Raw genomic sequence first — 70,837 nt, 5'->3', positions numbered from 1 at the left:
GTACATAATATTTGGTATTATAGCAAATATATTAGCTATATCAGGTTATACCACTTAGTACAACTAGTAGACAGTTGATTGCTTTATAATGTACTTTTTTGCATCTAGTACATATTTTTTTGGCATCTAGATTGATTTAAAGCAGTGCCAAAACCCAAAATGACTGTACTTTAGTTATTCTAGTTGCTCTAATAAGCCTTATTTCCCTCTGAAGCAAATACAGAGTATATTATAATCATTATACCAATATATCCAAAGTAACAAATATAGTATACTATGTACTCAAATGCAAATGCTGAATATGTTATTGAGAAATTAGGAACAACATCAGGAAAAACACTTTGGCTATATAGACTCTGATAGTACTATGGTTGCAATTATAGCTGTTATAGTGATCATAGCTGTAATAGAAACCCCAACATCTATTCAGGAACAATGTGCTTTTATTGCACTTATAGCATATGGCTGACTATATGAGCTATGAGAGAGTTTGTGGCTGATCTTAAAAAATAATCACACACACACAAGGTTGAACTCTCAATCAGCCCTTTTCTATGTGTTAAGGCTGTGGCTGAGATCTTTCAAGTTTATTTTATTTGCCATCTACTGACTTTCAACTTTACAGGAGTGCCAGCACATGCCGACACTTTCTTTTCACTTATGCTTCCCTTAAGGCGGCTGTAAGTAGTCCCTTAAGTAAACAATAAGTGGCCCTCTAGCCAAGCTTTGAGGACCACTATTGTAAGCTCAAAAAAATTGAAAGTCATTGTGACATACAGTAGTTGGAAGGAAGATACATTAACGGTTTTTCATGGATACACCTATCATCAGATTAGAATATTGCAATTGCATTATTGTTCAGTTGTGTACAAACAAAATTGAGCAATTGTTCAGGTAAAAGGTCATAATGGACAGGAATTATTGCGACATTTCACAATGCCTCAGAATACATTTATTTTATGCTGGCTAGTGTAAACAAGAATAAAAATCTGAATAAAATACTGACAAAGGTACATTCTCATATACCTCAAGTATAACAGCCACAATTATGCTAGGACATGTACAAATTGTGAAATGCTATACCATGATCATTGGAGTTCCTTGATGATATTGTGGCTGGCAAGGCTTTGCATCAGGAAATTGGTGAGAAAATGATATGACCATACGGAGTTTGTAATGGGTTCCCAGACTTGTTTGACTTTACTGGATCATACATGGCAATATAATGGAATGTACAAAGTTGGATCAAATGTTGTCAGACTGCCAGCTTGTATAATCACTTATCAGCGCCATATGCGTGTGAGGCTCAACAGCAAAGTCTGATACAGCTAGTATAAGTTATTGTCTGGCCAGATAACCAATAATCAGCATGAGTTTTGTTGTTGACAACATGGGACATATCAAGGAAGTCTGATTATCAGGTATGATTTACATGAGCAAGGATTGCAAGATTGACAAGCCCTCAGCTATACCTTCTGTACTTGGTTTACAAAAGATGGAACTGCTCCACCCAGCCCTTGTAGCACCTTATCAGGTCCGCAACCTCAGCATTATGTTCTAATAAATTACCAGGGTTTACACCATACATCAAGTTAGGGTTGTTCTGAGAGGCACAAACAACTATCATTTTCCAAAAACAGCCTGGCAAAGACAGTATAAGATGTTCTTTATTATCAGAAACACAGGTATTATTACTGGACAATGCACTCTTTGAAATATCCAAGATATCATCAATAATCAATAGTAGTGAGGGTGCCAAGGAATAGATTAGCAGCAAGCTCTTATGCTGAGACCAGTTAAGATTGATTGCTGCCTAGGGTAAGCTCAATCATACTAGTAATATTGTTCATTGGTGTTCTATGCTCAGTGTATCAGTGAAAAAAGGAACGCTCAGCATGATATCATGATCCTACATATTGGCCAAGAACTATGACCCTGGAAGCTGGAAGTGTGGTGTAGTGCATTAAATGGCTGAGGAAATGTGATGTGTTCCTGGTGTAAATATGTCCAGGTGCAAGGCCCCAATAATAGTGTATCAACATATTTCGGCCAACAAAACTGAGAATAGGAAATTAGAAAGCAACAATTATTCAACAGAGGCAAAAAAATACTGATTAACGTAGTATGCTTTCCAATTTTGTGAATCCATTCCGGACAGTGATAAGCCTGATCTATTATGATGTGACCTTCCCCACAAAAAGTATAAGGTGGCATTTCTGCACAATATTACCTGGATTGAGGAATCCAAATGTGTCTTCATGATCCACAGGCATAAAATGAAGCTTTTTGAGTTGCCATATATGCCTGCTTGGATCATGTTCCCTATTCTCTACATGCTGAAACCATCTAACCCAAAGAAACTCAACATGGCAAGCTTGGTAGTTGTGTCAGCCAGGCCCAGTGTAAATAACATTCCTATGGTAAATTCCCAGCACCCTTACATACCAGAACAGGTGGTTAGAGTTGTTGTTTGCTAAAACCTTGACATCCCTGTGCAATGTGTTTGAGTTGATTATTTTCTGTGCTTGTCAGATGTCATATGTTGTATAGTGAATTCTCATGAGACTATTCTTGAAAATCATGTCATTCAAATGCCCCTTGATCCTCGTTGATAAGTAGGGAGTTAGGAGAGTGGCTGCCAGAAAGTTCATTTAGATGTTCATCAAGAAGTTGTTCTTGTAGTTGTGAGAGGAGGTGGACCTGAAGCTTAGTAAAGGCCCTGAAAAAAATATCAGTATATGGCAAGAACAATAGTCAAGCTACCCCAACATTTACTGCAGGAACCCCCACTTTGCTACTCAAGAACTTTACAATGTCAACTGTGTTATTTTGCATCCCAATAGTGTGGTGTGCATGGGGTTCAATGACTACGTTTTTGCTTGGTCCATGGGATTTGAACAAATTGTATTTGATACATTGTATATGAGCTTGACGATATTCAGTCTTGGTGATCTGTCAAATAAATTACTTCTTGCTTGTTTGTTTGTAGGCAGCTTTTGGTGTACAGTGTTCAAGTTCACCCTAGTAAATATCAACAAACATGTGAAAAAAATTTAAGGAAACTTTAATCAATTTTTCTGATAGTGAAAACATAATCACCAATGGCATCTGATAGTGAAAACATAATCACCAATGGCATAATCACCAATGGCATGTACTTTGTATGTGTTCAAGTTAAATTTTTTGAGCTGTTGGTTGTTATCACTAGATGGAGTTGTTCCTGTTTATTGCTGAGCCTGCCGACATTTTTGAGTATCAACTTCACATGATAGTTCTACTGTGTTGAAGGCGGGGCAAGTTTGTTGCTGGAAAAACTGGGGCTGCTGGCCAAGTACAATAGTTGTTTGGTCCAGAATACTAAGTGTTTTGTCTGTATTCATCTGAAGTTTTGCTAAACCATGCCATTGGGCAACAACAAACAGGAGAGAGCACACATGTGTGTTGTGTAGTTGAGCAGAAATTCAAGAAAATATAAATATACATGCACTTGGAGAAAATTTTTGTAATCACGAGCAGCTAACTTCTTGAGTTCTGAGGAATTGGCTGAAAAGTGCCTAATTGTGTCCCGTCCAAATGAAGGAATTTCTCGGTATCTAGTAGAAAAAAAGAGAGATTAGCAAGTGTGACCAAATCAGAGCACATACAGATGATCCAGTTCATTTACTACATTTCCACCTAATGTGTCCAACATGCAAAGAAGATGGATAAATATTAATTTCCAAACACTTAACTCAATCTCATGTAGGATATCAATGACAAAAAGAGAGAAAAAATTGATGCCCAGTGGTGTGAGTGTGGTTGAGAAAGTGTTCTATCAATACAGTTAGTACTTCTCTGTAAATACTCTGAGAGAAATATATACCAATGTAGGGACCAGGGATTCTTCTTTGAGTAAGTTCTCAACAAACCTACTATTGACTGTGTAGTTGCATTTATAAATGATTTTTTGAGCTATTTCTACCTTTTGTTGATGTTGTGCATTATCCAACCAAGCCAGAGTGTCTTGCTGCCTCATGTCTTGTGGTGTGTCCCTACATTGGGGACTCAAGACATGGAAATCAAGCATCATGGGCATGGACAGGTGCCTAAGTTTTGTATACTTGCAAGTAGAATCCTGGTGAGTGTAAGTAAGATCAAGATAAATTAGCTCCTGAATATGTAAATATACAAGGGTAAAACCACTGTTTAATACCATCACAACATTCTAGTATAGTTTTATGCTTGTATGCTTGTATAAACTCATCATCCAATAGAATGGCCCATTGTGCATGCATGAATTCTCTATGGCAATGGGGAACATTGCATTGGTGCCTTTCCGCCAGTATGATAGTTAGCAAAATCTTTGAATGCATCAGGAAGTTGTAAAAGACTGGAATTAGCACTATTGTCTTGAAAAAGGACTGATCTGGATAAAAAATATTTGATCAACTTTTGTTTTTGCAGGCCACTTGTGAGAAATTGCAGTTAATTATCATAGTCTTTGTGCCAGTGCATTCCAGACTCGCTCCCTCTCTCCTTGAGACATTCATCAGGAGATAGAGTCCAGCGAGCCTGGATAAATATCCTTGTGTGAATCATCAGATTGTATTTTAGCTCAAAAACTACTTACCAGAACAGCAGAAGCTGCAATTATGCCCAGTATGGTGTTGTCTAACCCCTATTTCAGGTCCAATGTTTTGTTGTTTCTGGCCAAACAGGATGGCTCCCCTTATTCATTGAGATCACAGATGCAAGTCCTTAAATTATACAGCTAAGCATCTGCTGGGTAAGTCCTCAGTCAATATATACCACTAGATACAAGTTTTCACCCATCTTCTGAAGGATGGGGTTCAAAAACACAGTATGCACATCAAACTTGCCTTTATAGTTGTTGTGAAGGATCTCAATCTTCCATGGATGGTATATCAAACTGCCGTCTGGACCCTCCACTCATCTTATCCTCTCTCCAAAATTTGCTTGCCTCTCATGGGATATTTGTAAGTTTCCTTCAGTACATTTAAATATAGCGGCACCTCGGTTGCAAAGACAAGTAGCCATATTTGACCGTTGTTCCTGCATTCCATAACAAAACTGTCCAGCGGTTAATCATAGTAGTAAGTCTTAATTATATAAAACACTCACTGCATGAACTAACCAACATTGTTGAAGGTCACCATGATATTTGACAGGAAGTGTATCCATTATATCTCAAAGCTGACCCTGTATTTTAGATCCTGTGGTATCAAAATGGTATACCTCATCATAATTGTTGCTGAGGCTCATTTTGAAGGTCCTAGTTGGCTTGTGCTGTAAAACAGCATGTATCACTTCAGAATTTTGACCAAGTTCTTTGACTATTTGCTCGTGGTCCACTTCAGAGCAATCTATAGGTACATTTCCAATAAATTTCAGGGCAGGATACTGACTGAACTATACCCTGTATAAGGTAGTTGGCAACATTTGATGACTGACATGGGCTGTCTCAGTGCCATCCAATTCCAGGCCCATCATTTCAGGTCTCTGCTTGGGATTTGACTTTGAGTCCTCATTATCTTCTTGTGTGCCCTTTTTTTCTCTTTCAAACCCTTATGATTCACTATTGCTTGGACCCGGTGCCATGTTAGGTACTCTCCTTTGCACAAAGGTCTCGTGCCTCGCCTGGGATGCCCTACTTTCAGCAATTTGTTGTGTCTTTCAAATAGCAGAGGCTTGTCTTGCTTTATCCTTGGTACATTTCTGTTGTTTTGCAGCCCATGTATTCTGTGTGGGTACGAGTAGGAGATGGGCAGTAACTAGTGGATAGGTATTACAACTACTTCACACCTGGCCCTGACTGATATTATACTTACATTAGGCTCAGTTGGTCACTGGTCTTAGTAGTTGGTGAGCTGCATTGTTGAATTCATTCACATTCCTCATTGACACCAACCTGAAATCAGCATGTCTTATCTTTGAAGGACAAATAGGGTTGAACGGGGACCATGGTGCCAACACTGCCAACGATGTCACAACTCACGCTAGTTTGACAAGCATGTTGAGTGCTGTAGAATAAAATATCAGGAACATTTGGAACTTGCATCAAGAGAAGATTGTTCTGGGGATCACAATGCCCAGAAAAAAGGCGTAAGAAATTGGCAGAGGTGCACAACATTCCTTAGTTTTCCAGCTCACACATATGAACTTCTTTGTTCAGGCCAATAATTTTACCCAAGTTAACAATTATGAACTCAGGTTGAGTCATCTAAAGTTGTCAAAAATGAGTCAAGCATACTACCACTGGCACAAACATCAAATTCAACCTTCATACAAGTCATCTACCACCCTCACAGCGGGTTGACCGAACCAAAGATAATGATAATCCCACTCAACAATATGACATCCTCTTCAACAAAAAAAATGACAATAAAAACAGAATCAGACGAACAATGGATATCAAACTATGGGCCCCTTTCCCTACTCGTGCCGACTTTGAGTATGCAGAAAGGCAGTTACAGGGCTTTTCAGTAAAGACATTGTAGACAAACAGCTTCATGGGATGCACCATGGATGAGGAGAAAAAACTAACATTTTGTTTCAGAGCTATACACACATGGAGAAAACACTGCACATTGTGCATGTACATTATGTCCAGGTGGGCCAAGCAATACCTCAATTATTTTAATCCAATGTGTATATTAGTTTCAAGAAGGCATTGTTTTGACCAAATATCTAAGGAAGATATACACTAATTGGATAATGGATGAAACATTACATTGGCACCGCTAATCTACTGGTACTCAACTCAGATATGTTTTTGTAAGTGAAATGGCAGGATAGTATTGAAGGAACAGATATATGATGGGTTCAACACAGATGATAGATGATGGAACATACATATAACAAAACTATACTAGTATACTCTATTTTATATCATGGCCTCTGATTCAGTTTACAGAACTCCCTTCCAGACAATGAGGATATCCCACACTGCTTCCTCCCTGTGTCACTATGGCTAGATAAAGGAAATATCACAAAGCGCGTCAAGAAACATCCAATTATTATTTGCCCAGCATTTCTTCCATGTGAAGTGAGGTAATAGAGGGGGTGTACTTGTAGGCTACATGCCTATTGTAAGTGTTTTTCCTCAGGCTCTTTTTTTTCTGCTATCTACTTTATCATCCTTACAGCCTCAAGATCCGGCTGATCTGTCAGACAGAAACACCTTGGCATTTCTCCAATGAATGTCAAAAATCCTTCAAAGCACTCCAGAGCGCCTTCACAACTGCTCTGGTGCTCTCGCACTGGTTTCCAAATGCTCAACTAATTGTAGAAACTGACACCATCACTGCCCTCCTATCCATCTCAACTCCAGACGGAGAACTCCACCCAGTGGCTTTCCACTCCCGCATCCTTACCGCTCTGGAGCTCAAATATGACACCCATGATAAAGAACTACTCACAATTTTTGAAGCTTTGTTACTGACCACAAGAACCTAGAATATTTCCCCACAACAAAACTCCTGACCCGGCAACAAGCCCGTTGGTTGGAGTTCCTCTCGCAGTTTAACATGATCATCCACTTCCAACCAGAACGTCTCAGGGCAAAACTGGACACCCTAACTAGACAATGGGACATTTACCCCAAAGAGGGGTATAGTAACTATGCCAGGATCAACCTGCAGAACTTCCAACCGGTCTTCACCACCAAGCAGCTGATCTCATCCTTACGGGCTTGATCCCTAACCAAACCAGTACTCCGACCCATCTCTGTTGTGGACTCCGAGACACTCCACGGGGACATACTCACCTCCCTGGCTGTCAACCCAGTTTCTGCTGCTCTCCTCGCCAAACCTCCTCGGAACAACCCTCACTGGTTCATTGACCCTGACAGTTTTCTCTAGTGAGATAACCGCCTCTATGTCCCAGATGCCAATGACCTCCGACTCTGAGTACTCCGGATAAGCATGATCATCCCCTCTCTGGCCATTTTGGTCAGAATAAAACCCTGGAACTCATCTGACGGGAATATACTTGGACCGGACTCCAGACCTTTGTTAAGGACTATGTCAAGTCCTGCACTACCTGCACCAGGGCTAAAGTACCTCATCATAAACCCTACGGAATATTGAAGCAACTACCAATTCCGGAGAAACTCTGGAACTCCATTCCTATGGATTTCATCAAGAAACTCCTGTCCTCCAAAGGTTTCACAGCCATTCTATCCTTATTTATCCCCACCTATGATACCATCACATCCCCAGAGCTAGTGAAGCTCTTCCTCTTATATGTGTTCTCCAAGCATGGAGTTCCCGCCCACATCACCTCCAATTGCAGCTCTGAGTTCATCTCCCATTTCTTCCACTCCCTCAGAAAAGCTCTCAACATCCGCCTCCACTTCACCTCTGGTTACCACCCAGAGGGCGACAGACAGATGGAACAAACCAATCAGACGCTCAAGCAGTACCTACAGATCTACTGCAACTACCAGGAGGACAATTGGTCCGGACCCCTTCCATTAGTGGAGTTTGCATACAACAACGCTCTGAGCGCCGCTACAGGGGTGTCCCCCTTCTTCACAAACAAGGGTTACCACCCTAACATCTCAGTATACCCAGAACACGACTTCACTTCTGCTAGAGCGCCCGAGAATATGCCGTAGACCTTGATGACCTCAACCAGTTTCTCCAAGATGAGATCACCCATGTGCAGAAGCAGTACCAGGGTCCTGCAGATGCTTGCTGCATGCCAGCCCCAGACTTCCAAGTTGGCGGACAAGCATATATCCTAGCCAAGTACTTCCGCTCAACGCGCCCCTCCAAGAGCCAGCCCCAGACTTCTAAGTTGGCGGACAAGCATATATCCTAGCCAAGTACTTCCGCTTCACGCGCCCCTCCAAGAAACTCTCGGAGAAGTACCTGGGCCTCTATACAATCATAGCTCAGGCAGGTACTATGTCCTTCCCACTGAAACTCCCAGATAGTATGAAGGCCGTACACCCTGTTTTCTATGTATCTCAGCTCAAACCCGCAACTCCAAACTCTATTCCCAACTGTGACCAGCCTCTGCCTCCCCCTGTCCTTGTGGACGGAGAGCCAGAGTACAAGATCTCTGAAATCCTTGACTCCAAGGTTGATTGCCGCAGGAAGCCCTGCTCACTACTCTATCTAGTCAGATAGTCTGGCTGCAAAGGTACAGACAACAAGACCTCATGGATACTGGCAACAGAACTCGGGAATGCCTCCAAACTAGTCTCCGATTTCCACACAATGTACCCTGACAACGTTACAATAACACATTTTCGGACCTTTAATTTTCATTCTCCTCTTTAACCTTTTACTGTAGTTTTCACACTCCGTGCCATGTGGCACTTTCCCTTTTGTTCGAACTCCACTTTCTCGCGCTGTGCTGCCTTTCTTTCTATCTTAGATACAAGTCTCTCATGCAGTGGAGCTGGTCACATAGGATGCACCCTCTGACATCATCAGCCATTGCCTCCATCAACTGTATAGTACATATATACAAACAAACCTGTTGTATCCTCACAACTAACTTGTTGAAGTCTAAAGGCTAACCACTCCCTCATCATCATCTCTATAGTTGGTTCTAGTTGTGCGCCAGAGTAACTAACTCTTGGTTGTTACAGACAAGCCCGGTCCTTACTCGCAATGGTAGTCCTCTGGGACTTGATTTTCCTTACAACTTACCCTCACTTGGATTTACTCACACACACACACACATACACACACGTTTTCAATGGCGGAACAGGAGAACTAAATTCAAACAGAAAGAAAAAGGGGGAAAAAGTATAGTACAAGTCTAGCTATTGTACAGTAAATGACTTAGGAGAGGAGGGGAGTTTTTACTCCTCACCCTGCCCCTGAGCTCCTCCTCTCCCACCTCTGACCCCTCATTGGAGTCCAACCACACCAGATCCACCGGGTGGTACTGAGTCTCTTCCCCCAGGTCAGCCAACAGCTGCCTGGTGGCCCTCTGCTCCTACAACAACCCTCCCAGCAGGCCCACCATCTGGGCCTGCCAACCCTCCTCCAACTTGCCCTCCTCCAACTTTTCCGATGCAGGCACTGCTATCTTCTTCCTCTTTGTTGGGTGCTCCACGACCTCCAACAACTCCAACAACTCTGACTCCACCGCCCTCCTCTTCCCCTTCATCAGGAAAACATGATCTTGCTATAGTTGGATATGGATAGGTAATTATGCAAATATAGCAATTGTGGCAAAAAATGCATCTAAAGCAATCTATATCAGTTTATAGTGAATCATATTGGAATAAATTTAGCAGCTGTGGCATGTATAGTAATTAGTTCCACCTAAAGCATATCAGAGTGGATTAAAGCATTTAGTGACACTATACCAAATTTAATTATTTATCACCTAGAGTCATAATTAATGAGGATGTTAGTTATATCAATCAACGCTACAAAATATATCTAGTGTAAAATTTTGCTGGCTATCTTGTATGTACATGCTAAGTTAGCCAGCGTGAATCTATCCTTGAAGCCAAAATTTAAAGTGCTTTTTGAGACATAAGTGAGCAAAGTGGCTAGCTCAATGTGTGGGAAAGTGTTCAATCGGAGCTTAAATATCCCAAAAAGCGGTCAAACCTCTCTATAGTGTTTTGTCAACTGTGGGAAAGTGCTACTGCGCTGCAGCGCAGTTGCACCTCCCTCCCTGTCACCACATTGTGTGACACAGTGGTGGCAACACCTCATCACTGTCTCACACAGTGCTGACAATGTTGCACAAATTTTTTAAAGTCTCACTATTCTACAAAGGTATCATTCTAGCCTGGCTACTAGTAGAGAGTAGTCAGACTGCAAAGTTTTTCTCACACCGGATTTAATTGCAAGTACCAGATGGAGATGGCTGCCACCCCAACACTGATGCCCTAGAAACAGTTTGTAAGCCCCAGTATGGTGTGTTATTGTTTGTTTATTCTGAATTACTATTCTGCTGAAGGCCATTTTTTACTAATGACAACTTCTCCATCACCACCTCCTTTAACCTAGACAGCCCCAGCAATGTTAACGTCAAAATAAAAAGGTCTTTTTTATTTATTCTAAACTAATAGGCGACTTTTTGATGACCTAATATGACAGCACTCAGCAGAAAAGATGAAAAATTACTCAGGGCTCTTCTGGCAAGAGATTACATATGAATGGCGATAACAACAATGATGAGTTTGGGATAATACATCAGGAAAACATGATTTTACTATGATAGGATATAGTGTGGTATGATTGGGTAATAGACCAAATATAGCATTTGTGGCAAATAGTGTGCTATAGATTGATATAGATGCTGAAGTGGTTATGTATAAACCTGTTTAATAAGTAAACACTCAGTACTGTAATAACAGACTGTATTAAATGTAGTACCTGTTTAATAAGTAAAAACTAAGGTAGAAGGTCAATAGATGTCTAACTTGAAAACATATTGTTGTGATGTCTCACCTCAGTACTGTAATAACAGACTGAGGTGTCAAGTGCTTGAACAAGGAGAAAATAGATGTTGCGGGAATATCTGAAGATGGAAAAGGAAGGAGTTTCCCGCCATTACAACTTTGTAAGTAATGTAAGTGTTTCTAGGTGGAGACTCAACTTTCATGAGTGTCGTCTAATGCTCCAACAGATGCCACTACTGTTACATATAGAGTACTTTTATTGCAATTAAAGCCAATCAGATCAGTTCAAAGTTGTCAATAATAAAATAATGGACTTCAAGTTACTATACTATAACAGATGAATTCTATAATACCATATTGTTTGGTGTTACGATTTCTATCCTCTCTTATGGACTACTCATTTTCCTTTACTCATCAGTTATACCATCGGACCGATGACTTATTTCCCTCACATATTTTCCCGTTCTCTTCGCAGTCACATTACCTTGTATAGTACTTAGTCCTCAATGGACGGACCTTCCCTAGATAGGACCTAACTCCTATCACCAATTCTATTCCCTATAAATACCTCTGTAACCGTAGTAGTATTTCTCTAATACAATTCTACGCAGTTTATGCTTACAAAGCTAGACTCCTAAGATCAGACCTTTACTCAGAAGAAGGCCAACTCTCGTTGGAAGAACTTTATTCAGAACTACGTCCTCGAACTTGTCTTCAGATAAGTCTCTTTGAAACCTCAACGAAACCTCAGACTTTGTTAAGCACTTTGTGCGTAACATTTGATATGCAAATTTATTAGCCCAATTATTAAGTAAAAATGATCCACAAACATCCAGCACATTATCTGTCCTCCAAGTAGACAGCCAAACACTTCCAGGTCCAGTGAGAGGAACCAGATGTCAACTTTGACATATGTTCCCCAGTAAAACAATAGCACCAGGTGCAACACCATTTGCCTGAGGGACTGGCTTGGTAACAATGTACATGTTATGAAATTGCCCAGGATTTCTAGATATTTTGTACCACTCCACGTAAACCAAAAGGCCTTTGGGCCATGAATAAGGTGCAATGTTGTAAGAATAAAGGATATCTTGGAGTGAGAATATGACCCTCAATCTCCCAACCTTTATCCCTATAGTGACATAGTAAGCAAAAAAGCAGTAGAGGGACAATACAGTTTGATGTACCTTGCAGGCCTCTTGCCTCTGCTTTATCAATATGTGCTACAATAACAGCATCAAATCTGCCCTCCTCTCCTCTTTTTCCAGGCTTGGCCTTTATACCATCCATATTTTGGATGCTATCTATATCATTACCCAGACTATCCAACACAAATTTGAATGAGTGCCAAATATTTAGACGATCAAATGGAAGCTGGGCTAAGGCTACTTGATTTCTAGGGATTGTATTCCCTCTGTCCATGAATTTGTTAAGGAAAGTACGTAGGTGACATGAGAAAGATGGACATTGATGACTTGTTTGAACACTTTTCAGTGTCTGGCCAGGGGAATGTGGATGTTTAGCCAGGAAAGTAGATAGGGGTTTGGATGAAGGCGATGAACTAGCCTCTATACCTCCTTCTAGCTCTGCCTGCTTCTCTTCTTCTCTCTTGTAGTTGTTCAGGTAGCTTTCAAACATAGCTACTTTCTCCTGCCTACTAAGCCACTGAGTCATCTGAGGAACTCTGTCACGGAAATTTGATGCCCTCCAGCATTCCTTGGCAAAATCTATGTGGAACATTTCAAATATTTCTGCGTTGTAATTGTTGTTGGTGCCAAAATTTCTAATACATTCAGCATGGTGCAGCATGGAGTGCAACTTGGGAATGTTGAGATATTCTTGTACCCCAAGATGGACAAGAATGTGCATGTTGGCATGGTAGAGATCCAAGGAATCTTCCAGGTATTGAATGGTGGTATTGTCATGGCTTGCATATTGTGCAATGTAGATAAAGTTGAGGAGTGCCCTATAACAAGTTACAACCTGAGAGGGGACCTTCCCTATAATGCACCCCAGTAAAATTCTTGCCATGTTTTTCTCTCCATCCCAGATATCTGGGATAGCTGTGACCAACCATGCTTGAAATGCCGTACACCAAAGCAAGGTGGGAGTCTACAAATGTGATCATCCAGCTCTTTGTTGGTCATCAAGCTAGAGCACCAGTGAATCAGATGTTTTACAACACCTTGGTAGAGTTGATGGATTATATCAGGGGTTATGGCCATGTGGACGTTGCAATGAGGAAACCCCTCCCAGACAGGATGACAGACACCCCCAGACACATTTTGAGCTTTGCATCTCTCCTGAAAATTGCTGATGGAGGTTGCATCAGCTTTGGCTGTTGATATAACCTCAGCAGTCTTCTTCTGGGTCCTCCATCTCCCTGGACGTCTTTCTCCAACAATATCTTCAGAGGCATCGCATTTAGGACAGGTCCCATATTTTGCACAGGTGACAAGACATTATTCTGGATAATCTGCTAGTAGCAGGCTAGGATGGGATGGATCCTCCTAACCCTTCCATCTCCCCCTGTGACTTCTATTCCATGCTTCAGAGGCTCTATCAGAGGCTCCAAGACTATGCACATTGAGTCATGAAAGAGTTGTTGATTACATGCTGACTTTTGCTTTTTGGATAGATTGTCTCCTACATTTTTGCTGACAGAGAGATAGGCAATGAGAATACAGGCGTGTTTGGAAGGTTTACCGCACATAGATCTGGGCAAATTTCCCAGAGTTAGATACACTGGATAAGCAGACTTGTTGCCAGAGAACTGGGTGAGTTGTGTCTTATCTGTGGTTATGATAACAGGGGCTACATAGGCACCTTCAGGTAAGTGATTCTAGATGGGAATATTATCATCAAATATCTGAAATAACACATTTAGATTCATGCCACCTGCCTGTACTGTATTCCACCAATCTCTGGTCCACATCTCATTGTAAATCCTGTGAGATTTTGATGCACTTGGGCCTGTAGACAATGTCCTTGGCATGAGCTGGATTTCCTAGCAAGGACTTGACAGCTTTAATAGGATCACGATGATAAACCATATGCTTATGCTCGGGACTATTCCTGAACCACAATTCTCTAGTTTTACAAGTAGCATGTTCTGGAACACGATTGACCAGCTTATGGAGCCCATATGTATTATGGTAGGATAGACCTAACTTACCCGCCACCTTTGTTGAAATAGATAAATCAGTATATGTGCTTGAAAAAGAGATCGAGGTGATGTACCCTTGGTATTGCCATTAATCTATCCAATGATTTATAGCCTATTCCATCCTGTACAGTCCAGCAAGCAACTCTCCAGTCTAGCTCTGATGCAAAGGGTGCAAAAATGTTCCCTGATCCATCTGATGTATCTGAATCCATATCCATATTACCATATCCTCAGCTCCAAATTCTCTCCTCCATCTTTCATATACTGTTTTATCCATCCTAATCACCTTGCCTGCAGTAGGGTGGGGTACCTCAATACGCTCCTCATCATCTTTATCAGGAAGCTTTGAGGGTCCAGCCATATTCTCCTCAGATTCTGTGGGAATAAGATCATAGAGACGATCATAGTAGTCATCCACCACATCTTCTGGGTCTTCATCCATAGGTCTAAGCTCATTAGGTAACATGTCAGGTATTTCCCTTATCTCTAAATCATTGCCCCTATCAAGTTCTCCTGGAATCATCGAACTTTGTAGCTTCCCTTTGTTATACCATTTGCAGCTTCTTGCTAATGACAAATAGCATATCAGACCCTGGGGAGTTTTAAGCTTCTTGTGACAAGCAGGACAGATTGTAGGATCCTCTCCTGCAGACTGGGCAGATGTGAGCTTAACTTGAACGTTCAAAGCCTGAAGTACTGATTGTAGGCCAACCATAATGAGATGCTAGAGGTAGAGAGGGAGGCACCTACTGGATCAGATGGATGGGCATTTACGCAACAAGCACAATGACGGCAAAGGTCAGTGAGGCAAAAATACAACAGTCTGAATACATATCATTGAATCTAAAGATTACACGTAAAGCTACAGACTACACTGTGACTGATAGCAATACATTATATAGGCACAGTTCAGGATTTGTTCATAATCCTAAAATAAAAGGCAAAAAAAGTAAAAGGAGGTACTTTTTTTGCCTGCTACGGGTGTGTGTTGATCTCAGGCGCTTGCTGACAGGATCCTCCCCTTCATTTCCATCTGAAGTGTGTTTAGTTCTACTTAAAGGCTTGCTGGGCCCAGATATGGGTGGGTCTGGGGGACTGTGATAGTTGACAGGCAAAGACAAGAGAGATGGTTTCCTCACGTCTTGGAGCTGCAGCTGGTACCTCTCTCTTCTAGCAGTGATAACCTCCACAAACGCTCCCACCCTATCAGACCCCTATCAGACTCAGGCTCAATACTGTTCCTCATTATCACAACACAATGGGATCCGCACCCATGTACAGTGATTCTGGACCTTCTGGGCATGCAACCAATCAGTATGCTTTCCAAGTACGCCTTGGTAGCTTAGTTGGTAAAGCACCAGACCATGAAAGCTGGAGTCCCAGGTTCAAGCCCTGGCCAATGCATGTTTTCTCATACTATAAACAAATGTCATAATTTGTCACTCATATCTTTCACAATATCCACCATCTTCTGGTGTGAAATATATTTGAGGGAAGGACTATAAAGCATATTGCCATCACCACTAAATGTTTCACTCCACATGACACTGAAAAGCTTGACCATCCCTGCCCTGACAGAAACATGCCTGCAGAAATAAGGGTTGATGTATGATATAAAGTGTAGGTGCAAGAGCATAACTTTTTCCATTGCTACTGTGCTGGCGTCAAGCGTGTGGCACTCCCATTTGACCCAGACAGGAATATTGTCTTGTTTGCTGTGAGAAGAAAGTTGCAACTGATAAGATGGGATATTCAGAATGCCTCCCTTAGTACCGTTTCTGGGGAGATCCTCTTGGTAACCAGAGGTACTGTGATGCTGATGAGATGATGACTTTGGAGGCTTCTGAGATGCTGAGCACTTTAATGATGCAGGTACTTTGTCAACCTCTGCTGCAGCCGTTTTCTTCTCTTTCTCAACCCAGTCAATTTGCTGACAGTAGGGACCTTTGCAGTTAATCATGATCAATCATAGCATCCAGAAAACAGACTCTAAGTTGTGGATGTAATTGTGTGGTACTTCAGGCTGTAAAATCCTCCCTATAGCTTGGTAAGGATAAGTCCCCTACATTCAGGACATATCAGTAAAGATTCTAATATAATTGGTTTTTAAATCCTCACTATAAGATATTTTGTGGTCCTAACCATGTTTCTATCTTGAACGTCTTCAGCCATTGCCCAATCTCCTAAGACACCAGAACATTGAATACCAGTCATTACTGCTGTTGATGGGCCAATCTGGGACAGCAAAATGGGGCAAAGCAGCCTTGGCTCAAAGCCATGAATTGTCATCGCTAATGTCACAATGAATGAGACCACGTCTTATGTAACCATTCTGAAGGCCTGCATAGCCAGCCAGATATTAGCAAGTGATGAGATGAATGTAAATAATCCTTGGTTTACCAAGTAAAACACCAATAATCCCATCCAGCATTTCACGTACACAGGAAAACCACACAAGTTCTACCCCCAACTGTTTTTATGGCCATGTGATGATGTGTACGGTCCTCCAAGGCTGCCAACTCTGCCAACTTTGAAACTCCAGCAGCACTCATAATGACTTTGGTTGTGTCCTGAATAAGTGTCTCAGGATGTGCAATAGATAGCACAAGGATTGAGGATGGTGAAAGACAATGGTCTCATATTAGAATTCCAGACAAGGAGTGTATGTCATCCCAACCAGTGTTTGCCCTATCATATAAGGCATCCACGTCTGGGTGTCCAGCTAATATGATGTTGTCAAAAAATGCAAGAGGTTGAGATGTGTGATTGTCGGGAAAATGAAAGATGGGTGTGGAGTTGCTTAGATTGTAGCCTACCAAGAATGGATCCCTTGCAAGATCTTCTAGCTTGTCGTGAATGTTGCTGTCGGAAGGTGTACCAGTGGTTAACCAACAATCCTTGATGATGACATAATCAGGATCTTCAAGTGCATGAGGCCCATCACCAGAGACCTCCGCCACCATAACCCTTATGGCTCTTCCTAACAAGCCCATTGGCTTGAAGAGGATTGCAACAACTTTACAGAGTAGAGTGGCTGCACCTTACTGAACATGAAACACTGGCACACCCTCATGGTCATAATACATAGCATGGTCATAGCCTAGCTATCCAGTTTGTGAGTAATGTAGGAAGATCATGGTCCTGATGAATAGCTCTGGGTATCTGTTGATACCAAATGGTGAACTGGTAGCATTTCCTTCTCTGGTGAATAATAATATCCTTAGCATTGGCCCACAGAGGGATAGTCCAACATAATATCTCCTGGAAACTTGCTCACAAAGGACAAATAATGCTGTACCTGCCAACTGTCTTATGGCAAAGTTGACAAGATGAGGAAAGTCTGCGTATTTGACCTTGCACGTAGAAAATAGGTATTGCCAGGTATAACCCCCATCCACAACATCATCAATAAGCATTAGGTCTGGTTTGCATCTATCACAAACCAACCTTTTTGCAGATGACACCCATTAACGTGAATTCCTGATTGAAGAATCTATCAAAACTGACTGCAAGTCATCATCAACAACCTAACCCACATTAAGCTAACAGGTAAAAATCACTCTGCAGATAAATTGCTCACCTTGTTAAAGAATGACGCTATTTTGTCCTCCTGCCTTTTCCTGTATTCTGTGTAAAAATATGGGGAATGCTCCTGACACCAACCACGCATAATATATCCACCAGGTCCGGGGCCTTTGGTACCCAAAAAATTGACAAGTTCTTCCACAATGGATGCCACAGTCTCCTTCAACAGGCTGTCAGAAAGCCTGGTATCTTGGGCAAGGATCCATTTTTGCATGGTCAGGGATGACTGAGGGTGAGCATGAGCATCAATAGCATGAGAATCTAGCTCGCTGGAAAATGCCTCAAGAAATTGGCCATCTTTTATCCATTGTTTCAAAAGGTAGGATACATCTGGGATCTCGTGGGGTTTCTGGAGCTGCTCAGAAAGGAACACATAAAGGTAATCCTTTAAGTTGTAATATTGACCTTTTTTTTGTGACAATCAATGAAATTATAGATCACATTTGAATTGGCCCAGAGTGGCATAGGTGGTGACTTGAATATATGATCAAAATCCATGGCTTGTAAGTTGGAATAGCTATGCACACTTTACTCTTTGTGTATTTTAATATCCATCACCTTGTGAGTTGCAATTTTATTCAGATTATGTGGCCATACAAAAGATGACAACTATTTCTCCTTCAATCAACTAGTAACCTTTCAGTGAAAAATGAGAGGCTTACCCTGTATCTGTAGCTCAGATTTATTTGTGAAGCTTGGGAATTGGCTGGAAGTCCAGTGTTACGATGGCCATGTCCCAACTACAAATTGGGTAAGTAAAATTTTTCCCACATGCAGAATAGGGTGTCATGCACGTGTCTGAATTTATCAAGTAATTGCATTAGAAAACAGAGAGAAATCTGTCAAGTAGAATGTTAGTAATGTGTGCAAATCAGCGTGAAGGGATTGAGGGGTGTCTGCAGTTCTCTGAGTGAGTAAGATATATCAGTCACTTCTATCTCTGATAACCATTAATAGGTTCGTATTTCTGGTCCCATTCCTTTCATAATACCATCAGGAATAGCTGACCATTGCATAGACCAGGACCAGAGCTCCAGAACTACACTCAAACTTTGTACAAATAGCGTGATTTGACTGCAGCAAGGTTGTAAAATGGGCGTGAGAATGTTGTCCACAACATGTGGCGGGTAGGGTGGGAGGTGCAACTGCACTGCAGCGCAGTCACACCTCCCGCCCTAGCATCACATTGTGTCACATAGCACCAGAGAACCTCTCAGCAAAAAGTCTCAAAATACAAGACTCACACAAAATCTTCGAAGTTTTGCTATCCTACCAAGATGTTAAGATTATCCTAACCTGTTCAGAGAGTAGCCAGGATCAAAACATGCAACTAAAAAAAAGACTCCAAGATCTTCTCTCACAGGATGCCGGACCTCCTATTCAATTGCAAGGACCGGATGGAGATAGGCCACCCCTCAGCACAGATGCCCTAAAAATGATGTGGCTTTAGTAGCCGGTAGCAGATGGAAAATTAGCAGGAATGTTGCACGCACCTCAACTGCATCTTTGGATGCCATCATTTCCACCATGGCCACAGCTCATTTTGACCCAATTTCCCTCAGTCCTGCTCGATGGATCAATAATATCAAGACCTTTATTTCCTGTGGGACTTGGCAGGGATCTGGGCTCAATTGTTTGGAGGACGCTGTTTTGCTCTGCTCTTGTTTGATTAGCCATGAGGTAAATGTGTCTTTCATGATGATGGTGAGCAAGATTAATCTTGCTGTGAAGACTCACAGGTAAGTGCAATGTTATAATTACATTTTGAATGTACACGCTTACATGAACTTGAGCCTGCTAAGTGCTGCAGGTCCTTACCAAAACCTCAAGGGCCTTGCTGGATGTCCCACTGAGCGTGCATTCTACCAGTGGGTCTCAACTGGCTGGAAGTACATGTAAATTGCTGCCGGTGGGATAATCTACTCTCTTGTCCTCATCGCTGGCCTCAACATGCATTGGACATTGAGTAGGGTGGGCTTTATGGTGCTGTGGGAGGTTGAAAAGGTGCTGAGGGACCCTGGAACAGATGGTAAGTCGCTTTGTCCTCCTCCTCACCCCTCTCCCATCCCCAACAAGCAGCTACTCACTTTTTATAAGGTGTTTATGCTCTTGTACATGCCCAAATTATCCCCACCATTGTGCACCTACACCAGTCCCTCCCACTTAGCTTCCTGGGCCTTTTCCTCAAGAAAATCTTTGATTGTACATCTCTCAAAGATGCGGACAGGCTGTTCAATTCTGTTAAACTAAAGTAAGTCTTCAATTTCACTTACAGTATATTCCTGCTAATATCTATCTATGTTGTAGTATGTTTTGCTTACCCAAATACTCACGTCATGCATGGAAGAACCACTTTCTCTTTGGGCCACCCAGATGCCATCAAAACCCACCCAGACGCCTTTTATGATGGACGATGCAATGGATGACGCAATGGACACAATCCCAACCCCTTGCAGGATCAAGACAAAGTTTCAGCACCTTGCAGAACGTAACATTGCATTTCCAGCCAGCCATGACCGCTCAGAAAACTATTGGTGGACAATATCTGAGCGTGTCTTACCATGCAATGCTCCTGCCATCACAGATATGCAAGATTTGTCTGCCAAGGTAAGTTCCAGTCACTTTCCTATGCTCCTTTCTTATGTGACACTTGCTATACAGCTATCTACATTTTATCCTAATGGATGCAAAAGGGATAGAGTTTATATGCATTCCCATGTCATCTATTCCTCCAACAATTGATATACAAAATGACAACAACACATTGATGGTGTTCATATGCCATTCAATGCCTAGGCATATGAAGACAACTCTAGTGGCCCACCTCAAAGCTAGCTTTGATGGGTTGCCAGTATTCTCCAGCATTCTTGGTAATGTTGAATGTTTCAAATGTCTCCACTTCTCCTGGTGGAACAGATATCGGACTTAGGTATGTTTCCCCTCTCTCTATATATACATATCACTCACATAAGGACATTGATCAAGGGTTATGGGGCACCTATTGATGTGCACCCACATGAATTAGACATCACTAACAAAACCCAGATGATCCCTTATTTGTCAAAGGAGGGCTCAGACAATGAGCAGCTTGATTTGAACTTGCAGGATGCTTTTGCAGATGTTTTCCAATGGATTTCTGACATTGTAAGATTTCTGCTATTTTTTTCATGCCTAAATTTCTCTGATATATGTGTTTCCTAGATGGAATTCTGCCTACCAGAAGAATACTCTATGCTAGCCAAGATAGTTAATATGCTCCCTGGAAAACCAGGATTTCCAGTCACTCCTTTTTTATCTCTTGTTGTTAATATTAATGTGAGCACCACCGCTCATAGGGATGGTAAGGATCACATCCTTTGTCCTGTTCTTCCACTGGGAGATTTTACAGAGGGTGCTCTTGTGTTACACAAGCAGAGACTTGTTTTTGAACTGAACAGTGGGGACTTTGCCATTTTTAGATCCAAGGAGTCAACGCACTTTAATTTAGATGATCAGGGTGAGAGAGCCTTATTTGTCTTACACACAGATGGTCAGTTTAAGAATTGGGTAGAAAATAGGAATAGTTAGGAGGGGAATGCATGCTTTAAGTATATGTAGCTTAAAACTTAATATCAGTTTATTTGGGTTGCTTGTTTTGACTAATAGGTTTTGGAAGGGATAGAGGGGAGGGGATGCAGGTAATGTGTCATTTTTTGGGTCCCAGTATGGTTTGTTTTTGCTTATTTATTATGAATTACCATTTTGCTGAAGACGCATTCAGGTTTTGCCATTTTTGCTTGTTTTTTTTTGAGGATTTCAATGCCTAGAGTTACACGGTCCAAATAATCTATCGCTCTCAGAACTAGGGGCAGAGGTGTAGCAAATAATCTAGTGACAGCATCTTCTCCATCACCACCTCCTTCAACTCAGCCTAGACAGCCCCAGCCACGTCAAAATAAAAAGGTCTTTCTTATTTATTCTACACCAATACCTTACTGTTTACAATTTTCAGGCTATTTCTGCAAGACCTAATGCCACAGCTGCCACAGCACTCAGCAAAGAAGATGAACATTTGCTTGGGGCTCTTTGTAACAACCAAGAGTTTGTTACTCCAGCGCACAACTCAGACAAGCTATAGAGATAATGATGAGGGAGTGGTTATCCTTTAGGATTCAACAAGTTAGTTGTGAGGATACAACAGGAGGACTCGCTGAGGACTCTCCTTGATCTATTGGGGTATATATACTACTACAGGTTTGTTTGTACATATGTACTATACAGTTGATGAAGGCAGTGGCTGATGATGTCAAGGGCACAGCCCATGTGACCAGCTCCACTGTGTGAGATACTTGTAGCTAAAATAGAAAAAAAGGCAGTGCAGCACGAGAAAGAGGAGTTTGAACAAAAGGGAAAGTGCCACATGGCACAATGAGTGAAAACTACAGAAAAGGGTTAAAGATGAGAATGAAAATTGAAGGTCCGAAAATGTGTTATCGTAAAACTCTTCTAGCAAGAAAAAAAGCTGCATTAGCCTCAGAAGCTGAGGCAGAGAAATCTGGTATGTGATCTTACTCTTAAGGGCACAAAAACTGAATACCTATTTGCAGCTACGTGTAAGAGAGTAGCAAAAATGTTGGCTGATGAAGAAGATTCTGAAGGAGACAACCTACATGGCAAGAAAATATGTCTGAATGGTGATGATAATGACAACAATGATAATGAGGATGTTGCTGATGATGATGACAATGCTGATGATGGCAAGAATATGATAGATCATATTCTGTGTCCTGCAGAAATATCTAGTGATGATCTAGATAATTCTGTAGTACCTCCTTTATAGCCTCTATTAGATTATGATGATGATGATGATCAGGAGGAGGAGGAGGAGGACAACAACAACAAAAGTTCCCCAAAAAGAGTTGTGGATGATAATGAGGTAAGGATATTGTTGCCTTGAGAGCATTTATTTACTTGCCTACAGGTTGTAAGAGGAACAGATTGTCCTACTGTTTCTACATCTATGTCTACTATGTCACGTAGCCCCAGCATCATTTCTCTTCCAAAATCTTCCACTGTGAAACCAAAGCTTCATTCTATGGCCTGCCCTATCATCAAACATATTGCAAGCCTGGCTCACAAAGCTATGAGACTTTTTACAGTTACAGAAAAAGGATTTCCAAACCCCCTCAGTCATTAATCAATATGCTGGGATTTGTTGGTCAAAGCCACAGCAGCAGAAAATGATAGTGGCCTAGTGGACAAAATGAAGGAGATACAAGAAGACCAGGTCCTCAAGTTTCAACTACTACAATACGTGAGTTAAAATTTCTTCATATATATCCATACTTATTATCACCATAAATACAGATGTGGAAAGGTTCTACACAGGTCAGAGGGGAACATATTTCCAAAGCTAGAATCAGTGTACCACCTACGTATAGCATCAAAAACATCCACAGGGACAAACTAAGTGATACAATCTATTGGATCATAAACTTAGGAGCGTTTATCAATAACAGCATAGATTTATGACAAAACCGGATAAACCCGGTCTCTGCCAAAGCAGCCATTGTTCTCCATGGAGCATAGCCACCACTCCATGGAGTAACCATTGTTCTCCTAGGAGCACAATTGTACTCCTAGGAGTCATTATACTGTAGCGAGTAGCACCTCCGACTATAAGTAGTAGGGGGTTTAGTATAGGAATACCTCAGTTGTTTCTATAGCCTCTCGGGCAGCGGCTGAGGTATGTTACATTACATTTATTAGAGATCACCTTAAACTAACATCTATTGTAGTTTCACTTAGGTAAATAATAAAGTCGTTTTTATAGCCTCTCGGGCAGCGGCTGAGTTTCACTTAGTTTTATTAATTTAAAGGTGAGTTATTTTAAAGCTTTATTGTTATACTTATACTAACTGCAAATATACAGGAGAAGGTGTCTGACACAAACCAACCTTAGAAGAAAGATATCATCAGAATTCTGTTTCAAGCACCATGTTGGGGTCCCAAAGGTGAAAGTAGAAATTATGGTAGAAAAATAACCCATATCTACGCAATCTCCCTATTTTGGCTCTAGTAGCATGCTCTGTAAGTGTTCACATCTTTCTTTAAGTAAAACTGACCATCAAATTTATTTACCAGATTGAATGTGCTCTACTAGGTGCTATTAACAACACTACAATAGAATTCTCAGAGACAGCATTTTCTGCTAGATATGTCACCTTAATCACCATAAATCTGTACTAATTATACTTTTACAAGGTGGAATCATCATATGAGGTTGTTGGAAATATTTCAGAAATGTTATCCTATATACTTGGCAGCTGTATTTGATAAGGTTGATGAATATGTTTGGTAAGAGCTTACTACAAATTCATTATCATTCAAACCTTTTTTTTAACCTCATTTATTTTTGTAGGAATGATTGTATAACAGTGGGGCAATCTGATGCATCCGAGCCTATGTTTTATTTTGATGCCCTAGAGGAAGCAGCAAAAGCATCCAAATCATAATTACAGATACTACAATAGTGCTGCAGCATTTTAAATATTTAGAATCAATATAATTTGCTTTATTAGTGCTTTTTCTTGGATATAATTGAGAATGGATTGATATAATTGCATTTAGAGTAAATTATAGTAAACTATAGTGAAAAAGTGCAAGGTCATTTTTGTTTTAATGACTGTGCTATAAACCACTTTTGATGATATGGCAATACTCTAAACTGCGTAAATATTAATAAAAATGATATTTATTGGTATTTATGCAGTTTAGAGTAAGGGACTGTGCAAGAATCACACTTACGGATATAAGAGATATTTTTGCTATTATAGCGTATAAATGCAATATGCATTTATATCTAAATCATGTTTTCCTGATGTAATAAGGTAAGAATATTGTTTTCTCAAGAACATTTATTTACCAGCCCACAGGTTGTAAGAGGAAAAGGTTGTCCAACTGTTTCTACGTCTACTATGTTTACTTCTATATCATGTAGCCCCAGCATCGTTTCCTTCTTCATGAAACTAACAATCAAAACTGTTTACCACATTAAAACTTTCTTCTCCATACTTGGCAGCCCCATTAATGAGATCAATGAATGCATTTGGTAAGGACTCACTACAAATTTACATTGAAACTTTTTCTTAACCCCACATATTTTTGTAGGAACAGTTGAAATCTGATGTTTTTGAGGTTATATTTGATTTTATGTTTGATTTTGATGCTCAGAGGAAGCAGCAAAAGCATCAAAATTATCTTTATAGATATTACAATAGTACTGCAGCATTTTTAGTACTTGGATGAGTATAGATCAATATTATTGCATCTAGAGTGAATTATAGTGAATTATAGTGAAAAAGTGCAAGGTTATTTTTGTTTTCACAACTGTGCTATAAACCACTTTTGATGATATAGCAATACTCTAAACTGATATTTATTGATATTTATCCAAGTAGGGGACTGTGCAAGAGTTGCACTTATAGATATAACAGATATTTTTGCTATGATAGCATATATTTTGCATTTTATTGCATTTATCTTTAAGTCATATTTTCCTGATGTAGTATTCCTCGTGGACTCTGTAGTTAAACCTTATGATACACTCCTTGCACATACATTCTCCTCTCGCTAGATAATTGTCTGCATGAAACTCCATACCTACATTACAAGTTACTCCTTACAAGCTCCTGCTCCCCCGACAGTATATAAGCTGTAACTCCTGTACTCTGTTCCTGCAGTTCAAATATCAATTAAATTCCCTTGCTTTCTTACCAGTCCTTTTCTAAGTCCTTTCTGATCCTTCTCCAAAAGATCTTTACTCTGCTCCTTTTCATCCTCTACTTCTCCTCCATCCACTTCCAACAAGCTAGGGACCCAGGTCCGTGGAAGGGTCTAGCGCACAAGCTAAGTCAATTCCCCATCTCGTCCTCCATACTCTGTTACTCCAAAGAGGCCATGGTTCTGACAAGGGCAAACTTACTCAATTACCTAGGCATGGATTTATCCAATGTATGACGGACGTCTGGCATGGAAATGTATGCCCAACATTTCAAGGGCCTGATGGGAAATGATTTTTTGAAGCACCCAAGGAAGATCAATCCATTGGTGTTATCTATATGGTGTGTATGAACCTTCCTGTACATCTACATTATCGTGTAAAAAATGTCTATCTTGTGGTCATCATTCCTGGACCATCCAAACCATCTGTCCATCAGCTCAATCATCTACTGTGCCCTCTAATCAACAATATGTTACGGTTTTGGACATTGGGTGTAGGGTGTATATTTGTCTCAAACAGCAGCATACATCATTAGGCAACTTGTCAGGTGTGCTATCATATCTCTGGTTTGTGATATCCCTCTGCCCTTTGTAAAGTGGGTGGATTTATGGGACATAGCGGTAAAGATGTTTTTTGTTCTTTTTGCTTACTTGCAAAGGATGATATTGCAAACTTTGACTACCTTAACTGGCCTCGCAGGACTTGGGAGGAACATCTGAAGAGGGCAAAGCAATAGAGAGGTGCAACTAGTGAGGATGAGTGATATAATACATGGAAATCACACTCTATTTGATGGACTGAATTACTATGTCTACCGTATTGGAATACGATGATATTTGCAGTATTAAACGCCATGCACAACCTCTTTCTTGGAGAATTGAAACAACATCTGACTATGATTTGGGGGATGTCAGCAGTTGGCGGAAACCCTGAAGACTCTTCAAAATGCATGCCCCACACTCCAGCAGAACAAGCCAAAAAAATTGAGGGCATGATAAGAGCACTACAGGAGCAGTCAGCTTCCCACCTCTAGGATTTTTGTTTAGGCTATCTGGTTGTGCTAGCTCAAACGAATGGAATAACTGTGGATCAGGTAATCATCAAACCTGTCAAAATGGACTGCGCTAATGCTCTTCTACATTGGGTGTGTACCAATCCAGTATTAGTTACTTCCATAGCTAAAATAGTGATCTACATGAAGTATTCAGCCAACCCTGGTCACTTAAAAGCACCTGCTCCACACAACAAGCCTATTGTAGACTTGTCTAAATCAATGTCCACAGGAAATGCTATCATGAACAAAGCTAATACTTCAAGAGGTTTGGAAAGACATGGCGAAGACTGTCGTCATTCTATCATGGCTCACTAGAGCACTGCGGAATCTTGGTAGCACCAACCAAGGTTTTGTCAAAGCTGATTTGTGGTGTACAGCTTGTACTGTTAATCTTGTAATCACCCTAATCAGGCTGTGGGGACTTCTTTAACCCGATAAACTAGAACGGCAAATGCTCAAGAATTATCTCGATCTTGTTATAGGCGTACACTGGGCAACAATGCGCTCTACTTCTGTGACGCATATACAAATCATTCAACAGTCTTTCCTCCATTATCTCACTATGCTTGTTTCACTATACTCTGAAAAGGTGCTAGTGGTGAATCATCACCTTTCACTGCACTTGATCGAGTGCATGGAATCATTCAATCCGGTACATGGCTGGTGGTTGTTTCCATATGAACATTATATTGGAATGATGCAGAGAACCCACACAAATAACAAACTAGGTGAGTGTTCATACTATGTTATGGGTCGCTTTCACAAATTTACCATTTTATTAGGCAAAATGGAGCTGACTTTTTTTTCGTCTTTTTGTTGGGCAAGTCATATAAAGGCATTACTTTCCCAAAGCGGAATTCCAGACATCATGTCACAACAGAAGATCTCCTTTGAAACATAATTTGGCTCAGATTTCCATGGCACACTCTTAAACAATCTACACAGTATGAATGAAAACGAACGGCCAGAAGCCAATAGTCACAAAAATGTGACGCTAGAGCTTCTATCTCCTGATGTGTACCAAAACTTGTTATTACAACTCCAACAAGACCAGCAAGATTTCAAGTACTGTGCAGAAAATGTGCCTTTGCACCAGGAAGAGATGCTTGTAACATTCATGGTACAGCTACAAAGGCACAAAGTACACCAATGGAAAAAGGTTGCTTGGGGACTCGATGATTCTATGTTGACTCAGTTCTGGCCATGAGATGCATGCAGCAAAAATACGGAATATCTTTACTCATTCACGGCCAGGACCAAATCAATCCACAATCTCAGAATACTTCATCATCAACATGTATCAACCCTTGACAGAGCTAAAAGTTAAATTTGACATTTACAGATGACATCCTTTACTTGATGTCTGTCTTTATCACGATGAGCTATCAACGAAGTCAGCTCTTATCAAGTCTTGTGATATTGTCAGTCATTTTGCGAGCCGCAAATATAATCACCACAATGATAATCTCTCTGGTAAATATTGTATAGTTTTTTTTGTTGGATAAGGTAAGTTCTGACTTGTAGCCTTCTTAGCCTAAATGCTAATAAATCAACAATTTAGAATTAATCAAGGATGAAAGAGGCACCAATGGGTTGTAATTCTGGATTCTGTGTTTGGAATATATCAATATTGTTTTCGATTTACAGTGCAATGCAGCGACTTACCAGAGTTAAATAAGAGAGGGAGCAGCTCTAAACAGCATGATGCAGAGCTGAGCCGAGCTGAAAAAGCACTCAGAAGCGCACCAGCGTGAGGGGCAGTGATGCACAAAATAAGTGACAGCACAGAGCATCAGCGCGGCTGGTACAGGCTAGGTTTTTTGTGTACAATCTGTGAACCAGCCATGGCTGGTTCAGCACAGGAATCTTTCATCCTGAACCTGTAAAAGAAGAACAATGATTTTTTCTTTCTGTCATGATGTAGTGCCGCTGCAAAACCTACAAAATAAAAGAAACTATTGTGGCGGTAGCCAAAGCTGACCTACACCAAGGTTTTCGTCTCATGTTAGGTCAAAGCTGTTCCAAAGCTTCACCAGTGTTTAGCATCCTGAGTAGTAAATGGGACGTCAATGTGTGGGGCAAGTTTTGAACTGTGGCTATTGTAGCTGCTAGTCGGGCATTGGCCCTGAAGCCAAAATTAAGATTTGGCGCCAGAAAGGAATTCACGAGCAAAATTAAATGTTTGAGAGCAGAGAAACTACATTGTAACATACACACATCTAATAACATTGGTAGGAGTCCAGATGATTCATCATTTACCAACTCATGATGATACCAACCAAGCACCTTGCAGTTGAGTGTGTTGTACTTGGGCGGTTTTTCAGTGAAACCGGCGCTGCGGCTGAAATTTTCATGTTCGAGGGTGGATCAGGCTTGAGTCAGACAGTCTCTTGCGCGGTCCTGCCTGCTGATGATGATCAACACCTCAGGCGTGGCTGTGCTAGCTCGGCTTTTGCCCTAGAGGTCACACCTGTCACATCATGCATCACATGCATCACATCACACCTATATAAGCAATTTTCGCTTTTTTTCTGGTTTGCCATACTGCAATCGATACCACTACTATGCCTCGCCTCGCCAACTTGCTTTTTACTTCCATTACCCCATCTTATCTTCCAAGTCACTTGACATCGTATGTCCCAGGGAAGACACCGCTTTCAACTTGGCCTGTAGTTTTCACGACTCTCGTTTCATACCTTACTGTTGTCTTCGGTATACGTGTGCTGATGAAGGACCGGTCTCCTTTAAAGCTCAACGCCTTGTTCCGCATTCACAATCTATTCCTCAGCGCAGGAAGCCTTGTGTTATTGGTTTTGATGCTCGAGGAGGTCGGTTTGGTATGGTGGCAAAGTGACACATACAGTGTGATGTGCGCTGATAGTTCATGGACCGATGTAAGCCGTTATGGTTTCCTCACTCAATTTTCCCGTGTTGAATACTATTTAAGAGGCTGGAATTTTACTATATGATCAATTATTATTTCAAATATATAGAACTTTTGGATACCATTTTTTTGGCATTCAAGAAGAAGCCTCTAGGTATGTGTGTTTTCCGTTATTTCCTGTCACAATTGACTGATATTTCTTCCTTCGCTAGCATTTTTGCATGTATTTCATCATTCTGCTACAGCTCTTCTCTGCTTTACACAACTAAACGGCAAAACTAGTATTGTGAGTTCCCCTGCATTAAGCCAAAAAAAGGATGTTGACAAGTGTCGTTTTTAGTCGTGGGTCGTCATCACGCTGAACTTGGGCGTGCATGTTGTCATGTGTTTGTTTCAATTTTTTGATGATAATTTCTTTTCCACGTGCTGAATCAACGCAGACTATTACTACTATGCTACTGCAGGTGGAGCCAAAATTTGGGTTTGTACATGGATTTAAACTTCTTGCGCGTCGCTTCTCATCTTTGCTGCTCAGTGGAAGAAATATCTCACGACAATTCAAATCGTCCAATTTGTGATCGATTTATTTGTAGTTTACTTCGGAAGTGAGTTATCCTATTCATGTCGCAAATGACTTCAAGTGCTAATCAAATATCCCCCGCTAGCCTATCAGCACTATGCCTTCACTCACGCTCCTCACATGCCTCACATCGGAAATTGTGCTGGCACTGAGAGTGCTGCATTATTCGGCTGTGGTCTTCTATCTAGTTATCTGATCCTCTTCATCAACTTCTACATTCAAACGTATAAGAGACCAGCAATACAATCAAGCTCGCGCGGGAACGGAACTGTCAGCCGCGATATTATGAATGGCAATGGGTGCGTGCGTCTTCACTCCAGTAATATTTGCCCACCACTTACAAGGTCGCCAGCAGACACAAACTGGATTAACATAACCATGGGTTGCCCTTATCTCATAAACGTTCGCTATACCCATCTCATCTATTGCCTGCTCTCATTTATCACGACGGTCAAAACGGCTAGGTATAATTTGTTTATGACTACAGTTAGTACACAGCCAATAATTATAGTCGTCTCTGCGCAAGATGTGTGCAATGGTCACCCCATCCTATGTCACCTTTCGCACTGTACATCAGAGAACCTCGGAAGTGCACCTGGTCCTCCCACACTTGAGATTGAGGAGAATTTTCACCCTGCGAAATATGATTGAAAATTGTAACCTAAATATAATATTTATATCACCAATTTACCTACCAAAAAGTTCATATTTGCCATCAATAGAAAAATCCATTCAAGATATAGTATTCTAGCAAATATTTAATCCTCTACACAAGCAGAAATGTTGCCTTGGTGAAATGTGTTTATAACGTTCAAAATTGACTTGGATATCTATTATTTTGCGAAATCTGCCATGTAAAACACCTCAAATGACAGTGCAAATATGTACTTTTTGGTTCATGTGTTCAGTCATATCAAGATAAAAAAATTCATTCTCATTCTGGTAGCGAATGAAATAAGTCATTTCAAGGCCAATGAAATGTGTCACCCACTTGTTGCCTGCTGATCACCTGGTAATCACACATGCAGTGTACAACGTCAGTGCATACAGTATATTTTGCAGTAGTCTATTCACACTCAATACTATTTGCTACCTGTGAAATTATAGTAATTACATTCAAAATTCTTAATCTGAGTGCGTCATTTGAGATATCCAACACTCATCCTGCCCACTTATCCAGGTGATACTTCTGTTTTGCAATTTTGATGACATTGTGGAACTCAGAAAAAGATCTTGCTTTGACAAAGAATGCATCTACGCTGTCCCAGTATCTTGCAGTGTCACAGTGCTAGGGTGTGCAAGAATAGACCTAGGGACTTCTTTAGTTGAGGGCAAGATATTGTATGTGTTACTATTAACGTACCAGCACCTATTTATGCTTTACTTTTTTGTACTTTTACTCTTCATTTTGCAAGTCACGTGACTGATCACGTGACCATTTACTTTACTTTATGTTTCGGACTTTTTATAGTCACATGACCGATCATGTGACACATCACCTGACCAGTGTCTAGACTCAACATGTGACTGGTCACATGCTAGATATCAGACTTTAAACTTTATTTACAACTATACAGTACCTCATGTATTGTAGTATATATACCTGAGCAATACATGGGGAAGGACTCAGCAAGTCCTCTCCTAGTGTATACCAACATTGGTGAAGACAGCCTCCCTCCTTTGATAGGTTGTACCATTATTCCTTGAGTTGTAGCCTTTGAGGTTGTGCTCCAGTGCCCCAAGATTGTATCTTTTTGGTGTTGTCACAGTATGTATTGAAGAACTTCCAAACTTTGATGAACCAGAGGATAGCGCACAAATTGGTCCACTGGCCGTCCAGACCATCCACTAGGATCTGCCTCTTCTTCGAGTGATGCTGTTGTTTTTCCCTCCTCAGCCTCTCCTATTCCCTATTATTCCTCTGTAGCTCCGCTTGCATGGCGGTAAGTGCTTCTGCTTCTGCTAACACTTTCTTGTCATTAAACCTCGAACATTTTACCTCCATATTTTTCCATTGTGTATCTCAAGCCATGTTCAAGTTCTGTTGTTGCTTGAAGGTACTGCGGGTCAATCACCAGGCTATGTCACTTGGGGCAAGATTGTGGGCTCGTTTATGACCTTGTTGAGGAGGAAATGCTGTACTTGAAACTTCAAATTCATCCATGTAAGTCCCATACTCTTCTGTCTCCAGTGCTAACAAGAAGGTTTATTAAATCTCATATATGAGGAAGCCATGTTAGAAGACTTACATTTTTGTTTTCCAGGTCCATGTGGTGTACCGGGGAGCTTACTAGTATTGCTTCCAGGCTCTGCAGCATTATCATTGTTGACAGACATTGTACTACTTGCTGTCACTAGTGTGGGGTTCTCATGTAGGTATGATGATGGGGTGATCATGAAGATTTGGGGCACTGGATATACGTGACATTTGTAGGTGGGATCTAACTTGTATAGGTCCTATTGGTCTATCGTACAATAGACAAGTTCACTGTAGATTTTAAGAATCAAATGAGAACACATGAGAAAGAACCTACCCATCTAGGTTAACTACTGGAGGCCAAGATTCTTCGCCTTCCACTGTAGGCTCCAATACAGCCTTTGGAACATATCTCCTGGACAAGTTTCCAGAGGGGAACACTTCAATCACAATTCTTCCATGATTGATACCTTGGTCTTCAAGAGCGATGAGTGTACTGTTGGCAGTAAACTCGTCAAAGTTGACAAACACAAGCCTGCAGCCTGGATTTTGAAGCACACACAAAGGTTGCAACAGATTAATAGCACCAGGGGAAGACCTGCTAAGCAGTGAAAGAACAACTCTATGTGGGGCGGAACACATAATAAGAATAATTCACAGTGTAGAAACACTGCAGATTGTAACAGCCAGCTGTGTAGAAAAGTTGTTAGACTGAATAGCCAGCAGTTTAATTAGAAAGAATGAAAAATGAAAAAAAGAGTGTGACAAGAGGGAAGATGGAAAGCACCAGGATTTTGCAAACACAGAGAAATCTGCATAACAAATAGCTAGTGGCTGCCCATGGCAGAGTAATGCTGTTATGTGCTCCAATGCTTGATATGGGAGTTCCTAAGAGGTGGATTTTCTCTGGTTTATCCCTGACAAAACCGGATAAACCCGGTCTCTGCCAAAGCAGCCATTGTTCTCCATGGAGCATAGCCACCACTCCATGGAGTAACCATTGTTCTCCTAGGAGTCATTATACTGTAGCGAGTAGCACCTCCGACTATAAGTAGTAGGGGGTTTAGTATAGGAATACCTCAGTCATTTCTATAGCCTCTTGGGCAACGGCTGAGGTATGTTACATTACATTTATTAGAGATCACCTTAAACTAACATCCATTGTAGTTTCACATAGGTTTATTACAAAATCTTTGTCATTTTTGTCACCAATGCCTCCCTGCCTAAGTAAGCTCTCTAGGACTTCTACATTCCCATCCACTGTTGACTGCTTTATATTCATTGCTCGAAACGGGATCTGATCCGTTTTGTGTACAGGTATTTTTTCAACTGCTTCTGGTTTGCCAAGAACGTCCTTGAAGTGCTTGAAAAAGCTGCTATGATGTACAAGAATATCTCAAACATGCCATGCAAAAGCTTCATAGCGAGGACTAAGTCTTTCAGGATGAGTTTTGCGGCTGTAAGTGTCCTCTTTGTGGAATGCAAGCATAAGTCTGTTGTCATTCATCAGTGGGAAAGATGAAGGTGACAGATTTCTGGGATTACGCTGCCAGAGTTGAGCTGAACAACGCAGAGGCACAGGATCCTGCACGCCAAAAAGGGGAATGGCTGTCGCAGAGGTTGCACTAACAAAGCTTCCACTTTTCTCAACAGTTGGTTGGGCTGTTTTGAAGTCGATGTCAAAATTGTCGTACACAATCGCAGTGCACAGTGAACAAAGGGCCTTTTTCATTCGTGAAGAGGTGTCCTTTGAGAGGGATGCTATGGCTTGGTAGATGGATGATAGGCTGACGGACAGGCCAGCGTGAGAGAGGGTTTCAATGACTGAGGAACAGATGTTGAGTGATAAAATTCAAAGAGATCTAATATAAACCAAATGCTCAGACTTTGTGGGTGAAGCTCTAAGAATGTATTTGCGTACCTAATATAAACCAAATTGTAGGTACAGAGTAAGTATATCACAAAAACAAGGAAGGTATAAGATCCTCACCTCAGACTTTGTGGGCGAAGCTCTGAGGTGGGCGATCGTTGCTACGAAGGTTTTTAAACTCGAACAGAAGTATAACTAAGGGGGTAAATTGCCCCATCAAAACGCATGGGCCATCCTACCACTACACTTTCCTAGTATGGTGTCCTGCACCATACTTTCCCTTCGTATGGCTCGCATTTTCTAACACTCCCCCTCAAGCGGTACGTAGGCCTAATGCAGCCGCAAAATGTTTCACCTTTGCAGAGGGCAAGGACTTGGTGAGCACGTCGGCTGCCATCTCTTCAGTTGGGCAATAAGTAATCTCGATCTTCCCTTCTTCGATGGTATGCCGAATGAAATGGTACCAAACATCAATATGTTTGGTTCGCGCGTGGTATTGACCGTCCTTTGAAAGTGCTATGGCTGATTGATTATCACACAGGAGGATGGTTGGTGGTAAGGCTTGATTGAAGAGTTTGCTGATGAACATCCTCGCCCACAGTAGTTCCTTGGTGGCATGTGTTGCAGCCACATACTCGGCCTCTGTCGTTGATAACGCGACAATTTCTTGTTGCTTCAAGTACCACGAGACGGCGCCACCATCAAGCATCATGGCATAGCCTGATATGGCTCGCCTGTTCTCGTTCATACTCCCATCTGTGTCGGTGTATCCTGTAAGTGGCTGTTCTTCCGGACCGTATGCTAACCATAGCTCTCTGCTCCCTTTTAGGTACTGGATCACCCTTTTTGCTGCCTCCCAATGGGCCGGACCTGGGTTCTCGACAAAACGAGAAAGAATTGCAACAACATGCGCGATATTGGGGTGTGTGCCAATCACCGCATACATCAGTGATCCCACAGCCTCTCGATATGGGACGTTTCGCATTTCTGCGTAGTCTTCAGGCGTCTTGGGGCTCTGATCTTTACTCAGGTACGTGCTAGCAACAATTGGGATCGCTAACATTTTTGCATCTTCTAGGTTGAAGCATTTGACAATAGTGTCGAGGTAGCTGCATTGTGACATGTATAAGGTGCGTGTGCTTCTGTCTCTTTTCACTTCTATTCCTAACATCCAATGTAGCTCCCCCAGGTCACTAACTTCGAAGAGTTTTCCTAGGTCAAATTTCAAACGGTTTATCTCAGTCATTGACGGTGTGACGAGAGTCATGTCGTCTACATGAACTGCAATAATGGTGAGCTCTCCTTCGTTGCGCCTATGAAAAACTGCATGGTCTGTTTCACAGCAAATTAAACCGATTTTCTGGAGTCCATCGCATAGGGTCTGATACCACCTGCGGCTGGCCTGCTTCAGGCAATAGAGTGTCTTGTTTAGGCGTAGGACTTGGGTCTCTTTTCCAGGTGCGTTGTAACCAGGCGGTTGTCGCATGTAGATGACCTCGTTTTCTTCTAGTTCGCCGTTTAGGTATGCACTTTTTACATCCATCTGGTGAGTTTCCCAATCATTTCGAGCAGCCATCGCTAAGATGATTCGTAGTGATGCCATCTTTGCAACGGGGGCAAATGTGTCAAAATAGTCTATTCCTTCCACTTGACTGTAGCCTTGTGCTACAAGCCTTGCCTTGTACTTATCAATAGATCCTGATGCTGTTTTCTTTAGCTTGAACACCCATTTACTCCCTACGATGTTTGCATCTTTGGGTCTCTCAATGTAAGTCCATGTTCCTGCTACTCAAAGCCTGTTCAATTCCTCATTAATCGCTTCTTCCCATTTTGGTCAGTCTGGGCGCTTTCGGGCTTCTTCAATAGTTCTGGGTTCGACGCCTTCAAGATCTGCCATGCGTGCCACCATGGCTACATTTTGGGCGAGATCCCTTAGTGCTTCATTATCTCTCTCTTCCTCATCTCTCCCATACGGATCGTCGACATTCAGTTGGATGCCTTTGGGGAGGGTGGGTCCGTTATTTCCAGATACTGATCCTTTTCCTTGTAGGAGGTTGCGAACATATTGGGTTGGCTGGCAAATGCGGGTACTTCAACGCGGAGCAACTATAGGTGGAGGTGGAAGAACTGGAGCTGGTAGGATGGGATCAGGATCAGCTTGATCTTGATCCTGAGGGTAGAGTGGGTCAGGGATTGCTTGGGGATTGGGTGAATCGGGATGAGGTATGTGATCACTAATTTCTACAATGTCACTCTCCTTTGGCGCTTGGTCCAGGACATCATACTCCCCCTCAAGCCCAAAGGGAGGTTCGTTGTCAGCATCTACAGGTACATTCCCGACGTTGAAATGCACTGAGCGCTCAACAGTGACTGAATGATTCTCTGGCCAATAGATGCGGTGTCCGAGACTTTTGGTATCAAAACCAACCCAGTGACCCCTCCTAGCTCGGCTCTCAAGCTTTGAGCCAGTTGCGTTGTGCATGAGTACGTTGCAGCCCCAATCGTGTAGGCCAGCAAGATCCGGCTTGACACCATGTACCGCTTCAAACGGCGTCATGTTGTCTAGTGCCTTGATGGAGGTGCGGTTCTTCAAGCAACATGCATGTTTGATGGCTTCCCCCCACAGGAATTTCGGCAGGCCACTGCTAAGTAAGAGGGCGCGTACTTTCTCAAGTAGGGTATGGTTCACGCGCTCCGCGACACCGTTCTGTTTGGGGGTGTTGTGCACTGTGAGTTTCCTCATAATTCCTCTATCTCTCAGATAGTCACTAAACGCATTGCTCACATATTCGCCACCCCTGTCGCTATGTAAGACTTTGATTGCTGCATTCATGTGGTTGCGGACCCAGGCCTCATACATTTGGAATTGACAGAAAGTGTCAGATTTATCGCGCAGTAGATAAACATGTGTTTCGCGTGTTTTATCGTCCGTAAAGGCAACATAGTACCGTTTTCCACCCAGTGTTTCGACTGGTGCAGGTCCCCATAGGTCGGTGTGGATCTCCTGGCCATATTCCTGTGCATGCTCACCCAGTTTCACTTTAGGGATTGCCTCGCGCTTGCCCTTGGCGCGGACACAAGTTTCACAGAAAGTGTCTGTTACCCTATCCTCCAGGAGTTCTACCCCATGGATCAAGCCCTTCGACACCATGCGCTTTGCTGCATCAATGGCTATATGGCCAAGGCGCTTGTGGAGTTCAGTGGCAGATATGCGCTCAACAGCTGCATTGGCGCTTTCGTGGCGAAGATTTGTGCCTCGCGACTGGTACACACCACCTACTTTAGGTATGTGTCCTCTTATTTTTCCTCTCGGGTCATAGATAACGCATTCGATTTTCGCAAAGACGGCCTTGTAGCCTGCCTTATCCATACAGCCTATGGAAACTAGGGTGTAGGCCAAATTTGGTGCGTATAACACGTCTCTCAGGCGCACTTGCGTGTCTTTATGGGCGCCATTGGGGACACTAATCATCATATCCCCTGTTCCTACAGCAGAGAAGGAGTCTTGGTTTGCCACGCTTATAGGGTAAGGTGCAATTGTGCGGTAATTGAGTAGGAGGTGTTGATGGGGGGTGAAGTGGCTCGTAGCGCCAGAGTCATAGATTTCAATGGGACTCTTGGGCCTCGCGTTCATGGCGAGTTGGTGAGTGAGGGCGCTCCACGCGCCTTCTTCAAAATCTGATAGGCTCGCGCCGTCGCATTGGACATGGACAGCAAGGTTCGCCTTTTCAGGCTTCTTTCCCTTTGCATCGCCCGTTTGCCCCTCTTCTTTCTTGTCTCCTGGTGAGTCCCCTTTTGACTCATTCTTTGTGGAGCGCTCACGCTTCTCACTTGGGCACTGGTGTGACCTGTGTCCCTTTCCACCGCAGTTCCAGCATTCAAGCTCGCTGGTATCCTTGTTGTCTCTGCCGCCAGATGATTTTCCTTTCTTGCAGCGACCTCTTCCGCCTCGACTTCCACGTTTGGACGATCCTTGTCCTCCGGTGGCTGACATAGCAATGTCCTCTGATTTCGCTGTCGGGCGTTTTCTGAATATGGTCTGTCGGTCGTATTCTTGGAGAAGGTACGAGATCAGTGTCTCTGGGTCCAAGGTCTGCTTTGACATATGGGCAGACGCTGACAGGTGCGATAGGTAGGTGGCGTATGAGTGCGGCAAAGACATGATGATGCTGGAGGTGAGTTCTTTGTCTGCTAGTTGGACTCCTGCTGCGCTGAGCTGTTCCCATAGCGCGCGAATCTTGTCCAAATGTGCGCGCAAGTCTCCTTTCTCGGTGCAGCGTAGGTTCGACAACCTTTCTCTTAGCTCGGACTGAACTAGCTCCGTTTTGTTCTCGTTTTCTTGACAGATCATGACCCACATGTCGGCGACGGTGGGCTTGTTTAGGATCCTTCGCAGCGTCGAATCAGGTATGGTGCGACCTAATATATTTCGCGCGCGGTACTCCTTTTTTACCCAGGCATCAAGTGCTTCTTGATCAGCCTTGCTGACTGTTGCAGGAGGAGATGTCGTCGCTGTGGCCTGGCTAGCAGTCTGGCTAGTGGTCTGGGATAGTGGTATCGGCCTTTTTGCTGTGCCATGGAGGTGCTCGACGCAGTCTCGGTCAGCAAGGGCCCATTCGAGGCGAGTTTTGTACATCGACCAGTTCGAGCCATCCGGCTCGAGCTTTGGCACCCCAAGGGTGTCTTTTTCAGGGTACGTTGTCTCACTCGCAGGGCTCATAACCTCAAAGAGATCTAATATAAACCAAATGCTCAGACTTCGTGGGCGAAGCTCTAAGAATGTATTTGCGTACCTAATATAAACCAAATGCTAGGTACAGAGTAAGTATATCACAAAAACAAGGAAGGTATAAGATCCTCACCTCAGACTTTGTGGGCGAAGCTCTGAGGTGGGCGATCGTTGCTATGAAGGTTTTTAAACTCGAACGGAAGTATAACTAAGGGGGTAAATTGCCCCATCAAAACACACGGGCCATCCTACCACTACACTTTCCTAGTATGGTGTCCTGCACCATACTTTCCCTTCGTACGGCGCTTGTCTTTGTCGACTCGCATTTTCTAACAAAAATATTCCTAGTATTGCTTGAAGGTAATTACATCTTTCGTTCGAGCTTTGAAGGAAGATACTAATGCAAATGACCGTTTTCTAGCTATGGTTACTAGTTGTCAACAGCCTAGTGACAATTCACTCACAATCATCAGCAGCGCAGCATTTCTTGCCCCTGCTCGCTTCTGGCTTTTTTTCATAGGGCTCTCTTCATCATGCTCGCTGTCTCTTGCAAGCTCCTCGGTACCACCCAGTTCGCCAAGGTCATTCTCCACCAGTGGTGCAAAGCCTGCCAGCATGTCATCATTGTTTTGTCTCAGTTTCACGCGCCGATCATTGGGACTTTTGAGAAGCCTTTGTACGACAATCCAAAGGTGCGATGCTATATCTTTCATTTTTGTTCCTAATACCGACAAGAAAGTATCTTCTAGCTGTTCTGTGGTCGCAGTGTTTGCCTTGAAGTGAAGGCCGTGTTGCTCTTGGCTCAGTTCTTCAACCTTCATGCACAATACCCCACTAACAAGCCAAATGCCCATGAAAATACTGACTGGTGAGCGACTGACTGCTTGTGTAGAACAGTACATATCCTTTGTGCATTGCGTATAAGCGACTCCCGGGCTGTTTTGTGACTAGGTTCGTCTCTCTGTAAAACTCCTTGGATCACTCCTGTTGTAGACATGCTATAATGTTACTTAACCGGCACTGCAAACAAATCCACTCTGGATTCTTAAGAGGAAACTCGACGTACTCTAGTTTAATGTAAATATTTCAAGGCAGATAAATCATGCTGCTGTGAGTGAAGTACGAGCACCTAGGGTTATAAATGGTTATAAATACGCAACAGCTTATACATCTTCACGGAGCTCTGCGTGTCCGATCTCCCAGATCATGCGTCTCCGAAGATATAACATGTCTTGTTGTGTAAACCTGAACGATTCCTCACCACGAGCAAGGGAAGCCAGAAACTGGCAGGTGAAGACGCCACAGTCAGACCCATTTTCCTGCTGTGGGGTATCCTGCAAAAGGATGTGTCAGGGTATAGCCAATTTCAAATATATGGATTGATTTTACCCCCGAGCTGTAGTCTTCCCAACCACCGAAGTCAAATGGTTTCTTCTTCTTGCTCCGATGTTCCAAATCAAGATAGTGACGCAGAATCTGTTTAGACACGAAGGATAAACCTAAGAGTGATACCAGCCCTTTACCACATACCTTGAAGACATGCCCCGGATGAAGATTCATACTGTCATATGCTTCTATGCGTTTTCGTCGGAAGTTGATAGCAGCACACGTCCAATGGGAGTTGTTATGGTTAATGGGAATAAGAACAATGTCCTTAGCAAAAAGGTCGAACTGAATGAAAAGAGAAGCAAGTTGTAATCGCTGACGCCTGAGTGAGATCTCTAAAGTAGCCGACCTTTTTCGTCCATTTTGCTAATCTTGCGCGTTCGTATCCTTCCCCTTTTAGCTTGGTCCAGAAAAATGTACTGAAATAATGCACATCTAACGCCTGCGATTTGGGAGGTTTCCTCTCATGCCGCTGCACTAGTGCTGTGGTGGAATTTACTTTGATACCTTCAGAGCGTGCCATAACCATCTGGCCATAGAAATTGATAATCTCATCATTTAGCCATTGACCGGGCTGCAAGCGGCACAAATCCTTATCAATGACCTGTTCTCTAAAAATTTTGGATATAACGCCCTTTTTCGCAAGGAGTGCGTCCACTTCAGCGTCGTCGGGAGGCGGCAATGCAGCTGGCAGAGGTGCTCGCTTGGGCGGTAACTGCTTTGCTATTTCTTCATCCTTTTCTCTGGCGAAAAGACGACGCTGGTCATATGAAGGGATAAAGAGCGGCGCTGGCTTTGGCCTACTGAAAATGGCAAAATTCTGGAAGTAGAAATAAGTAGTGCGACTAACCCATTTAGTGATTCCGCCGCTTTCACAATTGCACGTTGTAAGTGTGTAACTTTCTCTTCCTAAGAGGAGTTTTTAGCGTGGATGTACTGAGCAATTAAATCAAAACCTCCCTCAGAAAAGGGTTTGCTCGGATCTCGTTCGTTTGGATCGGCGATGTGGGCTCTATAATATAATAGTTCTGTAGATTTTGGGCATCAGACGTTAGTAGAAAACAGTTAGTGCAAAGATGCACCTAGGAAGGTATGCTTGTCGCCAGAATATCCTGAGAGAGTTCGTAAATGATGATAGGAAATAGAGATCAAAGAGCATACCCGCGTCGCGCCCACAAAGATATATTTTCTCCTCCATGTCTTTTCGATCCAACAACCTTTTTTCTTGTACTTCAGCTTTGTGCTCTCAGGCGAAAATAAATCAGAGAAGATCTGGGACGAGAAACGGAAAGAATTTACCTGTTTGTCGAAGATGTGCATCCGACACTTCAGGAATTTCATATCATAATACGACAGCTGGTTGCGTTGCGAGGGTGGAGAGGGGAGTGACGACATAGTGGTTGTCGAGGGAAGTGATATAGCATGTGCAGCGAAAGAGCGAGATGAAATAGTGCGAGGAGGGAGAGGCGAGTGGAGGGGGTAGTGTTTAGTGAGGAAATTGGAATGACGACAGAAGGGGTGTGACAGCGAAGCATTGTGGACAGACCAAGGACGAAGGCAGACTGACGATGTATCATCCGAGGATGTGCTACTGTGTGTATCTGAAGGAGGAATGGTGTGGTTGCCTATAAGGCTGGTGTCTGCGACTGTAAAGTAAGTCAGGCGAGGCTGCTTCACTGACCTGCAACCAGAGAGTGTGTCCATCGCCTGTCTTTTGCGCATGCACATCGTTTGTCTTAAAGTGTGTAGACTATCCAGCCACAGTGCATTCACCATAAACGGTCAACGTTCAATGTTCAACTCCCACGGCCACTCAAATGGAGCACAGTTCTTTCCTGGTGACCATAACTAGTTCTTGCTCTCTTTCCTTTGCTCCACATCGACAATATTAATGTCATCGAGGGATCCCCTTTGGTTTTGCCATGAAGTCTGTCCCTGCCTTTGCTCATATCTTGTATTTCACCTGATCTTTCATTATCCGCAGTGCCACACTGAAATGACTCCACTCATGGTCCGCTCGTCCTCGTACTTAGTCTTCTCCGCATCATGTTCTCATCCCACCTTCATTACATAGATGCCAGACCCCATCTGTGCAAACTGTCAGGGCTCTTTTGTGGAGAAGGTTTCGTCCTTATCGCATCCCGTCTGCAAATGCCTTCATTAATACTAGCTTTTTCGCAATTATCATCCATAGATGGAAGATCCAAACGATGATCCGCGTCAGTTTCAACGCCCCGTACACAGAGCCTATGAAGACGAATATCCCTCTGGCATGGATAATTTCTTACGTGCGTCTACTCGTTGCGTTTTTGTGTGATCATACCGTTCACTGGTGCTAGATGGCTTGCACGGTTTTCTGGGCATTCGGCAGGGCCCGGCAGGACGTGGTTCATCATCCGCGCAGCGATCTTCTGCCGCTTCCCGTAGTTCTGGAGGGGCCCCAGTGAGTAGCTTGTGCCGCGTGCTCCTATCGCCTTACACGTCTACTACTTCATCGATATTCAGGCGCGCGGTGGCTTCCGGTTCGAATTGAATGGGGGACCTAGTGCGGGCCAACGCGCCTTCATTTTAGGTGGACCCAACACTCTTGGTCGTCCATCAGAGCAAGTTAACCATAACGTGCTACCAATGTCGGAGTGCGTTGTCATATGTGATAGTCCATGGTGATCTTACACTGTTAAGTAGGTTTCTTCGTCCCAGGGATGATCTTGGACAACCCCATAACGGCAGTGATATCACGGGGCCATTGATGGCTCAATACCTTATGGCAATGTTGGGTCATGGTCCTAGCATGCGGGGGCCTGATCCTTTCGGCGAATTGTTCAACCTCGGTTCTACCGAAGGAGGCGATGGCGGTGGACGTTGGGGAGACTATGTCTTCAACCAAGAAGGTAAATATTGACATCGCCCTACCTGTAAAATTTTATTTAAATATGTCTAATCCCAGCATTGGACCACATCATATCGCAGCTTATGGAAAATTCAAACTCGGGAAGGCCAGTGCCGGCAACAGATGAAATCATTGAGAAGCTCCCCAAAGAGCTGCTGGAAGATAAGTGTGCGTCATGCACATGTTTAAATTCGTATTTTCTGAGGCTTATTTTATTCAATGCATTAGCACCCCTCCTAGAAAAGGATTGTGCTGTATGCAAGGAGACCTTTAAACTAGAGACAGAAGACCCAGACGATCAAGTGGTCGTCTCTCTTCCTTGTAAACATCCTTTTCATCAAGGCTGTATTTTACCGTGGCTTAAATCAAGTGGGACCTGTCCAGTATGCCGGTGAGATAATTTTAATCATTTATTGTCGTGAGGGACAAATATTCAGTCATATATCTCTACATCTGTGTTTACAGATATGCGTTGATAGCACAGCCTCAGTATCATGGGTCAGCTGCTAGCCCAGGACCAGCATCTGGCGGAAGTTCCAATAATCGCCCTCAAAGCCCTCCATCAAACAATCCATCGAGGTCACGGTCATCCGGATCCCGTCGAGAGGGGAGCATAGGTAGTGATCTATCCAACACAGTATTTGGTGGAGGTGGTAGTTCGCCTTCTCGGGTTGACCGGAACTCGAGGTCAAATCGGCGATCCAGTGGGCCAACATCACGAAGTCCGCCTTTTTTCCCCGGAGGCTGGCACGAGTAGTCAGGCAAATGAACGTGAGCAGCCTAACCACGATGTGTAGGCCACTGTTGTTTTTGTTTCCTGTTCTTATATGATACAATTAACGTACTGGGCATCCCGTATCACATTCATAGATTTATGTACTATCTCTTCTCCTGTTCGCTTAGTCTTCCGGGATATTTCTGGGGACTGAGCATAATATTTCATTCCGCAAAGTCATGATACGGTTTCTCTGAGATGGATCGTTCAACAGATGAATCAGTAATGGTCACATCAGCAAAATCACTGGTTCCATGCAGTGCTAGAACAAGTCCAGTTCGAAGTTTTACCAGTCGACAGATGTGTATATGCTACATCCTTAGTGATTATATAATCTGATTGTATAATTATCCGAAAATTTACCGAAACTTGAGTTGAGCATAACACACATGGCCGACTGGCCAGTAGTGGAAGGGCCTTGGGTACCGCCGTTGGCACTATAGTGCCTTCGGCACATGGGCACCCCCAGACAATGATGACAAGGCCCAAGGTGCCTATGGCACCGAAAGATCCCGAGCAACTCCGGGTCTCACCCTGCAGGACATTTGAGCAGCAGTGTCAACAGTTGCAGCTCAAAATAATGAGCATTCAGAGGCAAGGGTTTTGAAAGAGCAAAGAGGGCATATTTAGACAGACAGTGTGAATCTATATTACATGAAATATATAAGTTATATCCCAAAAATCATGGTGCCGAAGTCAGCACAGACTCCTTGAAAGTGTCCATGTCCAAAGACTCGTCTAACTCACCAGGAGCATCCAGACTAACCAGATCATATAGCTCGAGTTCCTCATTTAAACCTCGTAGCAAAAACTCTCCTCTACCTATATCCAAGCTGTATCCTCAAAGTTGAATAGCTGAGAGATTGATACATGTATTTGTCCGAATGTCACAACCTCTGGGTCTTCATCTGCATCCAGACAGCCACGCAAGCCTATGATTATGTCGTCCATTTGCGCAGCTTTTGTTTGAGTATCCCCAAGCGGACATGTTCATCACATAGGTGAAGTCGGAGCTTAGCAAGATCAGTCATTGATTTGATGCTCATTTGAGAGCAAAGCCGGGTGAGGATAAGCCCAAAGGCACTGAAAAGTCTCTCGCAAGAGGCTGAGTTGGCTGAGACAGTGAGTAGATGTCTTGCAAGACGTTCAAGAGGTGTTGGGAGTGGGTTGACTAGGTTGGTCATTGCAATGTAGATGCTCATTGGGTTGACAGACTTGTTCTGTCAAAGGGTAATTGAGTACAAAATTATATTACAACAAGTAAATTTACTTACTTCGCTAGCTGCTAATGCAGTTTCACGCCGAATGTGATCTGGAAGCTTTCCATACTGGTCTTGGTTACTGAGATAACTCACAAGCTCACGGTAGAGCTGAATCGGGGCCTCTTCTTTGTAAAAGCGCATCCACAGCCGACTACAGAGCTCCCAGACTCCTGCTGCTGTCATGAACTTGACACTGGAGCTGAATGGAGATGCCTTGTAGAGAGGATTAAGTATTACTGCAGCAATGAATATGTCTTGGTCTGATTTCTCCCAGTGTTTCTCAATGCTTTTCAGTGTTGCTTGCATGAGTGGGACATCAGTTGGGCCGTTGGGAGTGTTCAAAATAGATGAAAATTTGGAAAATAATATTCCAAAGGTAATCAGGACTTGGTCAAGTCGACAATATGTTGCCTGAGTGATATCTGCTGCAAGTGCAAGTGGTTCAAGGTGTTTTTCAATCCTATGGAAGCCTAAGTGTGAGAAAAATCTCAGACCAGAAGAAAGTCATACCGCACTATGGTGTGCCACAACAACACATTATTAATAGTCTCTACCATTCTGTCAGCCTTCTCTAAAGCCTGTTGGTCTCCAGTTCTGACCAGCCATTCAGCAGGTATTTTTTGGGCATCCACAGCCACAATTTGTTGCAAAGTAAGTTGTAGTTCAAGTAGACGCTGAAATGCAAGATAGTGTGCTGTCCATCGTGTAATCACAGGGCGGATAACAGATTTTGCAGAGCCAGTGAGTATTTTTGAGGTAGAGCGAATGAGAGCAGTAAGGAATGTTTTGCTCCGTATCCATGTAATAAGGTCAATAGCCTTTGTTGAAAAATCCAGATACAAACTGTGCCTCCTTGCAAGCAAAATACTCCCCTACAATGAGGTTAATTTGGTATGCGTAGCAATCTAGGACTATGATTTCAGGCCTATCTTGACAAAGGATTTTTCTTGCCTTGTGAGACTCCCCAGAAGTGTCAGAAGTAAATGCAATGAGGATCACATGCCAGCTAACTTCGAGTATCTCCTGTGTTTTCTTGATGAGTGTATATAGGTTGTTGGCAGTTTTTCGTTCAGAGGACATATCATAAACCTTCACAGTATGAACCTACAACTTGAAATAGGTCATACAGTTATAAAAAATCATAAAGGTGGCTTACCTCACAAGATGCTGATGTGACCATAAACACAATTATGTGGTGTGAGTTGACACCGGTCCATCCATTGCACTGTCCTGTCACAAGCTGTCCGCTAAGGCTTCTTTTTGCCATTTCACGATAGTGTTTAGCCTCTGCGGGAATAAGTCGATTAGACAGGACTTTGCGGCTGATAGGCTGGGCATTTGGAAGGAACCTTTGGCAGAGCTGAATCCATTTAGGCTTTTCAACCCATTGGAATGGTAGACCAGCTGAAGCTGTGAGGTGGGCAAGGCATCGTCCAAACTCTTGCTGCATCTTGATACTCCATTGCAATGTTTGTGATGGTTGATGCGAGAAGCTTTTGCGCCTGCATTTTGATGGAATTGTGGCATGAGTCTGATTAAGATCTGGCAGATATGGGGAAGCTAATGTACTCAGAGATGTACTTGGGGTCTGAAAAGGTGATTCAGAGCTGAAGTGTGATCTCGAAAGTAGCAGGTTTGGAAGAGGTGACAATGATGAGGGACCAGCTTGCTCATAATTGCTGCGGGTTCATTTCAAAGATGGTGATGCTGCTACAGAATAACCACGGTTCTCACATTCATGTCTGGCACGCTGGCGGACAAATTGTGGCTGGTTTGGACAATGAAGAACTAGATGTTGCAGAACTGTGTCTATGCGAGATGGAAGCCAGGGTTTGTTCTCGGAGTGGTCAGCCCACACTAGTGTAGTCATATTAGTCTCATGCTATAGCGCAAATAGTCCTACTTGACAAATTATGACATTTGTTTATAGTATGAGAAAACATGCATTGGCCAGGGCTTGAACCTGGGACTCCAGCTTTCATGGTCTGGTGCTTTACCAACTAAGCTACCAAGGCGTACTTGGAAAGCATACTGATTGGTTGCATGCCCAGAAGGCCCAGAAGGTCCAGAATCACTGTACACGGGTGTGGATCCCATTGTGTTGTGATACTACTTACTGTCACTTTCAATCATTTCCTGAGTACGTGCTGTCACTCTCTTGTTTTGTGTGACATCTTCTATGTCTTGTATCTTATGCTTGTCCACTATTACGGGCCAGCACATGTTACATGCAACTTTTGCATGCTTGCCATCCTTGCTTGCAAATGATGTCGGATCCTTATCTTTGTACTTGGGATGATCTGTAAAGTTATCAATTCTCCACCAATCTCGTTCTCAACCCATTTTTTGGACTGATGATGGACTGCGAGGCTAGGTAAACCAAGTGGTGAAAATCCAAAAGGAAGTAAGTTTGTGCCAGCTCTTCTGTCAGACTTGAGATTATATACAAAGAATGCATGAGGAGAAGGGGCAGCAAACACAATGCAAGCTTTTTGCGGTATGAAAGCCATGCAGTTAAGTCACAGCAATGGTGAACATGTTGATGACAATCTCATTGATCTCCAATCAGGCTGCATGAGCACCTTACACATATGCGATTACTCAGACATAGTGCCGTCTCAAGTACCATACACGTGATCCAGTGCCCCAGAGTGCCACGGAGGCACCTTGGGCACTCTGATAGGCACTGTTCTTGAAGGCACGGCTCATCCAACACTGCGACTGGCACAACTTGTAGTGGCGCCAGATTTGGCCCTATTTGCCCCTCCGCTCCTTCCACTCAAATCAAGCAGGTCCGTGACCGACGTCCGGGGAACGTCAATCGGAGTTGTAAAAATACAAAACAATTCGAATATAATGTACCTAAGCGGTCTATATTTTGCCACGAGTGAAATGGGCTGTGAGTGAGCTGCAAGGATACAGCGTTGTGCAAGGAATGTAAAACACGATTATAGCAACATATATAAGGACCTGACTGCCCTATGCTAACCTAAGAACACCACCACAATGCCAGGAAACAGTACTGCAAGTGCGCTGCCAAATGAGAAGATGAAAAAAAGACTCTGAGTGCTATGAGCGCAACCACCACACGAGAACAAAGAACCAGAAAACAATCGTCATGAATATAATGTACCCCACCCAATGACAACCCTGCCGTTGACTCATGTTGTTCATTCGTCGGAAAGAACCAGCTAAAATTCCTGATGTTTCCGAGAAGGCATCGTTCTTCAAATTTCAAAAAAATAAGTACTCAAATCTCATGAAAGATTAAACAAGACTATTGTACCATCTGTCCGAATTGCGCCGTGGAAGAGCGTACCTCATTCCGGATGCCAACGGTAAGCTAAATATGTTTGTCCAGATTTCGTTTGTAGGGGAACTATACACACTCACATCCTTCAGCTGTCTCAATTTGACATGTAGAGTGTCCATGTGCGTGTCATTTTGACCTTCGAGGTCGTCGAAGAAGCGATTGGGCTGCGGTAGGATGCTGTGGTCAAGTGGAAGTGAATTGCTGAGCCCCGACGACGAGTTCAGGCCCAAAATGGATGAGCGATCACGGAGAACATTAGAGACACTGAATTTGTTGGTGAACAGAAGCAAGATAACTTTAAGTACTGAAGACTGACCGTTGAGACATGCGACAAATAGTGGTATTGGGATGAAATCCTTACACCTAATTTCAGAACGTTAGACCTACGGAATGAGTTAGCACCCAAGGCGTCAAATGAGTAGGCAGAAGGGAAGAGTGTTCATGTTATCACGAAAAATAGGCCTGGGTGAACTCTGCTTTTGCGTGGTGGCAGTTGGCAAACATCACCATACAGCTGGATGCTATAGTGCATTCTGCCCAGGGTCAACCAGGCCTTATTTCAGGCTGATTTTAAAATTTTGATAGGAAATGTAGCTAAATTACTCATTCATACGAAAAATCAGAAAATGTCTATATTACGTAATTGTTCAGATTTTGGGTTGCTGATCCAAAGTGCTTGAATCCGCTGTAAAACATCACGTCAGAATGCCTCCACCAAGAAAAACACAACTGTTAGTGAAGAAGCAGAGAACAGCCAATCAAAAGGGCTTTACCCAGCTTACCGGACACATAACCAACACACCTAGAGATGCAGAATTTGAATATGAGCCAAGTGATGGAGATGACACAGATGATGTGATGACTAGAACTGTAAAGTAAAAGACTCTCAGTCTTTCTGGTAAATGACTGATATATTAATCAAATGTACCTGTAAAGTAAAAGACTCTAAAGGAATGTGTAAGTATGAGTTTTAACTGCAATAATAGTGTTTACTGTACCTCAGTCTTTCTGGTAAATGACTGAGGTGTCTAAGGTAGGATGAGTGCGCTTTTCTGTATCCTAATTAGGAAACTTATGTAATCTATCAGAATGTCGGAATAGTTGAATGAAAGTGACTGCAAGAATGAAGAATCTATTGTAATGTATATAATATGCCAACAACAGATACAAGCCTTACCCATAAAGAAACATTGCCTCGATGAAGTAACAAGTATAGAAGGAAATAATGGTACGAAACCATCAGGGGGGCCCAAAAATTGTATGCCCACCTACACAGGGGTAGGTAGGGCCAGTGTCTAAGTATGACACTTCGAAGGCTTTACAAGAAGCCTCCAAAGGCTGTCAAAAGATCACTGTATTCTTTGACAAGCGGCCTCGGTCTGTCGTTGATGACAGAAGCAGTAGTTTCAAAAGAGAGGGACTGAGATTGGAAGAAGGGGTTGAAAGAATCGGCGAAGGACTTGATGAAGAGGAGATGAGTATTGAGATGGGAACCTGGGGAGAGGTGACAAGCATTGATGATAAAACCTGGGAAGAGATTGAGGAAGGAGACACCAAGTCACCAGCAGAGATGTTGGGAGAAGAAAGAGTGCTGAGTAATGGAGATGAGGAACTTGCAGCAGTGTTCTTGAACCTAAGGACAGATAAAAAAGGGCCTGGGCAAGAAACAGTGAAAGCAACAATAAAGAGGTTGATAAACAATGCAAAGAAGTATCGGGCACATTCGCAGTTAGTAAACTTGCATGCGCTGAAACAATATGTCAACCTGTGGGAGAAGTATAAAATGGTTCCTAGAATCAAATCACCAAAGACGAAGGCCAGTCTGTCTGTTGCTACTTCAATACGGAAGGGTCCATATTTTTCTTGAAAGATCCGACAAATGTATACCTATGTTGAGTGGTTTTGGACATTGCCAGCAGTGTGAAGACAGGTAGACACCAAGGGCACATATCCCTGCTCAACGATGAGCATGTTGTTTGTGCAATATGCCGGTACCTAATGATTTTTGCTAATGGAGAGGTCAGTGTGTATTCATGAAGGTTAGAGCGACAACTCACTGACAACTTATCTGGTACCTGGCTGTTTAGATAACACTGTCACTGCTGACAAAACGAACCAATGAGAAAATAATCCCAGGACTTGTACTCAAATCAAAGCAGAGCAAAGTCTCGGAGGCAACAGCCCGCCGCTGGCTATTTAAGCTAGTATATGAGTTAAAAGAGGCAAAGAAAGGCCTGTATTTTGATGGCCATGAGAAAAAAGATGTTATCGAGTACCGCACCAAGTTCCTAGATGAGATATCAAAGAATGAGAGGTAAGCTGGTTAATAATGATGTTTTCAGTAAACTAATGATGATGCCAGGCTATGATATACCTATGATGATAAAATATTGCAGCCCATTGAACCAGAACTGCAACCTGGAGAGAAGCTGCATATGGTGGTTATGCATGATGAGTCTATCTTCCGAGCAAATGAGTTGCGGTGTTGTGTATGGACCACAGAGGGGAAGATGCCACTATGGAAAAAGGACAAGGCCGTGCAATTCATGTATTGGATTTCATTGTCAAACATACAGGTTAACTAGCATTGACTGATGAATAGCTAAAAGAGAATGGTCAGTTACCAAGCACAGATAAACTGAAAGATACAAATGCAAGAGAAATAATTTTTCCTGGGGAGAATCATGAGGGATGGTGGAATACAGAGCGATTAATAACTCAGGTCATGTAGAGATTCTGTGGATAAGAAAATATTGCTTAGTGAGTACCAGGTCCAACAGATAATCCCAATATTTGAGAGAATATAATCAAATGCTGTCGGTGAGTTTGTGTTTGATCATTTGTTAGCACATGGTGGCATTTGCAAAGGATGCTCTAAATGCAAAAGAGATGAACATTAAACCTGGGGGAAAGCAGAGGAAAATGAAATCAACTTACATAACAGACAACAACCTCAATGTGTCATTGCACAGCAAGTCCCAGGACATGGTGTTTCCACATGACCTCCTATCCAACCACCCTGACTTTGAATTCTGTGGCCAAGCAAAAGGGATGTTGCCAGTCCTGGAAGAGCAAGGCCTTGTTGAAACAATAAGGAGTCACAATAATGGCTGAGTTGTTGGTGAATGTCCAATCTGCAAAATGTCTCGAGAGGCTCAAGAAAAAATGATGAGGGAGAGGGAAGCCGCTGCTGCAGAAGGGGCAGATGAAAAGCTGGATGTTAGATAGTGTGATGGCATCCAAGTAGGGGCATCCAGGTGGTGTTGCATGCAAAAAGTCCTCTCGCTACAGAAAGATTTTATGAGTGAAAGGCCACTGCTCCAGGTGCTTATTAAGGATGCTGGCCATAGGTGCTATTTTCTGCCTAAATATCACTGTGAGTTGAATCACATTGATATGTACTGGGGTTGGACAAAGGAGAGTGAGTGCTAGCTTGTAAATTGCACCATTGTTAAGGGGTTGCCTGACTGTGTCACAGCATGTCACTTTTGTATGTCATTTGACTATGAATCAATGTACAATGGTAATGCCATATCATATGCCAAGTTATGGCTGAGAGGTCCATTCCTTGTAGCACAGTTTCCATCAGTTCAGAGAGTAATATCAGATTTCCCTCATCTCACATTAAATAACTTGTGTAGCATTGCTCATTTGCATGCTATCCCAGTTTCTTGCAGACCTATTAAGGACAAAGTCAGACAGGATGTGACAAAGCATGTCTGCATTGACAGCTGTTGTCAAAAGTCAATCATACTTTTCTGCAAGTGTTATTGTGATCGCTCAATGAAGGAAGCTGTTTGACAGGGTGAGAGACAAGTCAGACAGCAAACTCAAGTTCGCCAGGATAGAGATGTACTCTGCAGTTGATGTTGTAGAGCACAGAACTTGCATTTGTCTCAGCACTTTCCATATGTTGCCAGTGCCAGTGCAAAGCTGGCTATTATTCAGGAATGGCAAAGTAAGATGGCTGCTATTGAAAAATGTTGTCCATGTGCTGTCTGTGCACATAATAAGCCTAAAAAAAGAACTGGAAAAAGTCTATCCTACAGACTTTGACCTGGTGCTACTCAACAATAGATTCCTTCCGCCACACACTTTACCAGATGATTACCACATAGGTCTGTATTGAGGTGCGATATTGTATTCAAAGGGAATGGAATCCCCCTGGGCTTTGGATGACATCTACATGTGTACATTTTGTTATTCTTCTTTTGTTTGTCATGGGAAACAGCCTTTGGATGCACGTGCAAGCTTTCAGTATCATGGTCACTCCACTTTTTGTACTTTTACTTTTACTTTTTCCAAGTCACATGACCAGTCATGTGACAATTTACATTACTTTACATTTTCGGATTTTTCATAGTCACATGACCAATCATGTGACACATCACCTGACCAGTGTCTAGGCTCACCATGTGATTGGTCACATGCTAAACATCGAACTTTAAACTTTATTTACAACCGTACAGTACCTCATGTATTTTAGTATATATACAGGAGCAATACATGGGGAAGGACTCAGCGAGTCCTCCTGTTGTCTACCAACGACTAACTCGGTTGCATCTTAAGGGTAACCGCTCCCTCTCATTACTCTTCTGCTTGTCTGTTGTTGTGCTCCAGTGCCCCAAACCTGTGTATTGTTGTTGTTGTCACAGTCTCAAGCTCAATGGACAAAATGATGATAAGTTGAGCATGAGCTACTAAAGTTAGCTACTGTTACAATACACAATTTTTGGACCTTTAAATTTCATTCTCCTCTTCAACTTTCTTTTGTAGTTTTCACACACTGTTCCATGCGGCACTTTCCATCTTTGTTCAAACTCCACCTTCTCGTGCTGCGCTGCCTTTTCCTTATTTTTAGCTACAAGTCTCTCACGTAGTGGAGCTGGTCACACGGGCTATGCCCCATGACATCAGCAGCCACTGCCTCCATCAACTGTACATATGTACAAACAAACACTGTAGTAGTATATAAACCTCAATAGATCCAGGAGACTCCTTAGCGAGTCCTCCTATTGTTTACCCACAACTAACTTGGTCCTATCTTAAGGGGTAACCACTCCCTTTCATTACTCTTTTGCTTGTCTGAGTTGTGTGCCAGAGTAACTAACTCTTGGTTGTCACAGCTACATCATGAACAAACGTACCAGTGAGAGTGCACCAAAATTTGTGAAAAGTAAGTTAGCCATTATTCCCCAAGATTCTGTGGAATTGTGGGACATGCTTCCTCCAAACTGCACTAAGATTGCGGAGGCGGTATGTGCATTGTTCATGGGTAGTGATACACCTGTGATGAGAAAGAATATAGGTGCATTGTTACCTGTATTGGTGAGCAGGAATGTTGTCAAGGTGTTAATTACTTTCCTTGTCAACAACAACCCTTGGTATCGTGCATCAGGAGTATCCTTCAATTTCAAGAACCTGGAGGACTTTTATGAAGGTGAACAGGCCAGAGACTTGCCACATGCTGTTGAATTGAATTTTTTGCTGAAGGAGAAAGCTTGTGCAAGTAACAGTGCTTGTGCAGACTACACTTATCAAGCGGATAATCTGGGAGAGTGAGAGCCTGATGCTGACTTTCTGATGGAGGCTGTTGGTTACACTGCTGGAGATCACTCTCCGGAGTCTTATTGTGTAATGAAAGCCACTGCATTGGCCCACTGCTTGGATGGAAAATGATTTGTGCAGATGCGTAGTGCAACACACCTTTGGACGATCGTGATCCTGCTTTGATGAGCTACCTCTTCCTGCATCTTGATCTATGGGGAATCATGTTGTTCCACAAAACCAATCAAACACCTACTCAACATATATTTTTTGATCGTCAATTGTGTAATCTATTACTGCAAGATGATCCACCATTTGAAAGTGATCCAAACTTTGTATTCATATGCTGGAATATCATGCAAAAAAGGGAGGTTAGTGCTCAAGCAAGATTCTGAGTTTCTGCACATCAACAAGATCAAGTTGCAAAAGACATTCTGGAATGTGCTCTGGGTTTGACTGACATGATTTGCAAGTGGGAGTTGGATCCACATGCACAGGCCAACATGGATTATCAGTGTAAAGTGTTGCGTCTATTGACCCGACTGAAAATGTTAGTAAAAGGCGTCAAAGGCAGCACAGGGTACAAACTATGCAGATACAACAAGATTTGGGCCTTGATCAAAGAGTTTGGCACTCCTGCTTTGTTTATCACCATAAATCCTTTGGACATCAATCATCCGCTTGTAGGAATATTGGGAGGCATCCAAACCTATTACAGTATGGTTGAGGCACAAGGCCGTGGAACATTGCATTATCACATGTTAATCTGGTTGAAAGGAAATCCCAACCCTCAGAAGCTCTGAATTCTCATGAGTGAGGACATGGCTTACCATGATTCCATAATAAACTGGATGGAGTCCATAATATCATGTGAACTTCCAGGCACAGCTTCATCCGATAGCTCTGATAGCACATTGCCCAATCACAGACCTCTCTTAGCTGAAGGTCAAGTGGATCCTTAATTAGCCGACCCTCTAATTTTAGGAAAGGATGAAGACACATTTCAGGGGGATTCCGCGCATTCATCTCGGACTTGGCAATTCAATGTAATTGGCACCACCACACTGAAACTTGCTGGAAACATCTGAAAAAGGGTCAACCACATAATGATGAATACTGTAGAGTAAAAATATGGCAGAACACAAGCACTGACTGAAATAGATGTGAAGACCCAATCCATACTCCTGCGCAGACTACACCCATGGATCAATAATTTTCACAAACTCATCATCTTTCTCTTGCAATGTAATATGGATATCAAATACATAGGTTTTGAAGAGTCAGCAAAAGCTTTAGTTTATTATAGTTTACCTGTTTATGTAGGCATGGATGCTTTGAAGTAGGCTATGGAAAAAATGAAAAAAAAAAAATAATGGAGTCGATAGAGTGGGCTGCACATAAAAAAAACACAGTCTGTTCACTAAAAGTGTCAATGTGATCATCATGTCCCAACAGAAAATATCACACTAACAAGTGTTCAGTTACATTCTTGAAGGAGGAGACTTTTACTCTAGCCACTCCTTCAAAACTCTTCGCTTCTATGAATTTGATCACTCTGATCCGACTCTGGAAATAAAAACACAAACACAACAACTTGATGAACAGGCACACAACATTGATGCTGTGGATGATGATGATAACTTACCTGAAGAGTCTCTTGCCTCTGAAGAGGTTGTTGTATTGGTTGATCATGAATCTGTATCTGTTTCCAGTCAATTGATTGACTATCACATGCAAAGCGTTGATGATCCCTTTATTGAAATGAACTTGTGGGGGTACACAGAAAAGGCTAAGAAAATCGGTCATACTGCTGAGCTTTCCAGGCTGGGAAGAAGGGATCATGCTCACTGTGAAATCACAGAAAGCTCATCAGGAACATCTTTGAGACATTTTGGCTGACATGCTTGTTAGTTTTGGTGATTCTGCACCTAGTTGTGCTATCTATTTTCCCTTCTTTCTAAATCACTTTCTTCTTTATTCTTTTTGCTGTATTGTTCAGTATTCACTGAGCATTCTATAATTTCGCCTTTGTGGCTGATTTGTTTACCTTTGTTTACAAAACTTCGGACTAGTATTGCAGAGTCCAGTATTCCTATTCTTTAGTTACTCATGACAAAACCGGATAAACCCGGTCTCTGCCGAAGCAGCCATTGTTCTCCATGGAGCATAGCCACCACTCCATGGAGTAACCATTGTTCTCCTAGGAGCACAATTGTACTCCTAGGAGTCATTATACTGTAGCGATTAGCACCTCCGACTATAAGTAATAGGGGGTTTAGTATAGAAATACCTCAGTTGTTTCTATAGTCTCTCGGGCAGCGGCTGAGGTATGTTACATTACATTTATTAGAGATCACCTTAAACTAACATCTATTGTAGTTTCACTTAGTTTTATTAGGTTATGAGCCCTGGTGCGCAAAAGCTACGCAGGAAATAATTCTTATTTGAAATGGCAACCTCGGAACCATGACCACAGCACGCGATACATCCGCATGTCCAGTTCTCACTGGACCCAACAATTTTCAGATATGGAAACTCCGGATCATCTCAAAGCTACGTCAGGAAAAAGTTCTCTGGGTTGTTACTGGAGAGGAGCTTAAGCCCTCACCAGGAAAACCTACCTCCTCGGAGGATCCTGAAATCACCTGGATACTTAAGGATGAGAAGGCACATGGAGTCATCCAGGACCACATCTCTGATGCCCTCCTAATGAGGACTGGAGACCTCACCAGCTCCAAGGAGTTATTTGAATAAACTTGTCTCGCTCCATCAAATGTCCAACATTGCCTTGGCCTTCCATTCATTCCAGCAACTCACCAAATTGTCCTGGGATGGGACATCACCTATTCAGGACCACATTGCAAAAATCCGGACAATTGATTCACACCTCTCTGGAATGAAACTAGGAGTTGATAACAAACTCATGGCTTTCACTCTTCTCCAATCTCTCTCATGCACTCCTGAATGGCAAATATTTCAGTCATCAGTAATCAACACGATTAAAGAAAATAAATTTACCTTTGATGCAGTTGAGATCCGGATCACTGCAGAAGTTGCACGACAGTCAGGGAAGGCCCCTGGAGGTTCCAAATCAGCACTCAAATCCGAGGACAAATGGTGTAACTTCCACAAAGCCAAATCACACAACACCTCGGAGTGTCGAACACTTCAGTCAGCTGAAAAAAGTCAAAGGAAGAAGGGAAAGGAAAATACAGCGGAGCAATCATCCAGATCTGACTCCGAGGAGGAACAGAGTCATATTGCATTGGATCATGTACATATTTCCAAGCCCCTTGCTAAACGCATTCAAGCTTACCTTGTGTCGGAACCCGATAAGACCAAAACAACAATTATTATTGACTCCAGAGCAACATCCCACATGGTCCCTCACCGCTCCTGGTTTGAGCCAGGAACATACCATGTTCTGCATCCTCCGAGGACGATCATTTTTGGGGATGAATCCTCTGTAAATGCCATTGGAATTGGAACTGTAATACTACAAGCAACTGTTGGCAATAAGGACTACAATATTGCACTGTCAAATGTCTTACTTGTGCCAAACTTCATGTTAGCACTCATCTCTGTCCACAAATTGTCCAAAACGGGGTTATCAACACTTTTTCCAGCAGGGTCAAATACTTGTGAAGTTCGGAAAAAGGAGGAACTTATCCTCACTGCGTTACACAAGCGAGGACTTTATCACATCCAAGCAAAACCCGAAATCAACCTGGATTCAGCTTTTGCAGCAGTAGATGTAAATTTATTGCACAGGAGAATGGGACACATTGGAATGGACCGCTTGCAACAAATGGTTACAAAAAGACAGCTCCAGGATATAGACACCCTTACTGGAACCCCGGAGTTTTGTGAACCTTGTGCTTTAGGAAAGATGAAGAAATTACCTTTCAAGTCCACTGGAGGAAACCGAGCCAAGCACCCCATACAAATTGTGCACACAGATGTTGAAGGACCAATCAAACCAACTTCCAGGGAGGGCTTTTGGTACTGGATTATCATTGTAGATGATTTCTCCAAATTTCCATGGATATATTTCCTAAAACATAAAAGTGAAGCACTGGAACAATACAAGCAATGGAAAGAAGATGTCCAAACATTCTTCCGGACTCATTTGGGAGAAGAAAACTTCAGCCCCACAACATACAGCCAGCTGATGTGGAAAAGGTCCGAATACAGCTAGACAGCCTGTCCATTGGATTAGCTTCTGGAAGGCATACAACACCTCCAAGGAGTGATTCAACACCTTCAGGAGTGAGTGGGGCAACAAATACACAAATGCTGCTACTCCCTGGAGTACCTGCACAAGTCCCTAAAAGAGCAGTCATGCTGCTGAAGTCCTAGGAGTACGCAGAAGCAGTCGCCAGACCCGTCCTGCAGACAAAAACCGAGATTATCAAAGGACTCTAGATGAGGAACAGTCTCAAAAAGAGCAGCATGACAACTCCATGGAGAAACCTAACACTCCTGAGGTTCATGAAGAAACATCTGATACAGAGGAGACATTCTTTGCTGGAATAGCAAGTACCGGTCCATCTAACACAGACCTTCCAAGGACACTAAAGGAAGCCTTATCACGTCCGGATGGAGAATTATGGAAGTCTGCCTTGGAGGAGGAACTCCTAAGTCTCAATACTAATGCAGTATATGACACTGTTCCACTTCCAAAGGGAGTAAAACCCGTCACATCAAAACGGAAACATTGAGAGATACAAACTCCGGATTGTTGCACAAGGTTTTACTCAAAGGGAGGGGATTGATTACCAGGAGGTTTTTGCTCCGGTTGCAAACTTAGAGTCAATCCGAATTATTCTAGCCCTGGCAGCAAAGTACGACCTAGAACTTGATCAAATGGATGTATCCACAGCTTATCTCAATGGAGAACTTGAAGAAGAACTGTACATGCTTCCTCCAGGGGGTGTTCCTATCCAACCTGGATACTGCTGGAGATTGAAGAAATCCATCTAGGGGTTAAAACAAGCTGGTTGTACATGGAACAAAACTTTTGATCGCAAGCTCCAGGAGCTTGGTTTCACAAGACTAAATGCAGAAACATGTCTCTATGTATTCCGGGACAACAAACAAATATGCTTTATTGTTGTCTATGTAGATGACCTCCTCCTAGGAGCTTCATCCCAAAAATTCATGGATATCACAAAAGCCAAACTCGAATCCATATTCAAAATGTGGGACCTTGGAGAAGCAAAATACATCCTCGGAATAGAAATCCAATGTGATCATTCAAAACAAGACAATATCCCTATTGCAACGCCAATACATTGACACAGTCCTGGAGCGTACTAGAATGAAGAACTGCAAACCAGTATGGACACCAATGGCCCATGGATCAAAACTCCTTGCAAATGCTCCAGGGGAAGATATTGTGCAACACGAGATGCATATTGAAGGGCGTCAAGTGTCATACCTCTCAATTGTAGGCTCCCTCATGTATGCCATGCTCGGAACCTGCCCAGACATTGCCTACATTGTTGGAATACTAAGCAGGCATAGCTCAGCTCCAAGGAGCCATCACTGGGAAGCTGCAAAATGTGTCCTCCGATATCTGAAAGCAACCAGGGACATGGAACTACGATATAATGGCACAGTTGTCTCCATGGACATGGATTTCCATGGATATTCGGATGCAGATTGGTCTGGAGACCCAGACACGTCTCGATCAACATCAGGGTTTGTCTTTATCACCATCCGAGGAGCAATCTCCTGGACAAGCAAAAGACACAGCATGGTAGCTTTATCCTCCACGGAGTCAGAGTATATTGGATTGAGCAATGCTGGACAACACCTTGTATGGCTTCGGACATTTTTTGAAGAAATTGGACATGCTCAAAATGGACCTACAACATTGCACTGTGACAATCAAGCAGCTATCATTCTTACACGAGATCCACAGTTCCGTGCTCACACAAAACACATTCAACGAAAATATCATTTTATCCAAGATAACTTAGTATCAAAGGGAGAGGCAGTAATCAGATATGTTCCTACAGGAGATATGGTTGCAGACATTCTCACTAAACCCCTCACTCATGAAAAACACTGGAAATTCTCTAAAGCTATGGGACTACGGTTGCACTTGAGTGGGAGTGACAAAACCGGATAAACCTGGTCTCTGCCGGAGCAGCCATTGTTCTCCATGGAACATAGCCACCACTCCATGGAGTAACCATTGTTCTCCTAGGAGCATAATTGTACTCCTAGGAGTCATTATACTGTAGCAAGTAGCACCTCCGACTATAAGTAGTAGGGGGTTTAGTATAGAAATACCTCAGGCATTTCTATAGCCTCTTGGGCAGCGGCTGAGGTATGTTACATTACATTTATTAGAGATCACCTTAAACTAACATCCATTGTAGTTTCACTTAGTTTTATTATATCCATTGGAGAAATGTGATGGAGACTCAGTATAGTATTTTATCTTATCTTATCTGTTGAAGGGAAAGGTGTCCACCAGCAAGTTTGATTGCAAATATCTTACTGAAATGTACTGTGATTGGAATGCAGAATGCACCGACTGTTGCACATCGCATATGACAAGGATCTCTTTTGATTACAAGGAAGACATTGATTGACGAGGGTATGTGTTGATGGAGCATGCCAGTCTTGGCAATCTCCAAAAATGTGCATAATTGTGGTAAAAAGTGTAAATTTGTACTATTTATGTACAAATGTGGAGATTTATGTACCAAAATTTTGTCATTTTTCACTGGGCCTGAGGGTCCGAATATCTAACAGATGTTCCATCATGAGTACCCAGGCTTCCCCAGTAATTACCACAATGTGATAAGGAACTTTGTCATATAGCGGCTTAGTGAAGTTGAGAGCAGCTACTCCCAACTTGATGACATTTGATGATTGTGATTTCTTGCTGCTTCTGTAGGAGGGCCAGCTGCAAGGTTGAGAGTGTTATTGATGTTCATCTCATCCGTGTGGTACCTATTTTATCACCTATTTGGGAACATTACTGTGTTGATGGCAGTGCTGCAAAGTAAGCAGGCTCCTCCCCATCCACTGTTCCGAGGGTCACTAGTCACTGTGGCTTTACAAAAGTCCAGCCGCTGTGCACTACGGGCATGGAAGCATGGAAGCAGGGCGGTTACAGGAGCCGGTGTTACTAATTCCAGCAATGGTGGCAGCAGCACTGATGGAACATGGCTGAGGGCAAAAAATTAGCCTCAAAAAGGAGCTGCCCACTTGGCTCCTTTTTAGCTCCGTTTCAAAGACTGATTTTTTGAGTCCTCAGCCACATTTAACCAATGCCACCAGCATTGCTGGAATTAGTAACACCGGCTCCTGTAACCGCCCTGCTTCCATGCCTCCATACCTGTAGTGTGTGGAGAGGTTCAGAATCAAAGTTCAGCTGACTTTCAACATTTTCTCATCACGTGCTTTCTTGCGATGTCAGGATGATCAATTGTCTCTATTCTCTAGGATACATTCTGAACCTCGAAACAGTGGATGGGGAGGAGCCTGCAAAGTAAGTTGAAGCGCTGGCTGGTTCTATCGGTGCGCCCCGAGTTGGATGGGCGTTAAGCAAACTGAAGGCGCTAGCTGAACCAAAAGTTCGAGCTACCGCACAAGCTCTTATGTACCTTCGCATGACCGGAAGAATAATTATTAATGATGCTCTTTTTGTGGTTTACATTTATCTTATCAGTGGATCGGGGAAGACCACCGACCGAAATGCATTTATGCATAACAGACACAATTCAGAACAAGGCTATGCTTTCCTCGAGCCAGCTAACACATCTCTATTCATACTAGTGAGCCTCATCAGCCGTGCCACCAAGCGCAATCGCCAGAAAATTCATAATCCCAGAAGCTACCCAAGACTCAGCCCGTTCACAGCCTCGCCAGCACCTTCAATCTCCCTTTCTTCCCCGTCTAGCCCACGTCGGGATCTCAGAATCGGGCGCAACACAGGGCTAGCTAGTCCCAACGTAGGTCGCATGATCGGACTTGACGTCACACTCATCGTGCCCAGACTGACAGGCCTTGAGCCCGGCATGGCGGGGCACGAGTAAGTCACCGTTGGGGAAGATGCGGCTGAGCTGACGCTTGAAACGGGGATGGCGATTGGGATTGGGAGCCGAGAAATGTTGTTAGGAGTGCGAGGTACAAATGATGGATGAGATTCTCGGAGGAATGAGAGAGATGGGGATACGGCGCGACGTTTGGGAAGCAGTGGGATAGGGATCAAAGCGATCGTCGACTGCTGAGGTCGTTAGCCATGCCAACAAACAAACTGCCAACGCTTACATTTTCGTTTAGTAGAGCGAACAGCACTGGTAGTAGGGGGAGGGGTGTAGCGCCATTGTATCGATGCTGGTGTTGAAATCATCGACGGAGATGGTAAAGGCTATATGCGTGTTGATAAGTGGTGACACAGTGGAATCCAGCGTCTGGATCACATACCATATCTACATCCATAGCTCCAACAACTGGGCTGCCAGTTAATGACATATTTAGATCCTCGCCGCTTATGCTATGAGCAGGTGTACAAGGTTTGAAGATACTGGTCGCCTCGCTCTGTGCTTCGAATGCGAATAGTCCCCCAACATCCCCATCCTCATCGTCGCTAGGGGTGTCCTCCCTTTGAGCGTCTTCATCCCCAGCTTCTTCAGGGTATCTGCCGCGATCAGAGGGTGCCCGTGGTGTGCGAGGCTGAGTTGGAAGATCGGAACAAGAGGATATCAGACGTTGGAAAGCAGCTTCCGACTGCACCTCATTCTCTTCTGGGCGAGATTCGGCGAGCAAATTAAGTATTCTGGGGGGTTTAAGCTGAGAAAGGATTGACAATCGTAGCTCTATTGTAAATTCGGACGAATGCTCACGGGAAAGGAGAGGCGACGCGATGAGGTTGACCTTGATGGAGCATCTAGGACGTCCGTGTTACTAGGCATAGAAAACGTTCGCGGGGGGGTCGACGGACTCAACGGAGCCTTTCCGTCAGAGGTAGCCTCATTTTCAGCATCATGTGCATCGAGAGAGCCGGATGGCGGTGTCGGGTTCTCTGAGCTGCTGGAAGGCGAACTGTCCATCCACATCCGTTCTTTGTCGCTCTCCGACTCTTCGCCATTGAGACTCGGGTGTCTCTTGAGTGGGGCGGTGAATGAGGCAACCAGAGGGCTTTGAGGACGTTTTTCTGAGTAAAACCCAGACTTGGAAGTTGCTATGCTGGGACGACGAAATCGTAGTAGTAACGGGCTGGTTTGGGTATCGTCCGTGGACAAAGATGGGGTAGATGAGCTTGAAGACGGTGGTAAAGCAAAGTCTATGGAGGACGTTGGGAGAGAAGGTCTTGAGGATGAAGAGGGTTCGGACATGATGAATAGACAGAGCAAGGTATTCAGAATGTGAATGAGTGTTTCGAATAAATTGTCAGGGGTCGTCTATCAGGAAAAGGAAATGAGTGTGGGATGTCTAGGCTCGTGCCCAGCCAGCTATGGGTTTAATTTCAACTACACCGCCATTTTCGGCTCAGGTACCACCCAGCCACACTTGATCCTACCGAGGATGAAAATCCCAGCCACTGGTTCCACCCACCTGTGACTTCATAGTAACGCCTCTTATTAGAAGCTTTACCACAACTGTGACTCATTTCTTACTACTATTGTTGGACAGGTGCTGCACTCGTTTTTGCGAGGAGTGAAATTGCCCACCAGTGAGTGGAGCTAGAGTCTTCGGAAGACCACCAGTAGTTGCTATTTTGAGTTCTCTAGGTCCCTGTGTAGAGATAAAAATGTGAATCAGACACCATGTTGCAGCGGAACGAAACCAAAACGACAAGGTAGGTTTTGGACCAGTCTTGCAACTATTCATCATGCTTGATCACACACAGCATGTTCGACAGAAGCAAGTGGAGCTTGTCGGCAATGTCCAGCCAAACCATCAAAAAAAATGACAAGTTCAGATGCAGGTGTGGGTGCGAGAAGCGGAACTACTGGGCTTCAATGATTATCTGATGCGTGATTGCCTGTTTGGGTCTTGAAGTCACAATTTCTTCTTGTTCTTCCATCTGCAGGTGCCTCAAGGCTTTGATCAACTCAGTAAGCACCTGTCATTGTAGGGGTTTACCTGTTGATGTTCTTTAGAAACTTTTGTGACTTGCTCAGCACACAATCTGCCCCAATTTAGCCCTCTTTGCCTCAAATTGCACTTTTGGAGGTCAAGGCCGTAGTGTTAGGTCTGTTTTTATTTCTACAGGTAAGATATTCACAAAATTCTTTAATTTTATGGTTTGTTACATTCTATTCTATTTCTGACAAACTTTTAGGGGGTTGTAGTTGTACAACAATTATTGAGCCTGTAGAGGCCCAAGAGCATAAAGGGTCCGGATTGCAACATCTGTCCAATGATAGTAGAGCCAAAATAGCACCTTGTCAAGGTCAATAATATTCAATGTACCTCATCATCACTCTGACTTATCATGTCGCTTAACACATCATTGGCCCATTGATTCACAGATTCCCTAGATAGGTAATGATCCCTATGGATTTCCTGCAGATTCTTGAGTTCAGATGAAGGCCTCAGAGTTTCTTTGTCTTCATTACTGGTAGGTGAATGTCCGACAATTTGCTTGAGTGAATCATTGCTGTCCATGGTGTAGAAAGAGAGGTTAGGCTCATTTTGGAGTTTATACATACATGCTGGGCAGGCATGTTTGAGCCGCCAGTCAAGTGTGTCTTGTTGTAAGACACACTGAATGTGCATGGAGACCTGTGCTTTGATTTCTAGATAAAGGCCAAAGGCGATAGATAATTAGCAAGACAGTTATTGTTTGTAAGGAGACTACATAATTAGTACCTGACATGATAATAAAACATAAACAAACCTTACACCATGGAGATCTGTAAGGGTCTTGACAAAAGCTTGAATTGAAAAATGAGGGTTGCAATGATGTGCTACCCAATAGAATTCCAGTGTGTTGGCTGTGATAGCCACAGAAGGAGAGATGGGCAAATTGGGAATAACACCTTGGCAAATCAAGAGTCAGTAGGAAGGATGGTCAGACTAAATGAATGAGCGTCTGCATGCTTTTAGCATGCCGTGAACCTGCCTAAGGCGCCTATATGGGGGAACACACCAAAAATGTTGACTACTTTGACCTTTACCAATCCACTCCCATTGCATTTATCACTTTGCTATTTTCCTCACTGTTCTTGCGCAAACCTTCCAGCAAAGCCTTTTTCCCGCTGCAAACACCAATAAATATACACATTGTTATGACACACAATTTTTGGACTTGCAAACTTTTTTTCTCCACTTTAACTTTCTTTCTCAGTCTTCACACACTGATGCCATGTGTTACTTTCCTTTTATCCACTCTCACTTTCTTGCGCTGTGCTATTTTCCTTTATTTTTAGATGCAAGTCTCTCATGCAGAAAATCCTAAAGTAGAAAAACATGTTTTGTCAATATTTTTTCTTCTTCTTTGGAGCCACCTTCTACTGGAATCCCAAGGTGTGTGCTGATGCACACATATTTATTCCAAAAGGAGATCTGTTTAGATGTTGGTGTGGAAGGCCTTGCCTGAGGAACAGTACACCCAGCAAGTGCACTGCTTGGTTCAGGCGCTAATAGTATTTTCATAGATCAGGTCTGAGCGGGGAGGGTTGGACTCCCCCTTGTAAAATTTGATGTATCTATTCCCATCTATAATGTTGATGGTTCGCTAAACGCAGGTGACTGTATTACCCATAAATGTTTTTTTGTGGCCAAGTACAAAGGACACAGAGAAAGAGTCACCGCCAAGGCTACCCAACTAGGGAAGATTAATTTGATATTGGGCTGGACCTGGCTATTTAAACCCAATACTGAGATCAACTGGCAGACAGGGGTTGCCACATTGTCACATTGCCCTCAGGGATAAACACTGGTCATGTTTATGCCAAACTCACATCTCTAGATAAAGTTGACGATGATGATGATGAGGTGAAACCTGAGGAAGAGATTAAGAGGCTGGTACCTCCAGAGTACCATGACTTCTGGAAAGTTTTTTCTAAACATAAATCTGAACGCTTCCCAGAGGCAAAGCCTTGAGACCGTGCTATAGATTTGAAGGACATATTTAAGCCTAGAAATGGACATATGATTCCCCTCTCTGCTCCAGAAAGAGATGAGGTTTCTAGTTTTATAGACAAACACCTTAGGAAGGGTTACATCAGACCTTCCAAAAGCCCTATGACTTCCCCGGTGTTCTTCATCCCTAAAAAAGATGGTAAAAAGTGTATAATTATGCCCTATTATTACCTAAATGGGTACACAGTTAAAAATGCATATCCACTGCCTTTGATCAGTCAGTTAGTAGATAAATTGGCTGGACCAAGATCTTAACACAGATGGATCTCCGATGGGGGTACAATAATGTACACATTAAAGAAGAAAATGCTTGGAAGGCTGTGTTTATGTGCCACCAAGGATCCTTTGAATCCCTTGTTGTGTTCTTTGGGTTGACCAATTCACCGGCGACCTTCCAGAGCATGATGAATGAGATCTTTGCAGATATGAAAAACTGTGTTGTCATTTACATTGACAATTTGTAAATATTTACAAAATTGGACAATGAGGCTGAGCATGACAGGATTTTGCAAGAAGTCCTTTGACACTTACAGGAATGGGACCTATTTGTCAAACCCATAAAATGTAATTTTAAAGTGAAGGAAGTAGACTTCCTTGGTATGATAATTGGCCAGAATGGAATCAGGATGGATCCTGAGAAAGTTCAAGCTATATTAGATTGGCCTGAATCTACTTGCATTAAAGGAGTTAAGCTATTTCTACCGAAGATTTGTCAGAAACTTTGCAAAGATAACGAGACTGTTGAACAATCTCATAAAAAAGACATAGTCTTGCATTGCGGTGCCAAGGAACAACAAGCTTTTGATAAGCTTAAACAGGCATTGACAACAGTGCCCATACTAGCATTTCCAGAATTAGACAAAGAGTTTTGGCTAGAAACTGACTCTTTTGATTTTGCTACTGGGGCTGCCCTGTCAATCAAATGCCTTGAGGATCTTTGGAGGCCGTGTGCCTACTTATCATATAGTTTATCGCCTACAGAGCACAACTATCAAATTTTTGACAAAAAAAAAGCTGGCCATTATTCAAGCATTAGAGCACTGGTGGCACTACTTAGAAGGTGCTAGACACCAAATCAAAATCTGGACCGATCATAAGAATCTGCAGTATTTTAAGACGGCCCAGGACTTGAATGAAAGACAGGCCCTCTATGTAGTGTACTTGTCTAGATTTAACTATAAATTAATTCATCAGCCAGGTATGGGAAAAGCAGATGCTTTATCTATAAGAGAGAATAATGTTAATGGCATTAAAGATGGCAACAATGGTGTCACCCTGATAGATTAATGCAGGGTTTCCAATGTTTGAATTGGGCAGGATCATAATCTTCTAGAAGTCTTCAAGAAAGGCATCTCATTAGAAGAGAAGGTGCACATTGATGGCAATGAAAATTATTTATGGGAAGACAGACTCTCTCATTACAGAGACAAGATCTATGTGCCCAAGTCCACAAGGATCAAGGTGATAAAGGGACATCATGTCACACCAGTGACTGGGCACCCTGGGCGGCAACAAACAATGGAGTTGATCTCCAGAAAGTACATGTGGCCTGGCATGATTAAAGACATACAAGAATATGTGTAGTGTTGCTTTTGCTGTGCCATGGCAAAGAATTCTCATCAACCACTAGCCAGTAAACTTATGCCAAATCCAATACCAGCTGGTCCCTGGCAGGATATATTGGTTGATTTTACGATAGATCTACCCAAGTCAAATGGATATGATTCAGTAATGGTGGTTGTGGACCACGTTTCAAAAAAAGTCTTGTTCATACCCACAAATCAAATTATAACCGCTGGTATGGCAGACTTATTTAAAGATTTTGTATGGTCCATCCACAGGTTACCAGAAACGGTTATCTCCGATAGAGGACCTCAATTCACTAGCAAATTTACAAAAAACTATGCCGGATGCTGGGCATCAAACCTAAGTTATCAACAGTATTCCATCCGCAGACCAATACACAAACAGAGAGACTCAACCAGGAGTTGAAACAGTATCTCTGGATATTTATTAACAATTGGCAGACAAATTGGGCCAAGTGGCTAAAGATAGCCCAGTTGTCTTACAATATCAAACAGTTGTTGGCTACAGAAAAGGCACTATTTAAGATTACAAGATCATACCTCCCTAGAATAGGTGTAAAACCTGGCAAAAGCAAAAATGAGGCTGCAGGGAACTTGGTCAAAGACATGAAGTCTGTTTTAGACAAAATATGCAAGGCACTAATCAAAACTGGAAAGCAGATGAAGGACAGGGCAGAGCATAAACACTCTAAAGCCCCTCATTACAAGGTTGGCAACCTGGTCTGTTAAGATACCAACCACTTAGAATTAAAAGACCAGAAGTCTAGAAAACTGACCAAAAAGTGGATTGGGCCTTATCAGATTAAGTAAGTCAAACCCAATGCTGTGGAGCTGGAGCTCCCTACACAAATGAGGGTAGTACCCATGGTCAAAATTAGCCTTGTGAAACCCTACAAAGGGCAGCTGCCGGGACAGCGCGTAAACCGGCCTGGACCAGTTGTAGTCACCCAGGAAGGTTAAAAAGGGTTGGAAGTCGGTCAGGTAGTGGATACACGCTTGAAGAGTGGAAAACTAGGATTCCTAGTCCTCTGGACAGGCTATGGAGATAAGGACAGAACATAGGAACCAGAAACCCATCTGGACAATTCTCGCAATGCTGTTGGCAAATTTTATTCTAAGAATCCCTCAGCTCCTAGGAAGCTTAGAGACATGAATTCAAAACTTTTTAATTCCCTTTTTCAACCTATGCCCAAAACTTTAACTACTACCTCTGGTACTTGGTCCCGCATAGAGGTTGAGCCTTAGAAGGGGGGCAGTGTTATGATACACAACTTTGAGACTCTGGGAATAGTTGTTTTTGCTGGTGGACCCACCACCAAATTGCATAGTGTAGAGCTCCTGAGCCCTACCAATATCTCGGACCGCCTCAGCTGCGTCACTGAGGTTGTCCTCTCTTCTACCTTGTAGGTAAAGCTGTTGAGCAATGGCTGGTGCCACATTATACTCCAACAACTCCACCGCACGTTCATTTCATTTCCAAGACCCCCTTGGATTGAGAGGGCCTGTTACAATTGACATACCAGCACCTACTTTACACTTCACTTTTCTGTACTTTACACTTCATTTTCCAAGTCATGCGACTGATCATGTGATCTTTTATTTTACTTTACTTCTCGGACTTTTCATAGTCACATGACCAATCATGTGACACATCACCTGACCAGTGTCTAGAATCACCATGTGACTGGTCACATGCTGGACATCAGACTTTAAACATTATTTATCAACTGTACAGTACCTCATGGATTGTAGTATATATACCTGAGAAATACATGGGGAAGGACTCAGCAAGCCCTCTCCTAGTGTCTACCAACATTAGTGAGGACAACCTCCCTCCTTTGATAGGTTTTACACTTCCTATTCTCACCATTGAGTTGTTGTTTGTGGTGGTGTTCCAGTGCCCCAAGATTGTATTTTGTTGGTTTTGTCACAGGGCCAGGAACTGCATAATAAAACTCATGTTTCCTTGCTTGAAGGTATGGATTTGCTGACATGCCCAGTCACACTCAGCTTGTGGCTTCAAATATTTTTCAACCTCTGTCTTGAGTTTGTCCCAGAAGGGCCACAAGTTTGTGGAGTACACTCCTGAAGTTTAACTTGGGCATATCTACCCGCCACAGGTCCCTTGAGTCTCAACAGTATAGCAGTTGAGAGCTCAAAATCATTTTTGAAGGCGTTGAAATTTGCCTTCACCCAAATCTGGAGCTTAATCCACCATTTGGCAAAGTAAGCCTGGTCTCCGTCAAAGGTGCTGAGGTCAGCCATAATCTCAACCTGTCAACTCTAACATGGCTTGGTAATACTGCACCTCTGCTTATTCATATCATTGTCTAAATTCATGTATTGCTTGCATACTATACTTATACTCGGACATATGGCTTGAACTTAAAATCATTCAAACCAAGCATAAAATCCAAACAGATTTCATTTGTGTTGTGGTATTGGTCAAAGCCCACTAATTAAGGTATTACACTATATTCTGATAGTTATTTATGATATGAATACATCTAGATTACACAGTACTGCAACATGTAAAATTTTGCATGCTATAGTAGATCACCCTCTGGACTGAACCTACCACACATACTGCAGCTGATACTTATTGAAAATTTATTATATTAATTATTACAGGTATGTAGTCTCATTGTTGAACAAGCTGTGGGGTGATGATAACTATCTATCAGACAAGCAAGCAAATTATCAGCACTGGGAGCCTGATGACTTGTTACATGACTACATAGCTAACATAAATTACAA

General features: G+C 42.8%; 13 protein-coding genes across 13 annotated transcripts; 8 read left to right on the top strand and 5 right to left on the bottom strand.

The window, feature by feature from the left end:
- Positions 1-14,697: 14,697 nt before the first annotated feature.
- On the bottom strand, positions 14,698-18,345 carry SERLADRAFT_404819 (uncharacterized protein; the record flags this gene model as incomplete). The annotated part of the gene is made up of 7 exons (XM_007312635.1): positions 14,698-15,234; positions 16,012-16,490; positions 16,987-17,116; positions 17,363-17,562; positions 17,845-17,978; positions 18,054-18,073; positions 18,127-18,345. The coding sequence occupies 7 exons, from the start codon at positions 18,343-18,345 to the stop codon at positions 14,698-14,700; spliced, it is 1,719 nt and encodes a 572-aa protein (XP_007312697.1).
- Positions 18,346-20,471: 2,126 nt separating this feature from the next.
- On the top strand, positions 20,472-22,950 carry SERLADRAFT_432447 (uncharacterized protein; the record flags this gene model as incomplete). Its single annotated transcript, XM_007312634.1, has 6 exons — positions 20,472-20,738; positions 20,948-21,060; positions 21,104-21,275; positions 21,333-21,471; positions 22,621-22,668; positions 22,718-22,950. 6 exons carry the CDS (start codon positions 20,472-20,474, stop codon positions 22,948-22,950), a joined length of 972 nt encoding a protein of 323 aa, XP_007312696.1.
- Positions 22,951-26,689: 3,739 nt separating this feature from the next.
- On the top strand, positions 26,690-26,926 carry SERLADRAFT_344961 (uncharacterized protein; the record flags this gene model as incomplete). The annotated part of the gene is made up of 1 exon (XM_007312633.1): positions 26,690-26,926. A coding segment is annotated over one exon (237 nt), but the record flags the coding sequence as incomplete, so codon positions are not given.
- A 2,559-nt stretch (positions 26,927-29,485) lies between these two features.
- On the top strand, positions 29,486-31,145 carry SERLADRAFT_455104 (uncharacterized protein; the record flags this gene model as incomplete). Its single annotated transcript, XM_007312632.1, is given in 10 exon segments — positions 29,486-29,566; positions 29,579-29,841; positions 29,895-29,985; positions 30,044-30,117; positions 30,172-30,217; positions 30,272-30,312; positions 30,367-30,436; positions 30,497-30,714; positions 30,767-30,813; positions 30,876-31,145. The coding sequence occupies 9 exon segments, from the start codon at positions 29,512-29,514 to the stop codon at positions 30,785-30,787; spliced, it is 879 nt and encodes a 292-aa protein (XP_007312694.1).
- A 1,337-nt stretch (positions 31,146-32,482) lies between these two features.
- On the bottom strand, positions 32,483-32,748 carry SERLADRAFT_432446 (uncharacterized protein; the record flags this gene model as incomplete). The annotated part of the gene is made up of 2 exons (XM_007312631.1): positions 32,483-32,604; positions 32,661-32,748. 2 exons carry the CDS (start codon positions 32,746-32,748, stop codon positions 32,483-32,485), a joined length of 210 nt encoding a protein of 69 aa, XP_007312693.1.
- Positions 32,749-37,541: 4,793 nt separating this feature from the next.
- SERLADRAFT_376047 (uncharacterized protein) lies at positions 37,542-38,121 on the top strand (the record flags this gene model as incomplete). Its single annotated transcript, XM_007312630.1, has 3 exons — positions 37,542-37,763; positions 37,823-37,883; positions 37,974-38,121. 2 exons carry the CDS (start codon positions 37,628-37,630, stop codon positions 37,864-37,866), a joined length of 180 nt encoding a protein of 59 aa, XP_007312692.1.
- Positions 38,122-40,192: 2,071 nt separating this feature from the next.
- Positions 40,193-42,299, bottom strand: SERLADRAFT_455100 (uncharacterized protein; the record flags this gene model as incomplete). Its single annotated transcript, XM_007312629.1, has 9 exons — positions 40,193-40,541; positions 40,597-40,878; positions 40,943-41,393; positions 41,444-41,496; positions 41,542-41,621; positions 41,676-41,705; positions 41,755-41,836; positions 41,893-42,218; positions 42,275-42,299. 8 exons carry the CDS (start codon positions 41,986-41,988, stop codon positions 40,371-40,373), a joined length of 1,245 nt encoding a protein of 414 aa, XP_007312691.1.
- A 101-nt stretch (positions 42,300-42,400) lies between these two features.
- SERLADRAFT_455097 (uncharacterized protein) lies at positions 42,401-44,430 on the top strand (the record flags this gene model as incomplete). Its single annotated transcript, XM_007312628.1, has 10 exons — positions 42,401-42,520; positions 42,578-42,604; positions 42,668-42,715; positions 42,788-42,881; positions 42,933-43,036; positions 43,099-43,229; positions 43,279-43,484; positions 43,541-43,651; positions 43,712-43,874; positions 43,949-44,430. The coding sequence occupies 10 exons, from the start codon at positions 42,485-42,487 to the stop codon at positions 44,238-44,240; spliced, it is 1,212 nt and encodes a 403-aa protein (XP_007312690.1).
- Positions 44,431-48,350: 3,920 nt separating this feature from the next.
- On the bottom strand, positions 48,351-49,359 carry SERLADRAFT_455090 (uncharacterized protein; the record flags this gene model as incomplete). The annotated part of the gene is made up of 4 exons (XM_007312627.1): positions 48,351-48,745; positions 48,807-48,863; positions 48,914-49,097; positions 49,150-49,359. 4 exons carry the CDS (start codon positions 49,158-49,160, stop codon positions 48,590-48,592), a joined length of 408 nt encoding a protein of 135 aa, XP_007312689.1.
- A 699-nt stretch (positions 49,360-50,058) lies between these two features.
- SERLADRAFT_404814 (uncharacterized protein) lies at positions 50,059-51,947 on the top strand (the record flags this gene model as incomplete). The annotated part of the gene is made up of 6 exons (XM_007312626.1): positions 50,059-50,061; positions 50,116-50,683; positions 50,731-50,852; positions 50,921-51,147; positions 51,539-51,593; positions 51,681-51,947. The coding sequence occupies 6 exons, from the start codon at positions 50,059-50,061 to the stop codon at positions 51,945-51,947; spliced, it is 1,242 nt and encodes a 413-aa protein (XP_007312688.1).
- Positions 51,948-62,014: 10,067 nt separating this feature from the next.
- SERLADRAFT_455089 (uncharacterized protein) lies at positions 62,015-63,947 on the bottom strand (the record flags this gene model as incomplete). The annotated part of the gene is made up of 5 exons (XM_007312625.1): positions 62,015-62,549; positions 62,578-62,625; positions 62,673-62,772; positions 62,829-63,180; positions 63,248-63,947. The coding sequence occupies 5 exons, from the start codon at positions 63,289-63,291 to the stop codon at positions 62,236-62,238; spliced, it is 858 nt and encodes a 285-aa protein (XP_007312687.1).
- A 224-nt stretch (positions 63,948-64,171) lies between these two features.
- Positions 64,172-65,170, top strand: SERLADRAFT_404812 (uncharacterized protein; the record flags this gene model as incomplete). The annotated part of the gene is made up of 8 exons (XM_007312624.1): positions 64,172-64,203; positions 64,255-64,332; positions 64,438-64,462; positions 64,551-64,599; positions 64,880-64,892; positions 64,920-64,968; positions 65,023-65,092; positions 65,151-65,170. The coding sequence occupies 8 exons, from the start codon at positions 64,172-64,174 to the stop codon at positions 65,168-65,170; spliced, it is 336 nt and encodes a 111-aa protein (XP_007312686.1).
- Positions 65,171-66,060: 890 nt separating this feature from the next.
- Positions 66,061-66,285, top strand: SERLADRAFT_344390 (uncharacterized protein; the record flags this gene model as incomplete). Its single annotated transcript, XM_007312623.1, has 1 exon — positions 66,061-66,285. A coding segment is annotated over one exon (225 nt), but the record flags the coding sequence as incomplete, so codon positions are not given.
- Between the last annotated feature and the right edge of the window lie 4,552 nt (positions 66,286-70,837).

The sequence above is a fragment of the Serpula lacrymans genome (genome assembly GCF_000218685.1).
Source record: "Serpula lacrymans var. lacrymans S7.9 unplaced genomic scaffold SERLAscaffold_1, whole genome shotgun sequence".
Classification (NCBI taxonomy): domain Eukaryota; kingdom Fungi; phylum Basidiomycota; class Agaricomycetes; order Boletales; family Serpulaceae; genus Serpula; species Serpula lacrymans.
This window is presented reverse-complemented; position numbering and strand designations above follow the sequence as displayed.